Consider the following 71,864-nt stretch of genomic DNA (forward strand, 5'->3'; position numbering starts at 1 on the left):
CCCATGTGTTCACTTGATTCCAAGCCTTTTGCGCGGTATTCTTAAAGTTTGTTAAATTTGATTTCATCCGTCCGAGAATTTGGTAAATTAATTTTTTTCTTCTTCTTCTAAGGTTTTATTATATATTCACATATATAATTCCAAAACATACACACGTGCTTTGTTTTCACATTGATCTAATATTTGGCTCATGGAGAAGCCACTGGGCGCTTATTGGACAATCTAGTGAGTGACGTGGGGCTGCCTTGGCGTTGGACGACTTGGCGTGGCGTTTTCTTGTGGGCGTGTTCAACTCCGTGACGTCACCCGACTAAGGCGTGACCGAACGCTTGCGTCCTGGGCGTGTTGCGTGTGACGTCATTCCGGGGAGTGGTGCTTGTGGAGTTCGACGTTTGCACCGGATCTCGGTGATTCGACCCGAACAGCGATTGTACGAGTTGAGGAGATTCTCGTGAGATAAAGGTGAGTGGTGAGGGACCGATAAAGTGGCGGGCGGTTAGTCAGCTTGTGGGTTTCTCTAAACTATCGGTGGTGGGACAGGCGCTCGGACCAAGGTGTCGGGGGGGGGGCACGGTACGGACATCAATGAGGATGTAGTGGTTATCTTTATTTCAGATAAAGTTTGTTCTGCCAGCGAACAAACCGCCGTAACCGACGTAACTGTTACATCCTCCTTTTGTCAAGTTAACAGAACCGCTGGTTCATCGTCCTCGCGAAAGGACTGCATACTCCAGGATGCAACCTATACTTGAGGATTGAATGTAGTAGCAACGCTCTCTTAAAGTTCTAAGCGTGCTGAGAGTAGGGATGAAATGCTTTACGTGCTCTCTCTCTTTTTTTTCCCCCCTATTTCTACAAATTGTAGTCTTTCAAGCAGCGCTCCGTTACATATACACCGTTCAAAGAATTACATGAGCATTGAGCACCAGTCCTGCATCAACTGCAAGAAACAGTTAGTTGTTCCTGTATCGTATTTTAATTTTTATTATTTTTTTTTCATCGATGCTCCTTATTCGGCCAAGGAGTACTGTCCCTTTTGGGTTGGGGTTAGGGGTTCATGAGCCCAAGCCTATGGGGACATCCTTGTGAAAGTTGACAGTTTGTGCCAACGGTTTGGAAAACTTTTTGAAACTTTCACGTTCTGGTATCCCATTTTCATGCCCCCCCCCCCCTTTTCCCATTTGCTCCCACTACCTGGCTTTTTCTTTAGTTAGTTATTTTTCACAGCATTGTTACGAATGATTATCTATCTATAATTCAAGGTGTGTGTGTGTGTGTGTGTGTGTGTGTGTGTGTGTGTGTGTGTGTGTGTGTGTGTGTGTGTGTGTGTGTGTGTGTGTGTGTGTGTGTGTGTGTGTGTGTGTGAGTGACCGCTGTTTCTCGACAACCGCTGGTCCGATCTGATTGAAACTTGCCAGGTATATTGCTGGGGACCTGAGGATGTGCCTTTTCAAGGTTTGATATTAATCGGACAAGTGGTTCCCAAGTTATGGCCATTTATTTACCAAACAAATGACAGGACACGGTGCTATGACGTCACAATTGACATCACAATTCTTCTTCGTTTGTTATGACGTCACAATTGACGCTGGGGACCTGAGTGTGTGCCTTTTCAAGGCTTGATATCGTTCTTCATCCGTTTCAGCTGTTTTCCAAGTGTTTCCCAAGTTATGGCCATTTATTTACCAAACCAATGACAGGACACGGTGCTATGACGTCACAAAAAAATATTTAAAAAAAAAATTTCACATTCTACGCACGTACGGGGATGCACTAGTTTATATAAAAGGCTTATTGAGGGAATGATTATTTGGGGGCAGCATGTTTACAAACTACATCAAAGGATATGAGGAGGTGGAGGAGAAAAGGTGGGACAACGCAATAATGAATAGTATTGGCCCGGTGAGGAGCAGGACAGGAAAGGTTCGGTGTGTGTGTTCTGTGTAGAAGAGATCCTGGATGTGCCATGAGGTCGTGATCGGCAGCACATTTGAGCGGCTGAAGTAAGTACGGAGAAAGGCACAGAGAGACTATTCTACAAGGGCTGAATGAGTGCAGGTTGGTAACGAGCCTACATTTTGGGATGGTGAGCAGGTGAGGGTTTCTTGAGGAATGGGTGTTACCTGGGGTTGCTTTGGAAATTGGAAGGGCAGTGGTAGGAGAGGGCAGGAGTAGCAAGGCTAGATATTAGCTTGTATAAAATAGACAGCCCACCAACATGTCTCTGATGGGAGAGTCATAGTCTCTGGTTATCTACCCCCTGTCTTTAGATTCCAGTGATGTGGAAAACATCGCAAATGGAGAAAGGTGGGAAGAAGGAGCACCAACCGGAAGTGGGGAGCCATATTCCATGGAGCTCTGCATGAAACAGTGATGAGCTCTGTCTGGCTTAGGAATGCCTTGGCTTTAATGAGAATAAGGAGCCTTTGGTGCTGGTTTAGAGACATGATCATCCCATGAAAGGTTATGGCAGATAGTGAGGTCAACGAGACTGCACTTCTTCCAGAGGTTATCCAAAGAAGTGGATTCATGGATTGATGGTTTTTTTAATTATTTCCAGTCCTTGCGGAGTGGCAGTGTGAGAGCATGTGACTTGCCTACCTTAATGTCGTGTTCCAAGTATCTGACAAGCGGCTTATCTTGTCCAGGTGTGACAAAATGGATTTGGCAGTGGCCAGCCTTTCACGAGCGTGATTTTTTTTTTTCATTCTGGTAAGGTGGTCATTAGCAAAATGGTTAGGTTGGTTTTCAAGATGATCAAATAAATTATTGATATAACGCAAATCCTAAACTGCAGCCAGAAGGGAAATATCATGGTGAAGGAAACCATCAAGCATCACCCACTGTTTCTCCTCGTGCAAGAAATGGGACAATCGTGTCAGCAGGGTACCCTGAATACCAAAGGAACGTAACTTGCAAATCATGGCTGGATGTCACAGTGTCAAAGGCTCTAGAGATATCCAGAGTCATGGGCCCTCACCTCTTGCTTCTGGTCCAGGACATCCATCCATTGCTGTGCCAGGAGGAGTAACATATCCAAGGTGGAACAGCCAAGTTGGATACCAAACTGTTTGTCAGAGATTAGTGAGTTATAGAAGATCCATTGCCTGAGGTCTGCTTTAATGGTTTGGGAGAAGGCTGATAGGTCTGTATAGTGTAGTAGATAGTAGAAAAATCATGATACAAGCATCAAATTTGGCATTTCTGTTCTGCAGGGCTTTCTGATCAAATCTGCCCGATTGGCCATTTGAAAATCCAAATTTTGAAAAATTTGAAGAAAAAAAAAAAACTTCAAAAAAATTTAAAGTCACAGCTGGCTGAAATTCTTGAAGCGCAAGTGAACATCCCAGACAGAGAACCAACGGGAGATGCAGTCATCATTGACGGCTCAGCACTTATTAATGCCTGACCTCTACGCACTTCAAACATATTTGATGACGATGCTAAAGAAGACATCATCCCAAAGGTGCAATCCTATGGTGCCAGGTACGAGTGGGTGGACGTAGTGTTTGATGTGTACAAGAAGTCAAGTCTGAAGTCCGAGGCAAGGTCGAAAAGGGGGGCAAGGAATCAGAAGAAGAGTGACAGGAACCAGTAAGACCCCAAGTAACTGGAGAAGCTTTCTTTGAGATGACAGCAACAAGACTGAGCTGTTTCACTTCCGTGCGGAAAAGATGTGCAAAGCACAGACGACAAGCACAGTCACAGTCATTGTCACAAAAGGAGAAGATGCCATTAGCAACACAAGGAAGTCACTGGATGCGGTGTCTCCATGTTGTCATGAAGAAGCTGACACTCGAATATTTGAACACGCCAGGGATACAACGACGGATGGTAGCAAGTCCATTATCATTAAGGCTAATTACACGGACGTACTAGTCATAGCAATATCTGTACTGCCATCCTTACAGGAACTAGGTCTTGAGAACATGTGGGTTGACTTTGGCCAAGGAGCCAAGGCACGATGGATTCCAGTCCATGAGGTAGTTTCTGCAATAGGGCCTGAGAAAGCTAGAGGGATCCCATACTTCCATGCATTCACTGGATGTGACGTCGTGCCTGCCTTCCGCGGTAAAGGGAAGAAAACTGCATGGCAGACTTGGAACGTCTTTGATGATGTTTCTGAAACATTCACCAATCTCAGCCAGCATCCAACATCGATTCGTGATCTTAACTTTTTTGAAGTTTTTTTTGTTTTTCAAATTTTTCAAATTTGGATTTTCAAATGGCCAATCAGGCAGATTTCATTGGAATCGCCTGGAGAACAAATGTGCCAAATTTGATGTTTGTATCATCATTTGCACGATTCCTCTCATTGCTGTTATCTGCCCCACTAGTACTCTGTAGTTGTGGGAAGCTTTCTGGATTCATCTTGGAACCTTCCTGTTGGATATGACTGATGTTTGCAACTTTCTACAACGTAGGATGTTGCCAATCTAAAGGCCCGGTCACACCTTGACGTTTTAGCCAACGTTTGCCGATTTTTGAATTTTTTTTCTAAAACGCTGGCACACGTTGAATACGTTATTGGTAAGTTTTGATAACATTGAGAGCACGCTGAAAAACACTGCCATACGTCGTTGTACGTTGGCTTTAAACGTTGTACTTTTCGGTTGTCCTCAAATTTTTTCATGCTTGAAATTTCACGACCTATGCCGGCGTATGACTCACACGTTCCGCTACGCTGGCCACAAGTTGTATGCACGGTCTGCGATCGTTGACAGACGTCAACACATGCTACTTGTAAGTTAATCATAAGTTGAGACACGCCGAGGTAGTGTTTAGCGTACTCGAAACTTATTTCCTACCTCTGATTAACGTGTTGTTGGCACGTTACGTGATCGTTGCCACACATCGACAGACGTTACTTTTAAGTTACTCATAGGCTGAAAGACGTCGGTATAATGGATCGTCCTTGCGTCAGCGTCCACGGCCACGGCCAGGACACTTATTTGCAGCATTCTTCAAACTTTTCTTGGGCATGATGAGGATGTTCACACTTCGATGTCTAGCTTGGCTATGATGCCAATTGTCCATCGGCAGCGTCTATTTAAAATAGTCGAGTTTGAGCGTTTTAACATGTTCAGAAGAAACGCTTCAAATTTCCAAACCCCAGCGTCAAAAAACAAAGGCGAGTGACAGCAATTTAAATCGTTCTTTGTAAACAATGAAAATAGTTGAGTGGTACCGTTTAAAAGTCGTTGAGTGTAAAAAAAAAATCCAATTGTTGAGCGCAAGCGTCTACTTTCAATAGTGGAGATGCAGCCATTTAAATCGTTGAGTTTATCATTTAAATCGTAAAATCGTTAAACGCAAGGACGATCCATCATAACCCACACCCTCCCCCTCACACTCACCTACTACTGCCAACATGAACAAACTACTACTAATACTAATACTGATACTGATACTGATACTGATACTGATACTGATACTGATACTGATACTGTTACTGCTGACATGGACATCGACTCAAAAAAGACTCGGAAACACTGTTGGGTTCCCCTTTTATGAACACCATTTTTATATACCAATTCCCAAAACCGCTGGGAACACGTCTTTATATGGCAGTTGTAAAATAGAAACACGTTCATTTATTTTTTTGTCGACCGGAAGACGTCATTGGAGTACGTCTACATATGTCCTTGTGTGTTGGGACTACGTAAAGAATTGGTTCAAAGCACGTCAAACATAAGTTAGAAATAAGTATCCCGTAAAAAAGACATTACCGCGACGTGTTTCGACTTATGAGTAGCTTATAAGTAGCCTTTGTGGACGTGTGTAAGCGTCCACATATCGTGTGTAAAACTTATCCCCATCGCATGCGGAACGTGTGTCATACGCCGAGTACGTCGTAAAATTTTGAACATGTTTAAAATTTCTTGACGTACTTTACTTACTACAACGTATGATAGCGTACTTTAGTGTTGTACTCACGTATACCAAACTTACTCATACCGTATTTGACGTGCCCCAACGTTTTAGACACATTTTTCTTAGGTCGGCATACGCTGGCAAGATTGCCAAGGTGTGACCGCGATGTTGACACTTCCATTTCTACGGCAGTTATGATTCGAATCGTTGTGTGTCAGCCTTTTAATAGGCTACGTCACGACATCGTCGGCGATGCGTGCAACGCACTATGCCTAAGTTAGACTATCGTTGGGCATCGGTTGTGTAGGCCGACAACAGGTTCAGCATTCGTTGGTATTAGTTATCTATAACACAACGAAACGTTCTGTGTCCGTTACCAATGCGTTATACATAAGACCAAGTCGCTATGAATACGTCCGAATCTTTAAAAAAAAACATCAAAAGTTCAACGTAAGCCAGCGTTTTACATACATTTTAATACGTTGCCATCGCTGGCTAAAACGTCAAGGTGTGACCGGGCCTTAAGAATGACCAGTGAAAGAGAATAAAATGCATGGTAGGGTTGAAACGCAGTTCCTCAGTTTGGATGGTGCCATTCTAGTTTGTTTGTTTCTCTGTGTACAGGATATCTCAAAAAGTTGTTGATGGATTCGGACGGAATGTGGTGGACAGGTCGGGTGTGTGACAAGGACGAATTGATGAGATTTTGGTTCATGCCCGGATCTGGATTTGGATCTGGCCTATCGGTGGGATACAAAACGTAGACGGTGCAGCTTTATTGAGGGTGTATGCTCTACCGAGGGCCATTCTAGTTCCATCAGGACTGGGTGTGCAAGACGTGCAAAGTCAGGTGAGAAACTTCTCGGCTGTTGTAGGGTAGAGGTCCACATTCTTTTGGGAACATTCTGTAATGGAGAAAAGGGTGGGCACAAGAAGGGACAAATTTGGGTCCTCCTTTTTTGAGTAAAGAAGCTTTGATAATTCTCCCTTTTTCTCGAGCAGTATCCATCATGAATCTGTCCTTAAAGAGGGAAGGACTGAAAGGGAATGTGCAGTGTGCTCAGTCTTGTTCCGTTTTAATATTTTATTACAACCGAACCAAACAAGACTTTGTGGACACCCAATATATCAACCACAGAAGTGACGAGCTCCCACCAGGCTTTAGAGGATGGTGGGAGGTTGGAGAATTTGGATCACAGATGAACCTGATGTTGGCACCTGGCTCTTCACAGGATAGATATGCAGTGGTTCTGAGCCGTGCATCAGTTGTCATCAGTAGGGGTTTCCTTCCGATGGTCGAACCACATACAATGGTGTCGCAGGGTTCAGATGTTGGGCAGAAAAGATGGGATGAACTTGTGAAGAGGGGAAATTGGTTTGTTGTGGAATATAATTCCAGGAGCAGTCATTGTTAAGAGCTGAATTGATAGTGGACAAGTTTTGACTGGAGAGAGCAGATTGTCAGCCAGACTAATCAGCTTTAACAAATTGCCATACTTGTCTGCACCTTGGAAATCTATACCATAAAAGTGAATTTGTATATATATGCTTCAAAAACGAAAAAAAACAATACCGAACCAAATTCAACCAAATTTTGAATGTTTCCCAAGGGTACCCCACGTATGGTTTCTTTTATAGGGAGAGGGTTCAAGGTGGGGGTAAGACCCCCATTCTCTCGATGTAAATGTACATCATATTGCGCCACCTGGTTGAAGCTGGTATTACAAATCATCATCTATATGTTGAAGTCGCAGATTGGATGTTTCGGTAGGCAAGTCACATATTACATGTATTTGTTAAAGTTAACTACAGTGGGGAGAACAAGTATTTGATACACTGACGATTTTGCAGGTTTTCCCACTTACAAAGCACGTAGAGGTCTGTAATTTTTATCATAGGCATACTTCAACTGTGAAAGACGGAATCTAAAACAAAAATCCTGAAAATCACATTGTATGATTTTTAAATAATTAATTTGAATTTTATTGCATGAAATAAGTATTTGATCACCTCCCAACCAGTAAGAATTCTGGCTCTCACAGACCTGTTAGTTTTGTCTTTAAGAAGCCCTCCTATTCTCCACTCATTACCTGTATTAACTGCACCAGTTTGAACTCGTTATCTGCATAAAAGACAGCTGTCCACACTCAATCAATCACACTACAACCTCTCAACAATGGGCAAGACCAGAGAGCTGTCTAAGGACATCAGGGACAAAATTGTAGACTTGCACAAGGCTGGGATGGGTTACAGGACAATAGGCAAGCAGCTTGGTGAGAAGGCAACAACTGTTGGCGCAATTATTAGAAAATGGAAGAAGTTCAAGATAACAGTCAATCTCCCTCGGTCTGGGGCTCCATGCAAGATCTCACCTCGTGGAGCCTCAATGATCATGAGAAAGGTGAGGGATCAGCCCAGAACTACACGGCAGGACCTGGTCAATGACCTGAAGAGAGCTGGGACCACAGTATCAATTTTAATCCATGACGGCGTAGTAACACACTATGCCGTCATGGATTAAAATCCGACAGCACACGCAAGGTCCCTCTGCTCAACCCAGCACATGTCCATGCCCGTCTGAAGTTTGCCAATGACCATCTGGATGATCCAGAGGAGGAATGGGAGAAGGTCATGTGGTCTGATGAGACCAAAATAGTGCTTTTTGGTTTAAACTCCACTCGCCGTGTTTGGAGGAAGAAGAAGGATGAGTACAACCCCAAGAACACCATCCCAACCGTGAAGCATGGAGGTGGAAACATCATTCTTTGGGGATGCTTTTCTGCAAAGGGGGATAGGACGACTGCACCGTATTGAGGGGAGGATGGATGGGGCCATGTATCGTGAGATCTTGGCCAACAACCTCCTTCCCTCAACAAGAGCATTGAAGATGGGGCGTGGCTGGGTCTTCCAGCATGACAACGACCCAAAACACACAGCCAGGGCAACTAAGGAGTGGCTCCGTAAGAAGCATCTCAAGGTCCTGGAGTGGCCTAGCCAGTCTCCAGACCTGAACCCAATAGAAAATCTTTGGAGGGAGCTGAAAGTCTGTGTTGCCCAGCGACAGTCCCGAAACCTGAAGGATCTGGAGAAGATCTGTATGGAGGAGTGGGCCAAAATCCCTGCTGCAGTCTGTGCAAACCTGGTTAAGAACTATAGGAAACGTCTGATCTCTGCAATTGCAAACAAAGGTTTCTGTACCAAATATGAAGTTCTGTTTTTCTGATGTTTCAAATGCTTATTTCATGCAATAAAATTCAAATTAATTATTTAAAAATCATACAATGTGATTTTCAGGATTTTTGTTTTAGATTCCGTCTGTCACAGTTGAAGTGTACCTACTAAAAATATTACAGACCTCTACGTGCTTTGTAAGTGGGAAAACCTACAAAATCGGCAGTGTATCAAATACTTGTTCTCCCCACTGTATATGTTAAATCGTCATCATCATCTATACTGTTCTATGCTGTCTGTCTGTCTGTCTGTCACGCCACATCATTATGGCGGAGGAAGGCAGACTCCAACATCCGCCATGAATATTCTCACGCAGTTCAGGCCCAACACATCGTCGAACCTGTCATGTTCACAATCGCCATGCTCTACCTTTGTGTTTCCCATTCAGTGTGAAATGCAAACAAAGCAATTGTTAAAATGATAATTACCTATCAAAACAATAGGTGTCACAGGCCTTCCAATGGCACTGTACGTTTTGGTCTTGGGCTTCATGCCTTCGGCTTCACCTTCAGACTGCTTCAGACGAATTGGCCTCAGTTTCTTAATACAGTAATATTGTTTTCATAACAATAATAATACAGTAACTATAACTGTAACACTGCAATCCCTTTGTCATGGCTGTAAAGTCACTGGATTAATGCGGTGTCTTATTTATGACTCGATGAGAATCAATGTACTGAATAACTGCTGAGAAGCCGTAACTAAGCCGCTGGGGGTTGCGGAGAGGGGAGAAAGTTGTGGGGGGGGGTGGTGAAGAAGAAATTTGGGGTGGGGGAGGGGTCGTCAATTGCCAGCTGCCTGCATGAAAAATTCTCCATTGTGGTGACATTGCACGATGCTAACTTTAAGAATAAATATGTCTGTGCTCAATCGACTTGATGGTACCGATGAAGGAAGTCGAAAACCACTCAAGCATGATGTTGATTGGTTGTTGCAAAGGGATGAGATGCGACTCCCTTTGTGTAGGGGAACCTTTACGTTGACGTAAATGCATTGCCACTTGCTCTTTGTGTGAACTCAGAGGATGTCGTCGTCAACCGTCCATGCCGGACTTGAATAACCGCCCAATCGTACAAATTCTGAGTGGTTGGGTTCATGTGCGATTTTTATTTATTTATTTTATTTTATTTTATTTTATTTTTTTAACCACAACAAATAACATGGTTAACATGATTCAGTGACATTTAAAGGGTTAATGGCGCCCAAGTCAAGGTTACTTTTTAAAAACTAAAAATGGCCGAATTCGGCTCGGTAAACAAAACCTTTTTATAGTACATTAAAAACAAAATGTAGGCTATACGTAACTATTTTAATTACCAGGGATCCCCTTCCCCCCTCCCCCTCGATCCGCCACTGAAATGTTTTTTTTAATTGTTTTCGTTTTTACTGATTATTACGATTGTTCACCATCGCAAAGTATCAAAAATGATGCCACTGGAAGCGAAGGCGCGATGCCCCGAGAACGCTAATTTGCAACGTTTGTTTTAGTGAGGTGTAGTGCACTGATTGGATAAAACATAAACACTGTTTCTCCTGATTGTCACTTTCATTCACCATCGTCGACACTTTCTTTTGCAATTATATTATTTATTTTCACTTCCAAAGTCTGATCTCTGTGACCATGAAACGAATTCGTCACATCAATTTTTGGCAATAAGTGTGCGGATGACTCGAATTGATGCTGGGCTGCAAGCAAGCAGTACATTTAAACTTTTGGGAGCATGCGAAGCAGCACTCCATTATGCACCGCCCAAATCACGGGAGGATCGCAGGTCCCTGAGCCTGGACTTGCATAAAGAAAGTTTACACAACTTAACGACGTGCATCATCGTGATGTTGAAATCTGCTTTCAGAGAATAATTCAAAATTTTCGAAATGTTTAATTTCACTAATGTTAAGCAGAGGTTCAAACCAAACAATCTAACACTAAGCTCCACAGCGAAGTGGAAGTGGTTTTTTTTGTATTTATTTATTTATTTATTTTCTTGCACCATGTTTTAATAAGTAGCAAGAATTGCTCATGAAGATGGGTGGCAGGATGGCCAAGAAGTATGCATATTCTCCTCCAAGCTGTTGAGCCTGGATTGGAATTTCAGCCCAGCTATAAACTGTCATCTCAGGCTTTCACAAGGCAGGGTCTGTGACAATGTTAAACTTGGTGTCCCATCTGCTGGCATTAGTGGGTGGACGTTAAAGATCCCATGGTGTCTTTCTTGAAGAGTTGGTTAGCTATCACCGGCACTTTGGACAAATTCCTGTCATAACGGTAACCATCGTTAAACATCAGGCCTGACCAGCCGTTTAGCGAAAGATATGAGCCAAACTTCCTCCCGGCCAACCTCGCAATAAAGGGGGAATAATTGTGGCCGTTAACAAGAAGAGGAAGAAGGTGATGTTAGCTGACTTCCAAGCAGATGGAAGGTGACATCGGGCAAATGATAGGGGTGAATAGAGCAGAATGTTTGTGAAGTACGTGATGTCTTTTTATTCAATCTTTCGGGGAAGCGGTGGGTAAAAGTGTTCTCTAATAAATGCCAAAGAGATGGCCACTTTTACTAACGCGTGGTCAGACGACCCTAAAATGAGCCGAGGAGCTCGAAAACTTTGAGAAAAAGTTTGATATGACAAGGTCCAGTAATCTTTGGGGACATATGTTGAAAATGAAACGGACAAAGTCACAGTTAGCTGCTCAGCCATGTACTGAATTATGTGAACCAACACCAAGCCAACTGTAATTGTGGCATTTTAAATCTCCACCGAATAGGGGTGAGCAGAGAGTAGAGTGTCAATGTTTGTTGAGAGCGAGCCTTGTATAATGAGTCATTGGAGTTTGGTGGTGGGGGTTTGGGGAGGTGTTGCAGTGTATCGCTCAAACAAACAATACATTGTAACAGAGGTACACAAAGCTAAATCTATTCCATAGTGTTTGTGGTGACCAGTGAGGGTGGTGGTTTGTCGGGTAGGGAGGAATGAACATGACCCCAAGTGCGGGAATCGGACAATAACCAGGAAGATGCACAGAAGAGCCCGACATCCTGTGAAGGGAATGTTTTCGTGAGATGTACACGATCTGGATTGGCTGAAGCAGCCTGAATGGACTGATCTCTGAAGTTGGAGCACAAATCTCTGATATCGGTAGAGCAGAAGGTTCGAGAGGGGGAAGCACATGCAGGAGGGTGTGGAGGGGAGGGTGTGTGGCATGTGTGCTGCTCCCCACCACTGGTCTGATCATATTTCTATGAACCCAGTTTGGTGATGCGGAGTAGAGCGTCTCGTCTGATTGTGAGTGAGGATTCCTTGACTGCGTGGAGTTGGCGACGGCTGTCGGAGCCAGTCTGGAGGTGTGACGTGGTTCCGCTATTTAACTTTATCTTGTGCATTTCTATGTGTTTGGCACAGACTTCTCCCAATGTCGACTTTAATGGCCCCAGTTTTGCACACCAGATGGGTGGTTGGCATATGAAAGCTTTCATTTTAAGTCCTGCACGGACCGGCTGGCCAGGCCCAGTTACGTTTGACTGCAGCTGAATTGGGGAGGAATTTGTAATTTGTTCAATATACCGGCGATAAATCGCTTATTCTTTATCAAAGACGATGTGCGATCTTTAACGTCCATCAACTAATGGCAGCAGAGGAGATGCCTTGGGGATATTCAACTCCCTGCATGTGAAGCCCCAATAAGACGGCTTTTATCATCGGCTGGGAATCAAATGCAGATTTGACGGCTCAAAGGTAAGTGCGCTCCCTCTGCACCATCATGCCGGACCTCGTAAGAAAGCTAATCCCACTAGATTGATTTGTAATTGGCCACTGGTTTTGACACCAATACAAATTTTTATTATGGACCCTAGGCATCAAAACGCTACATATATCGAACAAACAGTTTCAAATGGAGCACCTCGCCGCCATTAGAGCATTTAAATTGCATCAGATGTGGAAATAAATGCGAATTGGTGCTCCAAGCTTGTCGGCTCGATGACGGACTCCATTTGCATTTTTGCCGTCTCCGTCCATACCCTGTTCAGAATCGCGTGCAGGCACAGGAAACTTTCTCGGCTGGTTCAGTAATAATTTGATCACGACTCGCAGTTGGATGCAGGACCAACAAATCGGGTCACGTAAAAAATGAGCTGGAAGGCCGTGATACAAAAATATGAAGGAGCCTTTTATTCTTGTGCTGGAAAGAGATAAATTGAGGCAGTATTATAATTTCCCTGTAAGTGTGGATTGATTTGAAGAATTTTTTACGTAATTTATTGTCTCTGAGGATCATTTCCGTGTTTCCAATGGAGGGGGAGGTGGGGGGACCAGACAGACAGACAGACAGACAGACAGCATTATCCTATTAAATATATTGTGCAGAGTATTGTGAAATTCCAAAATCATCATCTTTCTTGACAGCAAATAAAAACAAATTCAGGAGCAATCGAAGCGGTGGTCTGTTGTATTATACACCACCAAAATTAAATTTCTGGTCTAATTGAAAATTGTTTTTTTACAGGGAATATCAGGATACGTGTCGTTTTTATATAGAGCTGTCTTCCCTCCCCATGTGTGTCTAAAACCTCTATCCCTTCACACCTTTATTATGGTTTATCCATCTGTAATCTGTCTTTTGTGTACCCTTTAAGAGTTTAAGTGGTCTGACAGCTGTAGTTTTTCATGGGAAAATGCCACTATCGGAGCAGTAGCGTGCCATCAAAGTGGATGAAAGGTCGGGGAAAGCCTCACCCACAAACTGGCAGGAGCCAATGGCAGCTGAGCGGGGTTGGGCTTGGGGTGCCATGGATGCGGTTGGGTGCAGAGACTATGAAAAGGCATGGTGTGAACCGTGGGGGAGGAGATGCATGGAGAACTCGCTGGAAAACCTGCACATAAACTTCAGGGGTTTTTTCCACCGCACGCATTAGGTTGAAGCCTCCCGACACGCCTCACACCGTGCATCTGGTTGAAGCTTCCCGACACGCCTCACACCGTGAGCTGCGCCATCTCCCGCCTTGTGACAACTCCGTGCTCACAGCACAAACTGTGCCCTGCAAGGCTGTATCTCCACTTGGGACTCGCTGTGTCATACCGGACGTAGCCCTGGTATTTCGGTCTCGTTCATTTACTCTGGTCTTTCCTCCTGTGGTGTGAATGGGACCTGTTGAGTGCCTTGGTTATTTCAGTATCTACCGATCCTTCGTTTACTCGGGGGAGCGTACCGGTTTTATTATTGTCCAGTATGTGTTGTTTCTTTTTGTATCTCCACCATTTTTGGTGTTTAATACACATTACAAATCTACTTAAGTTTCTCTGATCCCTAATTATGTGATTTATAAACATCCATCAAGGTCAGATTGGGTTCGGGTGATTCAGCTCCCAGTACAAAATGTGCCTCCACTCGAGCAATCCCCGCTCGGGTTGTCCCTTTTGGTATCTAAGCGCACGGCACCGATAAACGCATCACCTGTCTGGTTCAGTCGTTCCTCTTAAATATGGTAACTTGGTAAATGGGCCCGAAACCCTATTTGGAGTGCTGAATTCAGTTGGCTGGCATAACCACTTTGATTTGGTCCATCAGGATTTGGACGAAATTTGGTGGAAAGGTTGTGTGTATGACGACGACAAATTAAATGGATTTTGGTGAAAGTCTCAGTCTGGATCCGGATACGATTAAAAAAAAAAATTGGGGGTGGCGGGGGATTCTTTACCCTTGAGAAATGGGGCCAAAAGCGATGATACAGTTCAGCACAATATCTCCAAATGTTTTGGATGGATTCTCACAAAACTTGGTGGATGAGTTGGTTAGATGACGAGAACAAGCCAATTAAATTTTGGTTCAGGTCAGCGGATCCGGCCTATCTGTGGGATACGAAATGTAAATTGTTCAGCTATTCTCGTTGTTCCTGTGGTACATGCGTCTACTTTACCAAAGTTACCAAGGTATAGCTTAGGCCCATGTGACTGCAACAGGTATAGCTTTAACAGCTCCTCTGGAGAAATGGTATGCTCCCAAATGCACTACCTTTTCTGTGGTTGTCGCTGTGTTAGTTTTGCATGGATTTAACTCTGTTGTAATAAGAACACTGACGTGAGTACATTCCCATCAGGCTGTCCTTCCCCCATTGTAATACGACGTAGCCAAGAGCCGAGCATTTTACCGTCTGTCAATATGATACACCTGTTGCAGTGGTAGAGAAACCGGTCTACCCGAGCCAAATACTTGCCAAGATATTAATAAGGCAAATAAACTAATGAAGGAATGTAATATGATTTAGAAACCTTTTCTGTAACTTTGGGGTCACCCACATGGATGCAAATCATAGCTGGACCAAAACATGTAATGGGATGTTAAACTCGTTAATGTCTTGTGTTCTCACCTGTATTTCTTCACTTGGTAACATAAGTTTGATATTTAGCTAATCGGTTCATCCATCCACACATACCTGTCACTTGGCACCTGGTTGCAGCTGTTGCCACCGCTACATTTCTTCCTCCATATCAGCGGAGTAACTTAGAAATTGGCCAGGATACTGGTACACGATGGCCTCCTCTTTTCTAAACAGTGCAGTAGTGCTACAAGTCTGACAGACAGCTCAAAGCAGTTGCAGACAGGGTAGGGTCCTTGTTGTTCCGGCTTTTCAAATAAAATGTTTCATATTTTCTATCTGGAGATGAGTGGAAAAAATAGAAAACTGTGCGAAACATATTTTGAAACACTCCACTTGTATTTTCATTGAATAATTTTACTTGTGTTTCCCTTCTGCCTCTATCCACATCCAGGTAGTACCATCAATATATAATTAGGGTTGGGAATTGCATTAAATAAATCGGTGTGAATGCTGCAACCAGCTGATCAAAATGTCCACCGCATTGTGGATGCCGTGGGTAGCCACCAGCGCATACAAGCCACGGCGAAGAGATTAAACTTATCTGTTTTGAAAGATAAGTCAAACCCATGCAATGTTTTTGTCTAGCCAAATTTCTATTTTGTCACATCAATCCTTCTTTGAGCTAAACTTAAGTTGAGATGTTAGTTTTTTAAAAAAAAACAAAAACAAAAACATGCTGAATGACTAATAGCATAAGAAAGGCAGCGTTTTGGCATGTTGTAAAGCATTTCTTTCCTTGTTAATTTAAACAGGAAGGACTCGCAAAGTTGCAGGAAAGTGCTGTATCCGTCGGGCTTGGCTTCTGGTTTCACCCACCACTCGTGGGCCGAGCGCCAGCTGATCAAGTCGCCCAAAATTGTATGAAACTGTGCATCGTATCACTCGAAATCCGAGGGTTCACAGAAGGAAAGCACTCAGCAATGGATGAGCTTGTGTTCGTCTATCCGTTGTGGCTGTTGCCATTTCATTGACATTTCCCCCACAGTGGCAATTGCCAAGTGCCATTGATTGCTCTGAAATAATTTCTTTGTCCCAGTAGAACTGTACTGGGATTGGGGGTGGGGGGGGTGGAGGACTTCCTCCTCCTCCCCCACCTCCTCCCCCACCTCCTCCTCCTCATCTTCCTGCTCCTCATCCTCATCATCATCATACTCCTCCTCTTACTCCTCCTCCTCACTCTCCTCCCCTCACAGTTAGCGACTTTCACAATTACTTGAGGCTAAATGCAAATAACCATTAGAGTGCCACTTAGCTCACCCTTCCATTGGGCGATGTGTACCCTACACAATGCCTGTCCCATGCAATTGAATTTTATACCACAACATCCCGTGTTATTCTGCAGCGGCAGACAAGCTTAAACCAGAGCGAAGTTGATGGTGTGCCATCGCAAATCTCCACGCTTCCCACGTAAAGCAAAGTTGAAAGATGGTATAAAATTCCACCAGGAATGACTGAATATCATATTTTGAGTTAAAAATTGTTTTTTGGCTTTGACCCCATTGAGCTCAAGTCCCCACCCCCTGCAGCTTGAACCTGGGGTTAAATCCAAAAAAAATCGTTACATATGACATGCGTCTCCCAATGTTGCTTGCATAGACAAAGTTTCATTTTAAAATGTGCCCGTAATTGCATTTTTCTGCGTTGATCTTTTGACCCCCACACCAGGGGGTTGAGCCTAAAAGGACACTGCTCTTGCATTTTCTTGTCAAATGGTGATCACAGCCACCAAGAAGAAATAGAACAATCAGAGATTGCAGACCCTCGCCGGGACTTGTTTGTGTGGTGTTTGTTTACTGGTGTGTTACGTAATTAATAAGAGACATAATTAGAACTGCCACTTTATAACTGCTGGCAGTGATGACCGGGTGCCAAGTCATCAAGCTTTGATGCAACCCCACTTTGATCGGACACCTGATCCTGACCCATGACGTTTTTTATTATTATTTGATTAAATTTAGAATGCGATTAAAATAAATTCAATTCAAATCAAATGGAAGACCAAATAGGTACAGTCTTGCATTGGAGTCATCAGAAGGAACCCAAACAACTAAAAAGAAAAGATGAAGTCATCAGGAGGAACCTGGATAGGATTCACATTTCAGCTGCTACTCCTCTAACCTCAAACCTATCCAGGCACAGCCAAGTGAGCCTTAATCTAAATAATACAAAGAACCCAGATCAAAAAATTTAATAATTCTAGCTGCCAGACCATGTGTCCAATCATGTTGAAATTTATAACATGTAATCCCCATCACTTCGAGATCATAATTGTGAAGTTTCACGCCGATTGATTAAGTGGTTCCAGAGAAAACATTATTTTATATTTTCTTCAATCCAATATGGCTGCCAAACCACGTGACATCAATTATTGCTTAAACTTGTACACTTGTGTCTTGGGGAACATTTGTGTGAAATTTCCCATCAGTCTGTCCAGCCGTTCTGGGGAAGAAGATTTTTGTAAGTTTCCCAGTAAATTCAATATGGCTGCCAAACCATGTGACGTATGAACCTTTTGTTCCTCATGGATAGGCAGTCGTATGTTTAAAGCTTTGCCTTAATCTGTTCAGCCATTTCAGAGAAGAAGATTTTTGAAGTTTAAAAAAGAATGTGGCTGCCGAATCATGTGACCGATGACATCAAAAAAAAAATTGTGGACCATTTTATCCCTAAATGACCCTCAAAACTTTATACTGATCGGATGTGGTGTTCTACATTTGCAATTATGACGTCATATTGAAGACACCTATGACGTCATAAAAAAAATCACTCATTCCCTATGAGGAGTACTTGCTGTGTGCCAAGTTTCAATTTTTACCTTGGTGCGGTTTCAGATACAGAGGTCCAAAGTTTTCCTTTTTCCAATATGGCTGCCACACCACGTGACCTATGATGTCGTAATTATTATGAAAACATTCTACATGAGTAGTCGCACCAATGGTGAAAATTTGGTCTCAATTTGACAAGCAGTTGCAGAGAAGAACACGAAAGTTCTGTGCAGACAAACAAACAAACGGACCCAAATGCAACACCCTCTCCTTCGGCAAGGGACATTATGCTGAATATTTGTTCAAGCGCTTAGGAGACAGCATGACAGACAGATGGAGCCCATTACAATATCCCTTCCCCCTTCCACCCCCGTTCTTTTTTTTTTTCGAAAAGCATGGGGAAAATAACTGATTTTAGTGACGAAAATTTGTTATGGTGTGTTCACGACCAAGAGAAGGGGGGTGCAGCTTACATTTCAAGCATCAGCACTTCATCAGGGCAAAAGAGGGCCATGCAGTTGAAGTGCTGTTTGCAGATGAGAGATTCAAAGAGCCAACAATCACACAGACGTTTATTAACACTCACATATAAGACCCGTCGTTTCACTGATGGGTTTAATCAAAAGGCAGCATGTTTCGCTTCACAAACATATTGCATGTCTATTTTATCATTGAGTGTCGATGAGTATGTAAAATAAATTGAAATGCACAAAAAAGGATCTTTTACAACACTTAGTTTTTTTTTTTTTTTCAAAGCATGGGGATAACAACTAAAAACGGCGGTTTGGGGCAATCAGCTCCTGTCTCTGTCTATCAGTCTGTCTGTCTCACCCTATCTCCTAAACGGTCCTGCAGAAATTCATCAAACTTGGTAGTTATGATCACCACATGGCAAGAAGGTGCAAGAGCAGTATTTGGTGTGTTAACTCCCCCACCCTTTTCCCCCCTTTTCCCCCCTCCCCCAGCTAAAAAATGGTAAGGTCAAATTCCAAAAAATGTTATAATGGACATTTCTTTTTTTTTTTAATGAAGCCTTGGATGTGCAATCAATATTGATTGGGCGATGCATAAAATATGCAACGATTTTTATTATTTTTATTTTTTGGATCTGACCCCCGGCTCATGCCCCAGGGATTGGGCACTTGGGTTCACCGAGGTCAAAACAAAAGAATTGTTTTTAACTCGAAATTTGATATTGGATCGAGATCATTCGTGGTGGAACTTTTTGCCATCTTTCAACTTTGCTTTAGGGAGGAAGCGTGGGGATTTGCGATGGCGCACCATCGACCCCTCTATTTGTAGTCATGACTGTGGTGGTTGTTTTTGTGTGCGACTTCCTTGTACTATTATATACTTTTCTATTGCTTCGAGAAGTAATACTATGTATAATTTTGTGTGCTCCTTCAATGTTCATCACGCTTTGTTCTAAAATCTAAACGGTTCCAACTGTCATGGAATAATAAAACTTGTACCAATGGAGCTCTTACCTGAAGCCCGAAGTCCTGCTTAAAAGCATTTTTTTACGACTAAATGGAAACGACATTTTACATCTTTGAAGTTTTTGTTCCTAATAAATATATTGCAATTAGCTTCCGAATGTTAGCTTAAAAATGCAAATTAATGATAATAAAAATGTATTATTTTGTGTTTTTCTTGCCCCCAGACGGTTGGAAAAAAAATGGCTGCTAACAAAGGAAAGAATCAGAACACGGCGCTTCACAAGGTCATAATGGTGGGGAGTGGTGGTGTCGGGAAGTCTGCACTCACCCTTCAGTTCATGTATGACGAGGTGAGCTTTGGTGATGCACACACGTGTCTCACTGTGCGACCTTTATTCAGTGCTTTGGATAACTCTTTGTCGCATTTTCCTGGCTGGAATACCCCTTCCCACATTGTGACAATCACCACTATCAGCTTTTCAGTCGTGGCTTGATGTCTTTTATTGTTGTTTTTCACACATTGCATGGTCAGAAAAGGTGCATGTTTGCAAATGTCTGTATCCACAAAAAATTGACGGGGATAAAATCAAAACTGATGCTGAAGCGGTTTCATCATGGATGCAGAACAGCCATATGTCTTTTTATAAATACAGATAAACATGCTTATACACCAGGAAGTGAGAAAACTCACAACAAGGAGCATAAAATATCTCAAAGGGAACAACAATTTAGTGCAAAATGACCTTATGGGATAGAGGTCATAGTGGTCATGAGCCCCCCACCTTCCCCAAAAAGAATGCCCCCTAATGTTCAGGGTTCATGAAAAAATAAAATTTTAAAATTGCATTTTTATCTTGTATGATTGGGCCTTTCGTTCCTGTTTGGCCATAATAGTGTTTGAACGGGCCATATACAACGTATTTTAATTTCTCTGCGCTGGCTCACTGGATTCTGATAATTAAATATAAAACTACATTTCAATATTTACCAAATTACAAGTGTTTCCTGTCTTGATTTGATTGCACACCAACATTTTCGGTCGATTTATATGAAGAAAAAGCTCAAACAAATGCACTGGTGAGACAAAAATTAATTGAGCCATTGTTCCCATTGAATTACCATCTTTGTTTTTTTTTTTTTTTTTTAAACAAGTCTATGATTGTGAAAGAGCTAGAACGCACAACAACAGAACGGAAAGAGAAAAGTGGGGAAATGCACCAACAGCAGGGTAGAGGGAAGCAATAGAGGAACACTTGAAGAATGAGAGTATGGAATGAACAAGCTGGGTACAAGCTCAAACTGAGCAAGGATGGGCCTGAAAGGGAAAAACAGGGGAAGGAACAAAAAATGGAAAGGGTGGGTGGAGGGGGAAAGTGCAAGAACCCTGGAAAAGGAGAGGAGTGTTAATGAGGATAGAAAATGTCATGAATATGGATGGGGGTGGGGAGGGTGATGTGAGGAGGAGGTGTATGGCCTCCTTGAAGCCTTGGAGGGAGGAATGACACTGGTGATACGAGCTGGTTCCGCTGGCAAAAAAAAACGGAAGAACAAATTAGTTTAGATGAGCATGTGCCTGGATTTTGAGAGTTTCACAAGAAGTGGGTTACTGGCAGGGAATGTGTACACTGGAGAGACCTTAGAGGGATGGGGTGGGGGGGGGGATAGGGCAGGGTGTGCAAGACCAGAAGTTGGGTTTACAATTGCGACCACCGACCTGTCAGCAATGCAGAAATAACAGGCCCAGAGATTTGGCTTCTTCATGGCAAATTCCAATAATTTTGAGGGTCCTGAGTTCCATGGCATCAATAAATTGCAAGGTGTGAGGTGGGGTGCAAGCCCAAAGGGGAGAGCAGCATTTCATTGAGCTGTGACTGAGTACCTTTTAAGCTGATAAAAGTTCAGATTTGCCAATTAAAGACTGCATGATGGAGGATGCCAATTCGGTGACTGGCATTGGAGGCTAACATCTAAGTCGTGGTTTGCTCAAGAGAGATTGTGGCTGATGATAAAGGCCAAAGGTTTTACGGACTGAATATCTTTAAATGATTTCTCAAGGAATTTTGATGGGTTTGTTCGTCTTTTGAAGAGACAGACAGAGTGAGATTTGAAAGATGTACATTCCAAGTGTTGGACCAGCTCCTCGTTCTATAAAGGTGTGCAGAAAAGGAAGACGCTGCTGCCTGCCAGTTTGAAGGATGATTGTTGCTATGGCAGAGTGAAGGCGTTGGTGAAAAGATCAGGGTTTTGTTTTGGTTTGTTTGTTTTTATACAAGTTTGAGGCTCGTGGAGGAGTGAGAACAGAGAATGAATCGGGATGTAACAGAACAAAAAGGGAGGTAGGAAACACACCAGCAGCATGGTTGAGGGACAAATAGAGGGAGACTTGGACAAATAAGGAATGAGGGGGAGGATGCACGGGGTGGACAATGTGGATACAGAAGCAAACTTGAAGGAAGGAAAAACTGGGAATTTGGAAAGAGGTGGGCTTGGGGATGCTTAATTACTGGGGGTCGAAAATATCATGGTTTTGGTTGTGGGATGATCTGAAATCCTGGTGAACAGCTATTTTGAAGACCTGGAGGGAAGAATGAGATTGAAGGACATGTTGAAGTTAGTTTCATATGTTTGGAGGGCGGAGGGTGACGAAATGAGTGGAGATGAGCAATCAGTTCTGGATTTTGTTTTTCCATAGAATCAGAAAGATAGATGATAAAGATTAGGAACAAGAATAAGACTGTTGACGGCAAGAGTGGACAAAGTCAACCAGCCATGTGAGGAGGTGGCCTTTGATTCCGGAGGCAGAGACTTTGGAGAGCAATGTGGGTTGCCAGACTGTGAAATGCTTGACATGTGGACAGTGAGACACCCTCGATGTCTTGTTGGAGATTCCAGCCTTCCATCCATTGTTGGGGGAGCAGAAGCAATGTGGCTAGAGGAGAGTGACCAAGTTGGAAACCAAACTAATTGTCTGAAATCAGGCCATTGGAAAAATAATAATTTTATTTCAACTACGTACAGTGGGAAGAACAAGTATTTGATACACTGCCGATTTTGTAGGTTTTCCCACTTACAAAGCACGTAGAGGTCTGTAATATTTTTAGTAGGTACACTTCAACTGTGAAAGACAGAATCCAAAACAAAAATCATGAAAATCACATTGTATGATTTTCACATAATTAATTTGCATTTTATTGCAAGAAATAAGTATTTGACACATCAGAAAAACAGAACTTAATATTTGGCACAGAAACCTTTGTTTGCAATTACAGAGATCAGATGTTTACTGCAGTTCTTAACCAGGTTTGCACAGACAGCAGCAGGGATTTTGGCCCACTCCTCCATACAGATCTTCTCCAGATCCTTCGGGTTTCGGGGCTGTCGCTGAGCGACACAGAATTTCAGCTCCCTCCAAAGATTTTCTATTGGGTTCAGGTCTGGAGACTGGCTTGGCCACTCCAGGACCTTGAGATGCTTCTTACGGAGCCACTGCTTAGTTGCTCTGGCTGTGTGTTTCGGGTCGTTGTCATGCTGGAAGACCAGCCACGCCCCATCTTCAATGCTCTTGTTGAGGGAAGGAGGTTGTTGGCCAAGATCTCACGATACATGGCCCCATCCATCCTCCCCTCAATACGGTGCAGTCGTCCTATCCCCCTTTGCAGAAAAGCATCCCCAAAAAATGATGTTTCCACCTCCATGCTTCACGGTTGGGATTGTGTTCTTGGGGTTGTACTCATCATTCTTCTTCCTCCAAACACGGCGAGTGGAGTTTAAACCAAAACCTCTATTTTGGTCTCATCAGACCACATGACCTTCTCCCATTCCTCCTCTGGATCATCCAGATGGTCATTGGCAAACTTCAGACGGGCCTGGACATGCGCTGGCTTGAGCAGAGGGACCTTGCGTGCGCTGCAGGATTTTAATCCAGGACGGCGTCGTGTGTTACTTCTGATTTTCTTTGATATTGTGGTCCCAGCTCTCTTCAGGTCATTGAACAGGTCCTGCCATGTAGTTCTGGGCTGATCCCTCACCTTTCTCATGATCATTGAGGCTCCACGAGGTGAGATCTTGCATGGAGCCCCAGACCGAGGGAGATTGACTGTTATCTTGAACTTCTTCCATTTTCTAATAATTGCGCCAACAGTTGTTGCCTTCTCACCAAGCTGCTTGCCTGTTGTCCTGTAGCCCATCCCAGCCTTGTGCAAGTCTACAATTTTGTCCCTGATGTCCTTAGACAGCTTTCTGGTCTTGCCCATTATAGAGAGGTTGTAGTGTGATTGATTGAGTGTGGACAGCTGTCTTTTATGCAGATAACGAGTTCAAACAGGTGCAGATAATACAGGTCATGAGTGGAGAATGGGAGGGCTTCTGAAAGACAAAACTTACAGGTCTGTGAGAGCCGGAATTCCTCCTGGTTGGTCGGTGATCAAATACTTATTTCATGCATTAAAATGCAAATGAATTATTTAAAAATCATACAATGTGATTTTCAGGATTTTTGTTTTAGATTCGGTCTTTCACAGTTGAATTGTACCTTTGATAAAAATTACAGACCTCTACGTGCTTTGTAAGTGGGAAAACCTGCAAAATCGGCAGTGTATCAAATACTTGTTCTCCCCACTGTATATGGATTCCATGACTGTTTATAATTGCAAGTAAGCTAATTTGCTTGTAGTTTGGAGGTGTGTGTGTGTGTGTGTGTGTGTGTGTGTGTGTGTGTGTGTGTGTGTGTGTGTGTGTGTGTGTGTGTGTGTGTGTGTGTGTGTGTGTGTGTGTGTGTGTGTGTTAGTGTTTTTGGCTCTCTTCCAAGTAGAAGGAAGGTGACCGAGGGCAAATTATAGAGTGAACAGAGTGGTGCAAAAGTGGCAAACAGGTTTTTAGGACACATGCTGTTGCTGTCCAACCCTGCCACAGAATCACATTGAAGGGTTGTCAGAAACCTGTCCACCTTCTCAAGTGAGAAAGGCACGGTCCAGGAGCAGTTGGGTGCGAGTCGACAGTGGAGCCTACAGGAAGTGATGCCTTGGGTATACGAGATTTGGAAAGAAACCCAGAATTGAGACATCCAGCCTTCTCATGTGCAGAGTCTGCTGTGTTGTCATTTGATAGAGGAGGAGCAAACACCAGAGACAGACTTGACAGGGCATCACCAGGTCTTTGAGGAAGGAGAAGGTTTGAAAGTTCAGCCTTGAGGTTATCCATTTGTCATTTTCTGGCTCTGCTGAGAGTGGACAGTGGGCAAACGCTTCTTACGGACTTTGTGGAATGATTCATGACACGAATGACCCTAATTAAAAGGACACAAATCAAATCTAATTTTTTTTCTCGCAATTTCAAAGCTCTTTTCCAAAAAAAAAAGGAGTTTCAAGTTCTTGTTGCGAGTTCGTCTTTTTGTTTTTGTTTACCGATTCAGACCCGTGTTAAAGCTAAATGACGGGGGGAGGGGGAGTGACGTTAGGAAAGCATCAGAGCAGAGTTGGTTGATGTACGAGGGAGCACAGACAAATGTGGAAGGAAGGACCCACATGGGTGGCATGAGGAAGTTCATAGAGGACAAGGGAAGTGAGTGGGGTTAGTAAGCTGAAAGGAAAAGGTGACTGACAAGGTAAACATGGAAAAGTGTGGATTGATAGGAGAGAATGCAAAAAGTCAGAAATGGGAACGAGAGTTAACATAACATGGTTGATTGTATCTAAATTGAGGAAGTCACTGGTGCATCCGTTGCTGCATTCTATCTGCTGCACCATATATCATCATGTGTTGATATTACAGCCAACATTTTATGAGTGCAAGATCGATTATTGTGTCAGTTTTATACGTGCGCGTCCTTCCTTTCCACTTGCCTTTTCTATCTTTGGAAGGTCCCGTTCATACTGCCAGTGTAAAACAAACACGTTTTTTTTGTGTGAATAAATTTTCAACAGCCATTTGTACTAACGAATCGAGGTGTGAACCCTTTCTTCTAATATTTTGCTCTTTGGAACTAATGCCGTTTGTGTAGTTTGTGGAGGACTACGAGCCGACGAAGGCCGATAGCTACAGGAAGAGTGTGGTTCTGGATGGGGAGAAGGTGCAGATTGACATTTTGGATACTGCTGGGCAAGAAGATTATGCTGCCATCCGTGATAATTATTTCCGCAGTGGGGAGGGTTTCCTCTGCGTCTTTTCACTGACAGAGCACGAATCCTTTAATGCCACTACTGAATTCAGGTACGTATGCTGGAATTGGTGAGAAATGAAGGGGCCAGAGTTTTTGCGCCGACCTGTTCTGCCATGACCTTGGTTCAGTTCCTGTTGCTCCCTGTTACCATTCCCTTTTGATCCACTATTGGTCTGTACACCTGTTTGCCTCTGTCATTTGTCAGTTTCAACCCCCTCCCTCCCATCCCCACCTCCTTCTCATCCCCTCCTCCATGAACCTAGACTTCTGAAAGAACTGTAAAGAATCGCTTGATGCAAAGAATAATTTTCTCCTCCTTTGAAAGCATTTTCAAAATCGTTTTCTTTTTGCTTTTAATTGCACCATGGAACCCTGACATTTGTGGACCCCGTATATTTATGGATCCTGTGTATTTGTGGATCCCGTGTATTCACCGTTTATAAAATGTGGCCTGATTCTACATTTGCGGCGCTGTGCTTCACTCTTAACATTGTTTGTTTTTTGGTTTGTTTTTTGTTTATTTTAGCACTTCAGGACTGTTCTCCTATATCCACTGCTGCTAAAATTGATTCAGCATGGGAATTCTTTCACAGGAACCTGCTCTCTTATGCACAGATTCATTCCATCGCATCTTCAATTAATTATCTTACCCATCCTCCTGCTCTTTGTTTTCCTGTGGTGAGGCAGTTGGTTTAAAACAATTTGCATTCTCCTCTGGGAAGCCTGGTGTTGGCTTAATGGTTAGGGTGAAAGGCTTGGGATCCTTAGGTCCTGAATTCAAATCCCGCTCAGCCGTTGAATTAGTAGCGGGTGGGGTTGACTCAGCCCGTCATCCTTCCGAGTTCAGCAAAACGAGTACCAGCATGCTGAGATAATTGAGCCATTCGAGTATCCTGCGTCGGAGTGGCAACCTGTCCAGAATTGTGACCAATAGCCCCGGAGACTGCTTCGGCAGCACCGACGCTCTGTACAGATTACGGTCCGAATGGAATGTAATTGGATTCTCCTCCAGGAAGGCAAATCCAACCAAAGGCAACTTAAGATCATTCTACAAGCCCTGCAACAAGTTGGTGTCCACTCTCAGGAAAGCCAGAAAACAACGTCTATCCAACTTCAAGAATGAGCTTTCAACCAGGTGGTGCCTTGTTGTGTCCATGTCTGGTGTATGCTTCCCTTCCATCCCTTCCCTCACTTCAAATAGCACCACAGCCGACTGACTCTGCTTGTGATAAGGTCCTGCGCTTCTTATCTCTACCCTTTTTTTGTTGTTGTTGTATACCTTGTCGAGGCTCGTATGAGAGCTAACGCACATCAAGGGGGGCATGAGACAGGAGGGGAGGGAGTGGGAAGGACAAAATAGTGGGGAACAGAAACATTTGGAGATCTGTGGAAGGCAGAGGGATGGGACGGGGAACATGGGGAATACAAGATGGACATTGCAGGGACTTTCAGGAAGGAAAGCAGGGAATTTGAAGGAGGTGGGCTTTGGTGGATAATTATCAGGGGTAGAAAAGATCGAGGATTTGGATGGGGGATGATAAGAGGTGGTGGTGAACAGCTGTTTTGAAGGCCTAGAGGGAAGAATGGGAATGAATAGAGTGAGGGAGTTTATTCCAAAGGTGGGAAAAAAGAGGAATGAAAGGGTGAAGGTGAGCAGTGATTTGTGATTTTGGTAGTTTTACCAGAAGGGGGCTGTTGGCGGACCTGGACCGCCCTGCGGAAATGTGGTGGGGACAAATCGCAGAGAGAGCAGGGGGCGAGGCTGGAGAGGAGACGGTAGAAGACAGAAAGACCACCGACCAACCTGCGGTGATTGAGTGAGAGGCCCAAAGACTCAGCCTCATTGCGGGAGATGCCAATGATCTGAAAAGCCTTGGTTTCCACAGCGTGAAGCCGAGAAAGGTGGGAGGCAGGAGCACCAGCCCAGAGGGGAGAGCAGTACTCCATCAGGCTGTGGACAAAAGCTTTGTAAGTGGTCAGGAGCTCAGGTGGGCCGAGGAAGGACCTGGCACGATGAGGATTCCCAGTCGGCGACTGGCTTTGGAGGCGACGATTGAAATGAGGCTTTCTCAGGAAAGGTCATGGCAGATAGTGAGACCCAGAAGCTTGAAAGAAAGGACTTCTTCCAGAGGATTGTTGAGAAAGTGGATGGGGGGGGGGGTTTCGAAACGGTCCTTTCGAAGAGACATAGTGAGAGTGTGAGATTTGTCTGGATTGAAAGGCATGTTCCACGTGTTGGATCAGTTTGTGATTTTATCCAGATCTGTAGAGTGCGAAGAAGCTGCTGCTTGCTGGTCTGAGGGATGACCGATGGTACTGCAGAGGGTGGAGTCATCAGCAAAGAGATATTGAGGATTTTCCAGAGTCGGAGAGATCATTGATGAAAACCAGAAAAAGAACAGGGCCCAGAACGCTACCTTGAGGAACTCCAGCCTGGACAGGAAGGGGGGATGAAAGAACTCCATTTAGGGCCACACGTTGTCTGCGAGCCATGAGTGGAGATGGCCTTGGATACCATGGGAAGAGAGTTTGGTGAGTCGGGCAGGGTGCCAGACTATCAAAAGCACGTGATATATCCATGGATATGGCTCGGATTTCCTGTCTGGCATTGAGGACCTCCGTCCATTGTTGGGAGAGCAGAAGCAGCATATCCAGGGTAGAGTGACCTGGTCTGAAACCAAATTGATGATCGGAAATCAAGCCATTGGAGAAGAGGAAGGATTTGATGTCTCAAACGATGATGGATTCCATAACCTTGCTGATGATTGGGAGAAGGCTGATTGGTCTGTAGTTGCAGGGATCTGTTTTTGCACCTTTTTGTGCAGGGCAGTGATGTTTGCTGATTTCCAAGCAGATGGCAGATGGCCTTGAGCAAATGAGAGGGTGAATAGAACCGAGAGAGGGTGAGCAAGAGCAGAAGAGCAGGCTTTGAGGACACGTGGGCTGATGCCGTCTGGACCGGTTGCAGAATCTGAGTCGAGGTTTGACAGCAAGCTCTCCACCTTGTCAGGAGAAAAGGACACAAAGTCCAGGGACAGTTGGGTGCGACTGGGTAAGGTGGGTAGAGAAAGTGATGGGTTTAGGACACAAGATTTAGCTGCAAACACCGAGTTTAGGCATTCAGCTTTTTCACGTGCGGTATCAGCAGTGCTGCCATTTGAGGTAAGGGAGGGGATGGAGGGGGAACATTCACCAGAAAGAGATTTGATTAAACGCCACCAGGATTTGGAGGAGGGAGAGAGGTTTGAGAGTTCAGACTTGAGATGAGAAAGATGTTGTTTTCTGGCTTTCCTGGGGTAGATACACCCTTGTTCCAAGCTTCATGGAAGGACCTGAGATTGCCCTCAGTTGGGTTTACTTTCCATGAGGCAAAGGCAAGTTGTTTCAGGACAACTGCCTCGCCACAAGCTTCAGTAAACCAAGGGCGGGAGGAAGGGTAGGACAACTGAAGACGAGAGGGGATAAATCTGTGCATGAGGGAGAGCAATCTGTGCATTTTCACTCCATCATTTGCCAAAGGTCATCTTCAATCTGCTTGGAAATCGACCAACATCACAGCATTACATAAAAATGTGCAAAAAACGGATCGCCTTAACCACAGACCAATTCTCTTACTTCCTGTCATCAGCAAGGTCATGGAATCCATCATCGCAGTTGACATAAAATCATTCCTTTTCTTCGACAGCTTCATCTTAAAAAAAAAATTGTGTACATTGTCGAGGTTCATATGAGAGCTAACACACAACGCACAGCAAGGGGGGCATGAGACAAGAGGGGCAGGAGAGGGAAGGACAAAACAGTGGGGAACAGAGACATTAGGAGATGTGTGGAAGGGAGGGGGATGGGGTGGTATGGGAACATGGGGAATACAAGATGGACATTACAGGGACTTTCAGGAAGGAAAGCAGGGAATTTGAAGGAAGTGGGCTTGGGTAGATAATTATTGGGGGTAGAAAAGATCGAGGTTTTGGATGGGGGGATATAAGAGGTGGTGGTGAACTGCTGTTTTGAAGGCTTGGAGGGAAGAATGGGATTGGACAGAGTGTGGGAGCTTATTCCAAAAGTGGGAAAAATTGAGGAATAAAAGAGTGAAGGTGAGCAGTGACTCGTGATTTTGATAGTTTTACCAGAAGGGGGTTGTTGGCGTACCTTGAGTGCCCTGCAGAAATATGGTGGGGACAAATCTCAGACAGAGTGGGGGGGGGGTGGGTGTGGGTCCGGAGAGGAGATGGTAGAAGACAGAAAGACCACCGACCTGCCTGCGGTGAGAGAGTGAGAGGTCCAAAGACTCAGTCTCATCGCGGGAGATCCCATTGATCCTCAATGCCTCGGTTTCCACAGTGTGGAGCCGAGAAAGGTGAGAGGCAGGAGCACCATCCCAGAGGGGAGAGCAGTACTCCATCAGGCTGTGGACGAAAGCTTTGTATGTGGTCAGGAGCTCAGGTGGGCCGAGGAAGGACTTTGCATGATGCAGGATTCCCAGTAGGTGACTGGCTTTGGAGCCAGGTTGGAAATGTGGTTTTCCCAGGAAATATCATGGCAGATAGTGAGACCCAGAAGCTTGAAAGAAAGAACTTCTTCCAGAGGAAGGTTGAGAAAGTAGATTGGGGGGTTTTCTAAACAGTCCTTTCGTCAATTCTAAGATCCTCAATTCGAATTCAGACCTCGTCACGCTACCTTGGACATGCTGCTTCTACCTTCCCAGGAATGGATGGAGGCCTTCAATATCAGGCATGAGATCAGGGCCATCTCTGGACATATCTTGAGCTTTCAATACAGTCTAGCAGCCTGTCTTGCTCTCCATACTGACTGTCTTTGGAATCCAAGGCCACCTCCACTCTTGGATTTTTGACTTCCTACACTCTCGTAACCAACATGTGGCTCTCAACGGAACCCTTTCATCTTGTCTACCTGTCAAGGCTGGAGTACCGAAAGGCAGTGTTCTAGGCCCCATCTCTTTACCAATTACTTCACACACTGCTGTGACATCCCTCCTTCTGACAGAAAGGCAGCAGCCTCTTCCCTCTCCTCATACCTTGACAAAATCATGAACTTTTAATAATTTTGAAAATGTTTCAGCGTCTCTCAATCCTATGAAATATCTCTCTCTGTCTCTGTCTCTGTCTCTGTCTCTGTCTCTCGTGACCTTTCACCCACCCATCTACTTTCTCAACTACCCTCTTGAAGCGGTTTAGTCACTCAGACTCTTGGTTCTCACTCTCAGCCATGATCTCTCTTGGGCAAGCCACATTTCAAAGTTGGCCTCCAAAGCTAGACGCCAACTGGGCTTCCTCCATCATGCAAAGTCCTTCCTTGGCATCACTGGACTCCTATCCACCGACAAGCCTTTCATCTGCAGCTTGATGGAGTGCTGCTCTCCTCTCGGGGATGGCTCCCCTGCCTCACTTCTTGCTCAGCTTGACGCTGTGGAAATGAAGGCCTTCAATATCATTGGAATCTCTCATGATGAAGCCGAGTCTATGAGCCCATCACTTCACCATCGCCGACAGGTTGTTGGTCTCTCCGTCTTCTTCCGCCTCATTTCTGGACTTGCACCCTCTACCCTCTCCATGCTTTGTCCCCTTTTCCATTACTTCCCTTTTTATTTATGTATCCATCTTGCCATCTTGTCCACCCTTTGCGTTCTCCCGTACCCCTCATAATTACCTGTATCCCTTGTTTTTCTATCTCCCATCCTCAGCCCTGCTGTTGGTGTTTCCCCTTTCTGTTCGCTTTGTTCTGTGTCAAAGCTCTTCCATGAGCCTAGACCATGTAAAAACTTATCGCCATTTTTCCCATTGAAACAATACCCCGACACTCGCATAATTTTTCAGGAACATATCGCCCACGAATATCGGAGTCTTGTTGCACTCGACTAAACACATATGCTCTTCTGTATGGTACTTTTGATTGGCTGAGAATTGCAGGCATTTGTTGACTCTTGTCAGATGTGTCTCTAAAGGGCCTTTTATAAACAAAAGTAAATCAATTTCCTGTGCATATGCCTGGTGTTGGCTTAATGGTGAGGGTGGTGGGCTTGGGATCCTAGGGTCCTGAGTTCAAATCCTTCTTGGCCATTGAATTAATACCAGGTGGGGTTGACTCAGCCTGTCATCCTCCTGAGGTTGGCAAAATGAGTACCAGCTTGCTGGGATGATTTTGCCATTCGAGTAGACTGCGTTGGAGTGGCAAGCCGTCCAGGATTGTGTCAAATAGCCCAGGTGACTGCTTCTGCAGCACCGACACTCTGCACCAAGTATGGTCCCAATGGATGATGGATTTCCTGCGCCACTAGTGTGGTTCAAGTTGAATTTGGAGCACGATTTTGAAAAATTAGGCTTTTGGACTGATGGTTGGTTCAGCACAATTAGACCAGCACAATCGGTATGGTGGGGAAACAAAATGCCGAAGAATCTAGAGCCATACCTTCTTCCCTCATTCCCTCATGTGCTGTTAACATTACTATTGTGGTGTGCAAGCCTCACCGTGGAAAGTGTCAGGTACCATCACATGTTCGCTGACGATCCATTCGGATGGATGTCACACGTGGCATTGATTTTTGCATTCACATATGCTGCTCAGGGAGCAGATTTTGCGAGTGAAGGAAGATGAGAGCGTGCCCTTCCTGCTCGTGGGAAACAAGTCGGACCTTGAAGACAGGCGACAGATCCAAGCAGAGACCGCACGCGAACGAGCGGAATGCTGGGGGGTCTCATATGTTGAGACGTCTGCCAAGACGCGTTCCAACGTGGACAAGGTGATGTGGTCTTGACTCGAGTGTCCATTCTGTTGACAATTCGAATGAAAAAAATTTCATTTCATGTGAAAAAGTTTGAATTGGCCATGATAAGGAGTTGTACTTTATTTTTCTCAAATGGCTCTTGAGTTCCGGTCATAACTGGCTCACACACACCCCACCCCTTCCTTTCTCCTGTAGGTGTTCTTTGACCTGATGCGTGAAATCCGCAAGCGGAAAATGGATGATGGGAAACAAAAGGGAGGTCAAAGGGTAGCTACGAGTAATAGCTTCATGGATCGGCTGCGTGAGCGATGTTGTACTCACTAGCTTCTCCTACTGGATGCAAACACCTTTGCATTTGAAAACAACAATTTCTGTACACACGTCACTTTGCCCCTCTCCCACTTCTTCTTTCCTCTCTCTCTCTCTCTCTCTGTCTCTGTCTCTGTGTCTGTGTCTCTCTGTGTCTCTGTCTCTGTCTCTCTCTCTGTCTCTGTCTCTGTCTCTGTCTCTGTCTCTGTCTCTGTCTCTGTCTCTGTCTCTGTCTCTGTCTGTGTCTCTGTGTCTCTGTGTCTCTGTGTCTCTGTGTCTCTGTGTCTCTGTGTCTCTGTGTCTCTGTGTCTCTGTCTGTGTCTCTGTCTGTGTCTCTGTCTGTGTCTCTGTCTGTGTCTCTGTCTGTGTCTCTGTCTGTGTCTCTGTCTGTGTCTCTGTCTGTGTCTCTGTCTGTGTCTCTGTCTGTGTCTCTGTCTGTGTCTCTGTCTGTGTCTCTGTCTGTGTCTCTGTCTGTGTCTCTGTGTCTGTGTCTGTGTCTGTGTCTGTGTCTGTGTCTGAGTCTGTGTCTGTGTCTGTGTCTGTGTCTGTGTCTGTGTCTGTCTCTGTCTCTGTGTCTGTGTCTGTGTCTGTGTCTCTGTCTCTGTCTCTCTCTCCTACCATATCTCCGTTTTGTAATACCTGAGTAAAGTTACTTGCCCACAGTAATGGGCGCTAATTCGGCAACTGGTCCCACACGGTGTCGGTACCAGTACCGCTCTCAGAGCATCCTTCTGAGGTCATGCCACCTGCTGTGTGAGAGTTCGCTTTACTTGTACACCGGTGCTTAAATGTCTGTGTTGAACATTTTGAATAATGGAAGGATTGCAAAACGATAATTTTTGCTCAGTTTGAAACACTCACTGATATTTGTTCCTCCCACTAACTCTGTGGTTTGGCTGTGGCCATTCCAGTTCGTGAAGCTCTAAAGTTGCTGTTCCACCATCTTACTGTAGTGAATGCATATGTGCGTTGTCGTAATCGTATACTGCACGTGACGTACTTCCATCTTTATTTTGGTTGGATTCGCATCCCTTTCATAGGAGTGTAGTTTTTATTTTATGCGTTTTCTTTTTTAAACCAGCGTGCACCCTTACTTGTACTGTGCCTCAAATCTGCATGTTTGCTTTCAAAGATGGGGGGGAGTTCCACTATATGACATCGCTTTTGACCAATTAGCTCTTTGTTTGTCTCAAATGTATTAATACATTCTTATGGTCTTGAGCACAGTCCAGCTTTCCACTTGTAAATGCTTTAAAAATGCTTCATTGCATCGGTTCGCAGTGAAAGCTTGTCTTTTGATGTGAACGTTCTTTTTGCTACATTAGCCAGACAGTCATGTGTTACTAAAAAAGAAAAATATTTTTCGTTAATTGAGAAGGAGAACCAAATGATGACACTTATCCAGCCTGGTGATGCTGGATAGATTCCTATAGCTTCCCTTTCCTGTTCTGCTGTGATAAAGATTGCCACTTTGCGCGAATTTCGCATTAATTTCACTGTTTGTCTCGATTTGGTAAATAAAACGTTGGAACGTGTCCAACTAGCCCACCTCATACATAACTGTCGTCTGCTCTTTGCGGTATCTGAAACGACACTCGGATGTATTGAACAGCCTCAAGAAGGCAGTTCCTTCCACAAATGGCAGAAAAAGAAACCGGTTGAGGTGTTCAGTATTAAAGCCTGGATTTTGCAGGTTTAACCAGGAGGGAGTTGCTGGAGTGTATTGGGAGGAGCAGAGGGCTGAGGGAGCATGGAAAGGTGAAGCGTTTGAAAAAAATAAAAACAGGCCATCTACCTGTCTGCAATGTAAGCAACAAGCCCTGCATTTCGGCCTCATTGCTGGAAATGGCAATAATGTAACGAGCTTTGTCTTCCACCCCTCCCCCTTTTCAAAATGTTTCACCATAATGATCTCTTTTGGTTATAAAGAACCAGTAACTGGGGCTGGAAGTGCATCGGATGGTGTTTAAAGCCACAGCGATGCACATTACACTACTGAGGGAAATGTCAATGGCAGATAATCACAGAGTAGTTCTTCGCAGTGTTTGATCCATTTGCTTTGAGACGGTGGACCATACATGACATCCAGACACACTATTAGGATAAGCATGGATTTATTACCCCGTGCGAGAAGAGATAAAAGTGGGGTTAAACAATTGGTTCACTGCATCTGACTGTTCCTGTCCATCTACAGACGTCGGTCTATGATTGAGGAACGAAAATTACAATTGAAAGTTATATTTTGAGTATGAACCATAAAACGAACCTGTAGTTTAGCAGTACTTTGGCTCTGAGTTAGGCAAATTGTAAGGAATCTCATCCCGAGCGAGCATGTACAGAGAGAATACGGTAAAAAAAAATTTGTTAGTCTGTCTGGCAGTCAAACAAAACTGAAAATAATTCCAAATGGAAACTTACTGTTTTTAAGGTCGTCATAAAGGACACAAACAATCATGAAGAATTCATGTAACGTATTAGGGTGATGTAATAGACGGTGTATCAACTGCGGTAAACTTCCAAAAAAATTATTTATTTTTTCTACAACCGATAAAGCTTTTATTTTATTTCATTTTCATTTTATATACTTCAACACTATATAACACAAAGCCTTCTTAAAGCTTCCAAAAACCTCCATTTTTACATTACTTGGCCAAAATATTTCACCATTGTCCGCCATCTCGACCAATCAAATTTGTCACTTCATGTCTGGGAATATTGAGATTCTGACAATGGCGGCTCATAGGAAATATAGATTGTGCTAAGAAAAGCAAAGCAAGAGTTTGAACGACCCTTCCCAAAACCAATATTTTCAATGCGGATATAACCCCACAACTCTCTGACTATGAATGTATTGTTACGGATTTGTGGTTTCGAGGCTCACCACGATGGGAAGCACTCGGATCCCTCCTTAACGCCCGGTCCTGAGGCCACTGGGCACAGAAACTCCATGCACCTGCAGGTTGTTGAGCAACAACAAACGCCGATTGGCACTGCCAATCTGGGCATGGTTACACTACTTTGTATGATACCTTACCTGTGGATGGCCAAACCAATTGAGGTCTTGTGCCTCGGCGCACACCCGGATTACTGCCGAGCGATAAAGTGAGTACGCTGGCTAACAAGAGCAAACGAATGGGGTAGAACTTCCTGGCTAAACTAATGTGTGGACCATGTTGGACCAATGAAGGAAAAGATGAAACAGGCTGGCTACATTTATAGGAAAGGGTGTGGACAACTATGTGGCACAATGTGAAAAAAAAGAAGGCTTTATTCAGCATTATATACAGCAGGAAAGCAAGGATTCATGAGGTGAGGCAAAATAAATGCAATTATTTACAAAAAGAAGACTCAGAGCAGAGTAAACCAGAGCAGAAGCATGCTCTACCTCTATATGAGTTTGCAAATGGAAAGTACCAACAATATAAATAATGGACTGCTTATGTGTTGTGGAAGTGGAAAAAGCGGTTTTCTGCACCAATTTTTGCAAGCTTTCAGTGGTGAACGTGAACAAGATACAAACTCAGTTGAGTTCCGAGTCGATCCAGATCCAAACTCTTCTTGCGATGTTGATTTGCCTTCGGCACTTAGCACCAGTTTGTATCTTGTGCGTGTGTGTGAAAATCCTACCACCAACACTTAGCACCAAATATATCGGGCTTAATATTGCACAATTCTGTATTAAGGTTCTTCTGGCCAAAGTTTGTGGCTTTTATTAATTTATTTGTATCCATAGTCAAGGCTCGTGGAAGAGCGAGAACACTGAACGGATTAGGACGTGACAGACAAAAGCAGGATGCAAAACTCGCATGCATGGGGTGGACAAGATGGAAAATTGGAAGGAGAGATTGGGGTGAGGTTAAAAAAGATCACAGTTTTTGGTTGGGAATGATCTGAGATTGTGGTGAGCAGCTGTCTTGAAGACCTGGAGGGAAGAATGAGATTGAAGAGGACGTGGAAGTTGATTCCACAGGTGGGGGAAAAAAGGAATTAATGAGGTGAGTAGTGATCCTGGATTTAGGTAGCTTCAGCAGAAGTTGGTTGACGGTGGACCATGTGAGCCCTGTCTCCCCTGCCTACCCTCCAAGGCTTTATTGTGAGAGAAATGACAACCTGAGGATCAACAACCATTGCTGGTAGAAGGTTGGTCAGCTCTCAATCATTTACGGTGGTGTGTTGATTTACAACTGACTTTCAATGCCTTTCTGCACAAATGTTTTTTTTTTTCCTTTTTGAAACGCATGTTGCTTTGCATCATCTGATATGTTGTATCATTAATTTTTTGGAAATCCAATGTATATTTGCTTAGAAACTAATAATCCCAAAGACGCTAGGTGTACTGTACCAAAATATAATTTCGATGTAAAATTTATTTATCAACAAAAAATTCTGCAATGTCGGTCAAGCGTAATACATCTCTGAGCTCATGTTTAAATACATTTCATCAACATGCTCACTCTTCCCCTTCCTCGTCCTCCTCAATCGAGTCAACTCCAACCTCCTCGTAGTCTTTTTCCAGAGCAGCAAGGTCTTCACGGGCCTCGAAAAACTCTCCCTCTTCCATGCCCTCACCCACGTACCAATGCACAAAAGCACGCTTCTTGTACATCAGGTCAAACTTGTGGTCGAGGCGAGCCCAAGCCTCGGCGATAGCAGTTGTGTTGCTGAGCATACAGACAGCACGCTGTACCTTTGCCAGATCTCCACCTGGCACAACAGTTGGTGGTTGGTAATTAATGCCAACCTTTTTGGAGGTGAGGGGAGAATGACAGTGAAAGAAGAGAGAGAGAATTAACAACAAAAAACTAAGCACAACTGAACTCAACTGAACATCCCAGTACGTCCCGGTATACCGTACCTTGAAGCCAGTGGGACACCAATCAACAAACTGGATGGTGCGCTTCATCTTGATGGCAGCAATAGCTCCGTTAACATCCTTGGGAACGACGTCTCCCCGATAGAGCATGCAGCATGCCATGTACTTCCCGTGACGCAGGTCACACTTCACCATCTGGTTAGCAGGCTCAAAGCATGCATTGGTGATTTCGGACACTGATAGCTGTTCATGATAAGCTTTCTCAACCGAGATTACGGGTGCATACGTTACCAGGGGGAAGTGGATACGCGGGTATGGTACCAAGTTGGTCTGGAACTCCGTGAGATCCACATTAAGTGCACCATCGAAGCGTAGTGAAGCGGTGATTGAGGAAACTATCTGCCCAATTAGGCGGTTCAGGTTCGTGTAGCTGGGGTGGTTGATGTCCAGATTGCGGTGACAGATATCATATATAGCCTCATTATCCACCATGAAGGCACAGTCAGAATGCTCAAGAGTGGTATGGGTGGTAAGGATGGAGTTATACGGCTCGACTACCGCAGTGGATACCCGGGGGGCTGGATAAATCGAAAACTCGAGTTTGGACTTTTTGCCGTAGTCCACAGAAAGGCGCTCCATGAGTAGAGATGTAAAACCAGATCCAGTTCCTCCACCAAATGAGTGGAAGATGAGAAAGCCCTGCAGCCCTGTACACTGATCTGCCTGCAATGAGAACTTTTGTCAGGTTGTCTGAAAACACAAAGTGCAAGTACTGTAATCCAGAGGAGGATATTGGGACCATACTCTGTGCAGAGTGTTGGTACTACTTAAGCAGTCTCCTTGGTTATTGGGCACAATCCTGGACGGGTCGCCACTCCGACACAGTATACCAGCAAGCTGGCACTCATTTTGCCGACCTCGGAAGGATGACAGGCCGAGTTAACCTCACCTGGAATTAATTCAACAGCTGAGCGGGATTTGAACTCAGGACCCAAGGATCCAAAGCCCACCACCCTAACCATTAAGCCAACACCAGTTGTAATCCAGTGACTTGAGATTGCGGATCAATGTGAGGCAAAATGTTTGTGAAATATGGCATTATAAACAATAATTGAACAACATGACCAACTTTTCATTACGAGAAGAACGACGCATCCAATTTAAACACTCCTGGTGGAACATCAACAAGTGGGAGTGAGCAATTGTGGATTATGGCACCATGCTATGTCAAGTACAGTGCCTTCAGAAAGTATTCACACTTCTTGACTTTTTCACATTTTGTTGTTGCAGCCTGAATTTAAAGTGGATTAATTTTTTTTTTTTAATTGTCACCGATGTGCATAAAATAGCCCATGATGACAAAGTGAAAACGTGTTTTTAGAAATTTTTACAAATCAATTAAAAATGAAAAGCTGAAATGTCTTGCATCGATAACTGTTCGACCCCTTGAGTAAATACTTTGTAGAAGCGCCATTGCTTCCTTGCAGATTTGCTCAAGCTCTGTCAAGTTGGATGGGGAGTGTCGGTGAACAGCAATTTTCAAGTCTTTCCACAGATTATCAATGGTATTGAAATCTCGGCTTTGGCTGGGCCACTCAAAGAGTTTCATGTTCTTGTTCTGAAACCATTCCAGTATTGCTTTGGTTGTATGCTTGGGGTCATTGTCCTGTTGGAACTTAAATCTTCACCGCAGTCTGAGGTCTTTTGCACTCTGAAGCAGGTTCTCCTTAAGGATTTGCCTGTATTTGGCCTCGAATCCATTGTTCCCTCTATCGTTACAAGTTTCCCAATCTCTGATGCTGAAAAACATCCCCATAGCATGATGCTGCCACCACCATGCTTTACGGTAAGGATGGTGTTAGATGGGTGATGAGCTTTGCTCGGTTTCTGCCAGACATGGTGCTTTGCATTCAGGCCAAAGAGTTAAATTTTTGTCTCGCCAGACCATAGAATCTTTTATCTCGTGCTCTCACAGTATTTCACGTGCCTTTGTGCAAACTCCCGGCGTGCTGTCATGTGCTTTTTCTCATGAGTGGCTTCCGTCTGGCTACGCGCACATAAAGCCAAGATTTGTGAAGTGCTGCAGAGACTGTTGTCCTTCTGGCAGGTTCTCCCATCTCAGCCGGCAGCTAAGCAACTCTGAAGTTCTGTCAGAGTGGTTATTGGGTTCATATTCACCTCCCTGACCAAGGTCCTTCCTGCCCAGTTGCTCAGTTTGGTCGGACGGCCAGCTCTCGGAAGAGTCGGGGTCATTCCATTTCCTAATGATGGAGCTCACTGTGCTAGTGGGAACTTTCAACACTCGAGAAATTGTTTTATACACTTGCCCATATCTGTGCCTCCTCACAGTTCTTTCTCGGAGTTCTACAGACAGTTCCTTGGACTTCGTTGAGTTTCTGCTCTGACATGCACCGTCAACTGTAGGACCTTCCATAGAAAGGTTTGTTTCTTTCTAAATCATGTCCAATCAATTGATTTGGCCTCAGGTGCGCTCCAATCAAGTTGTGCAAACATCTCAAGAATGATCAAAGGAAATTGGATGCACGTGAGCTCAATTTGGAGTGTCGTAGCAAGGGGGTTGAATTCTTATTGGCGCAAGACATTTCAACTTTTCATTTTAATTAATTTGTAAAATATTGTTGCGGACCTAGAGTCGGGGGCGAAGCCCACGAGCGGTGAACGACCTCAGGTTCCCACCAGACTCTTCGGAATCGCAGGCCATCGCACACGAATAACTTTGTGACGTGGCGGGTCGCTAATCGACCATGAATGCCAATAACTCGACCACGTGACTATCTATGGGGTCCTCTGTCTAATAAATACCGTTTACCTATAGGTCACATGATCTAATTACTGGGAGACACGCCCTCGGTACGCACTTCCTCAAGCCGGATCACCTTACCAGATCAGATGCAGCCGAGTGGGACTGCCAAGCACGAACCTGCTCGGAAACAGATTGTTGGGGAATAACGTCCCGGCTAAACGAGGATGCGAACCATGCTGGACCAATGGAAGAAAACACGAAAATGAGCTGGGAACATTTCTCTACAAATAATTTATTTACAATCAGGTGAGGAAAAGTATGTGGCACATTGAATGGGGTTTTATTTTATGTACAGCAGGGGATAGCAAGGAATTTGTGTGGGTGTGGAAAAAGACGAGCAATCTTACAAAAGCAGACACAGAGCAGAGTTATGCCGTTATATTTTCTACATTCATGACAGGCACCATCACACACACACACACACACACACACACACACACACACACACACACACACACACACACACACACACACACACACACACACACACACACACTTAGGCCAGAGACAAAGAAAGCATGAGGATGAACGACCTCTCAATACCTGGCACGGTTAGCAGACCAACGCAACCTAGAACGCTGAGGGAAAGGTAGGTGGGAGGAATACTGGTTGTGCCTTAGGTGTGGGAATGAGAGGTGTGGTGTAGTACAATGTGGGGGAGGGGTGCGGTCTCATGCCAGAGGAAAATGGCATTGCGAGTCAGGAATGATGTTCTTTGTGCATCCAAAGAAGACGGGATAGAGGGGTGGATAGAAAAAGAGGAGAATAGATGTGCGAGGAGAAAGATCCCTAACCTAGCTGTGTAAATGTTTGTATGTGTAACATGTACCTCTGTGGGACGCTCCGCCTGAGTGTTCCCACCTCGTGATATGGCATGATATCTCCTGCTGAATTACTTTTCCAGGGCACGTGGCAACGTACGCTCCGCACTTGTTCGTCTGGCTGCACGGGGGTGGTGGAACGTCAACAGCACTGCGGGCAGTCTCGGCAGTCGCCCCGGATCAGGCTCTCAAAGAAGAAGAAGCATGTTCTGGCAATTGCACACCAACAGCAAGACAGGAAGCGAAACGAAGAGGTAAGAGGTGAGTGAAGATCGATTGAAGAGGTGGCAGAGAGTGAAGAGAGAGACTCACGGCTCCATGCTACTCCTTTTATAAGCCCTGGGTGAAGGGTGGGGTGATGATCGGAAAGCCACATGCTGTGGCCCGAATCCTGCTCCTCTATTGGGCTACAGCGGCCCCCGCCACGTCCTGCCAGGCTCCGGGACCGGAAACCGTCTCAGTTGCCCACCCGCTTCAGCACGGGTCTGAGCTCCTGACTCAACATTGGGCATGCTCCCCGAGCCGGCACCACTACCGTGAACGTGCTCCGAGTACAGTCTGAATGTCGAATAGCAACAGACTTTCCCCACCACCCACAGGCCCCCTCATGAGCCAAAATGCACACCCGGGCCACAAAGCAAACTCCTGAATCGCCCTTCTCCTCGTTGCTCCTGGTCTTGCCGTGGTCTGGCGACTGGATGAGGGTTGTATCAATTCCGGATGCTCACCCGGGACGTCCCCGGTGAGATGCGGTCGAGCTATTAATGTCTGTTGCGTGGTCAAGCATCGCGCAGTGCCGAGGACAATCCGAGTTGTGTGATGCCGAGGACAATCCGAGTCGTGCGGTGTCGAGGACAATCCGAGTCGTGCGGTGCCGAGGACAATCCGAGTCCTGCGGTGCCGAGGACAATCCGAGTCCTGTGGTGCCGAGGACAATCTGAGTCGAGCGATGTCGAGGACAATCCGAGTCGTGCGGTGTCGAGGACAATCCGAGTCGTGCGGTGTCGAGGACAATCCGAGTCGTGCGGTGTCGAGGACAATCCGAGTCGTGCGGTGTCGAGGACAATCCGAGTCGTGCGGTGTCGAGGATAATCCGAGTCGAGCGGTGTTGAGGACAATCCGAGTCGGCCGGTGTCGAGGACAATCCGAGTCGTGCGGTGTCGAGGACAATCCGAGTCGTGCGGTGTCGAGGACAATCCGAGTCGTGCGGCGTCGAGGACAATCCGAGTCGGCCGGCGTCGAGGACAATCCGAGTCGTGCGGTGCCGAGGACAATCCGAGTCGGGCGGTGCCGAGGACAATCCGAGTCGTGCGGTGCCGAGGACAATCCGAGTCGTGCGGTGTCGAGGACAATCCGAGTCGTGCGGCGTCGAGGACAATCCGAGTCGTGCGGTGCCGAGGACAATCCGAGTCCTGCGATGTCGAGGACAATCTGAGTCGGCCGGTGTCGAGGACAATCCGAGTCGTGTGGTGCTTCTCAAAATAAAGTGGTGAATTTTTGCTATGCGGAGGTACGAGGGGGTGCGAGAATATTTTCCCGTGTGCAGGAGGCGTTTGTGGTCAAAGTGGTGAGGTTTGGTGAGCGAGGTACGAAGTAAGGTGAGGTGCTGGTTGGGAATTGGCGCGCAGATTTGAATGAAATAATGGCACGTGATGCACGGGTGGTATAGTGTGTAGTGGAGTGGTGTGGTGTGGTGGATCCAAGCCACGGGAGGCATCATGGTGTGCTTATTACCAATTGTCTATTGAGTGGCATGTGTGCTTGCATGCTTGTTATGTACTATGGCTAAAAGAAAAGGGTTGTAGTAGGAATCAGAATATGAAATAGAGATAGTTACTCGACCTAACTACAAGACTCACGCAACGCACTTCGCCCTGTTAACCCACCAGACATGAGTGGAGAACCAACTACACAAAGACGAATGAAATAACTGCCTGGGGATCACTATGTTGAGTGCCATTGCCTTTGAGGAATGCGGTTTTGCAGAACCGCAACAATATTGTAAAAACATGTTTTCACTTTGTCATTTAGGGGTATTTTGTATAGATAGGTGACAATAAATTTAAACGAAATCAATTTTAAATTCAGGCTGTAACAAAACAAAATGTGACAGAAGTTGAGGGGTGTGAATACTTTCTGAAGGCACTGTATCTCTGAATTATGGTGTTCAGTGATCTTAATATCTTAAACAATCGATGGTTTCTACAACATGTGGAAACCAATGATGAAAGCGCAATAATACCTTACCAGCTTGCGAATTCGGTCCAGCACAACATCTATAATGTCCTTCCCAATGGTGTAGTGCCCACGAGCGTAGTTGTTAGCTGCGTCTTCCTTGCCCGTGATGAGTTGCTGAGGGTGAAAGAGCTGCCGATATGTGCCCATGCGAACCTCATCTGAGCAAATGGATGAAGGTGCAGACTACATCACAATACACCATGTATAACCAGGCAATCCTTCGAGTTATCATGTAACCGGTCAAATTTACAATTCTACCTTCTTACCAATAACTGTGGGCTCCAGGTCCACAAACACCACTCGGGGTATATGCTTCCCTGCGCTGGTTTCGCTGAAGAATGTATTGAAAGAATCATCTCCACCACCCATGAACTTATCGCCGGGCATCTGTCCATCAGGCTGGATCCCATGTTCGAGGCAGTACAGTTCCCAACAAGCATTGCCGATCTGCACGCCAGCTTGGCCCACATGGATGGAGATGCACTCACGCTGAAGCACATGGGAATACCACTCGTGACGATCTCCAATGGGTAAAAATTAATTAATCAATTCTGGAATTGTTGCAGGCTGGTAAGATAGCCACGAGGTGTGTGCATTCACCTCCAAGCTGTCAAGTCTGGGTTCGAATCTCGACCCAACTATAAACTGTCCCCATAGTATTTCACATGCAGGGCAAGGCATCAATGTGTGTGCTGTCTCTTGGATGCTTGTTAAACTGGGGGACCCTTCTCTGTGCATTAGTTGGTGGATGTTAAATATCCTACAGCGTCCTTCACGAAGAGTAAAGGAGCTATCACCGACGCACTGAACAAACGACGCAATCTTGCTCTAATCTAAAGTGGGCACTGCAAGTTTTTGTTTTTGGCCAGGGAATCAGCCAGGGCAGCTTGATGACCTGAGCATCCTCAACTGATCAAGATGGTACTGGCTCTGCCAGGTGGGCAGCGGTGCAGAAGCGAGGTTCGGCTGGTAGTTTCAATGTGGCATCAATGGAGGAGAGGGTAGTTGAGGTGGTGGATACGATGCAGAGAAGGAGGTTGGAAGTGTTGTGTGTGTAGGAGACCAGATAGAAAGGAGACAAGGCAAGGAGGTTGATCGGAGGGTACAAACTGTTCCACACGGGTGGGGATTTGAAGGGGTAATGGCGTGGGAATAATAGTATTGGAAGAAATCAGCAAACAGGTGGTCAGAGTGGAAAGATGGGAGGGACAGATAGTTATGGCATGGGTGATGGTACAGAGGCAAGTGGTTTGTGTTATGTCGGTATCTGGGACACAAACGGAAAGGACTGGGGCGAAGATGCCAGAATTCAGGGACTCACTTGGGAGACAGGGACTCCCTTGTATGGACAGAAGAAGAAAGCAGCAAGGAGAGCTGTGGATAAGGTGAGGGCTGATATGGAAAAGGTGTACAACAAGTTGGAAGAGGACGGTGGGAAGACGATCATCTATAAATTGGCTTGTGATATGGATGAGGATAATAAGGACATGAAAGGGGGGGATGCGGTGATTAAGGATGGTGGTGGGAGACGAGTGAAAGAGAGGGGGACAGGAGTGAAGGTGTGGGAAGGATATTTCAAGGGTTTGTTGAACCAGGAAGGAAGCAACGACAAGCTGCAGCTACTGTCTTATGTGGAGGGGAAAGTGGAGTTGGTGGACATCATGGTGGAGGAAGTGTGGACAGCATTGAAGAGGATGAAGAAGGGAAGAGCACCAGGCATTGATGAGGTATGTGCAGAGATGATAATTGCAGTGGGAGAAGTCGGAGTCAGTTTGGCTGTTGAATGTATGTCTGAGAGAGGGTTCAATTTTGGAGGAGTGGAGGATAGTCATTTGTGCCGATATGGAAGGGTAAGGGCGATGTTCAAGATCCAGGGAAGTACAGGGGCATTATGCTCCTTAGTCATTTCATGAAGGTGCGAGAGAGGATTCTGGATGGGAGGATAAGGAAGAGTGTGGAGGTGAAGATCGGAGAAGAGCAGCAAGGGTTTACAAAAGGTGGGGAACGACGGACGAGATGTTCGAGCTGTGACAGCTGGTGGAGAAGAGGTTGGAGGTGCAAGGTAAAATGGCATTGGGATTTGTGGACCTGGAGAAGGCCTACGACAATCTCATGATATAATCATCATGGTCATGAGGAGAAGGTCATGGTCATGGCGACACCGAGATGGATGGAAGTGCCGGAAGCATAAGTTAGGTTGGTGGAAGGGATGTACAAGGGAACAAAGGGAAGAGTTTTGGATGGTCCTCGGATGTCTGAGTTTAGCGTGAACATCGGTTTAAGATCGGGAAGCGCTCTCACCCCATTCGTGTTTTTTGTTGTTGTGATGGAGCTGGTAAGCAGGAAGGTCAACATGAGGGGAAGTGTGGGGAGGATGCTGTATGTGGACGATCTTGGTGTTGGTGCGGAGTGGGCAGGAGATGCAGGAAGTACTGGGGGATTGGAAGGAGACATTTGGAAACATGGGCTGAAGATGACAATGGAGAGGACTGGGGTGATGTGGCTCGGGCAGCAGAGAAAATAAATGAATATCAGGTGAGAGGGGATGGAGATCAGACAGGAAAATGGGTTTGAGTATCTGGGAGGAACAGTGACCAGGGATGGGAAGTCCGAGGTAGAAGTTGGGAGGATGATTCAGGTGGGTGTGAATGCATGGAGGAGGGTAGAGAAAGTAATGGCAGACATAAAGATACCAAGAAAATTGAAAGGGGAGGTTCTGATGTCTTGTGGTGATGCAATGCTCGTCCTACCTGTGGTCGTATGGCAGCTTAGCTGCCGGGGTAGCTATCATTTCTTGAAGCGCGACTGTGTCGCTGATGCAGTGCCCCTCTACCAGTACACACACTGGAACTGGGACTCATTTCGCCGACCTCGAAAAGATGACAGGCTGAGTCAGCCTCCTGGTGTATTAATTCAGCGGCCGACGGGGCTTAAACTCAGGACCCGAGGATCACAAGCCACCACCCTAACCACTGAGCCAACACCAGGCTCCTCATCCTACCAATCACCAATCTCACATTTTATCGTCAGTCTGGGAATCAAAACCGGCTTAAAGGTAAGTGATGCATGAGGTAAGCAAACATATAAACTGGTCCGACCATGTGAAAACGAGTTAAATTTGGCTTATTCTGTGAAACAAGATGGGCTGACAAGTGAGAAGCACACCCACTCTATCATACTGAAGTACCAGTTGCCTTCAGAAAGTATTTACACCCCTCGACTTTTGTCACATTTTGTTTTGTTGCAGCCTGAATTTAAAATGGATTTAATTTTTAAAAAAATTGTCACCCATCGACACAAAATACCCCACAATGACAACGTGAAAACATGTTTTTAGAAATGTTTACAAATCAATTAAAAATTAAACACAGAAATATCTAATTTAAATAAGTATTCAACCCCCTGAGTTCGTAAGTTGTATCAGCGCCTTTGGCAGCGATTGCAGCTTCCAGTCTTCTTGGGTATGTCTGTATCAGCTTTGTACATCTGGATTTGGGGAATTTCTCCCATTCTTCGTTGCAGATTTGCTCAAGTTCCGTAAAGTTGGATGGGGAGTGTCGGTGAACAGCGATCTTCAAGTCTTTCCACAGATTCTCAATGGGATTCAAGTCTCGGCTTTGGCTGGGCCACTCAAGGACTTTCACGTTCTTGTTCCGAAGCCATTCCAGTGTTGCTTTGGCTGTCTGCTTAGGGTCATTGTCCTGTTGGAATGTAAATCTTCAACACAGTCTCAGGTCTTTTGCACTCTGAAGCAGATTCTCCTCAAGGATTTTCCTGTATTTGGCTCCATTCATTGTTCCCTTGATCCATACAAGTCTCCCAGTCCCTGCTGCTGAAAAGCCTCCCCAGAGCATGATGCTGCTGCCAGCATGCTTCAGGGGAGGATGGTGTTCGATGTGCTCGGTTTCTGCCAGACGTAACGCTTTGTATTCAGGCCAAAGAGTTAAATTTTCATCTCATCAGACCACAGAATCTTTTGCCACATGCTCTCCGAGTCTTTCACGTGCATTTGTACAAACTCCAGGTGTGCTGTCATGTTCCTTTTTTTCTCTGGAGTGGCTTCCGTCTGGCCACTCTCCCATAAAGCCTTGATTTGTGAAGTGCTGCAGAGATTGTTGTCCTTCCGGCAGGTTCTCCCATCTCAGTCAAGGAACTCTGTAGTTCTGTTAGAGTGGTCATTGGGTTCTTGGTCACTTCCCTGACCAAGTTCCTTCTTGTCTGGTTGCTCAGTTTGGTCGGACGGCCAGTTCTCGGAAGAGTCTGGGTTGTTCTATATTCTTTCCATTTCCCATTGATTGAGGTCACTGTGCTCTTGGGAACTTTCAACACTCTAGAAGTTGTTTTATGCCCTTTCCCAGATCTAAGCCTCCTCACAATTCTATCTCGGAGTTCTACGGACAGTTCCTTGGACTTCATGGTAGAATTTCTGCTCTGACATGCACTGACAACTGTGGGACCTTATATGGAAAGGAGTTTCTTTCTAAATCATATCCAGTCAATTGAATTAGCCACAAGTGGACTCAAATAAAGTTGTCGAGACATCTCAAGGATGATCAAAGGAAATTGGATGCATCTGAGCTCAATGTGGAGTGTCATAGCAAAGGGGTTGAATTCTTATTGTTGCAAAACATTTCAGCTTTTAACTTTTAGTTAATTTGTAGAATTTTCTTAAAACATTTTCACTTTGTCATTGTGGGGTATTTTGTGTACATCGGTGACAAAAATCTAAGTTTGATCCACTTCTAGCTCGCCTGTTCGAAGAACAGAGAGCTATAGCGATACCCCCGGCGTCAGCGTGAGCGTGAGCATGAAAATGTTAAATTTTTTGTATTACCGAAAAACTCCTCGACGGATTTCGACGAAACTTGGTGGGGGGGGGGGTTAGGTATGGTCCAAGGATCATGCCATTACATTTTGGACTTGGTCCCCCCCCCCCAAAAAAAAATTGTTGGAGAAAATTTTTTTCTTTTGCATTTCTACATATTTTAAGTGATTTCCAACCCCCCCCCCAAAAAAAAATTGTAAGAGAAAAAAAAATTTGCAACTTTTTTTTCAACAAAATTTTGATTTCTTTTTTTTTGCATTTCTACATGTTTTAAGTGATTAGGATTTCGACGAAACTTGGTGGGGGGGGGGTTAGGTATGGTCCAAGGATCATGCCATTAGATTTTGGACTTGGTCCCCCCCCAAAAAAATTGTTAGAGAAAAAATTGTTTTTTTTTGCATTTCTACATGCTTTCAGTGATTTCCAACCCCCCCCCCCCCCCCGCCCAAAAAAAAAAATTGCTAGAGAATTATAAAAAATATTAATTATTAGACTCGTCTTTTAAAAACGATAAATGTATTAACAGCCGAGCATTGGGTGGCTTTGACGCCAACTGTGGTAAATTTAGGCTGTAACACAACAAAATGTGACAAAGCCGTGTGGTGTGAATCCTTTCTGAAGGCACCGTGTGTGTACGAACCTTTTCCCGTTTCCCATGATGTAATCGACTCCCTGGAATCTGGATGGAATAACGGAGCACTTGGTGAGGCATATGGATTGATGAAACATAACAGACCCCCTTCGTAGCTCAGTATACTTTCAGACTATTATTCACTTTGGTAACATCAGGGACCCAAGGAACCTCATGGTTCCATCCTGGACATGAAACCAAATTTTAAAATTGTGACCCATGTGAAGTCTGTCATCCACTGAATTTGACAAAGTTCTGGGGGGTTACAATGCTAGCATCCCTTAAATCCCCAAGAGGATGCAGCCGGAAGACGAAGTGGAACAATATACGAGTGGAAACTCCCAAACAATACTTCAACCAAGCCGTCTTCATTCTTTTAGAGACTCGCTTCTCCTACGAAAGTTCATCTTGAGATTTGAACACCTGGCAAGTCTGGCCATTCGATCCCTGAGCTTCATTCCTTCAAACATCCAATTGATGGATCAACCAAGTGTTTACACTTTGAGAAGGTTTACAATTTCCAGATTCATTCCTTCAATGATTAAAAACTTTGGCCATGTACAGCATGTGACACACTCTGGTCGAGTTGCCCAACACCATTCCTGGTACCCTTGCGGATTGCGAGGCATAACCGACCATGGACCCAAATGTCAGGAAAATCATCGGGGTCCTGATGTGGGTGACGATGCACGTGTGGAGGTGAAAGAGCAAAAGAAACTCGTGAAGAACTCATTGTGAACTGACGTCGTGCATTCATCTTCATGTACGTGTAGGGACTGTTGGGATTGCTTCGAGGTATGCACACTCGCCCTTGAGCTGTATAGCCTGGGTTCGAATCCATACCAAACTATAAACTGCCACCCTGATGTTTTGCATGCAGGTGTGCGCCGTACATCGGAAAGGCAGGTTAAGCCAGGTATCCCTTCTGCCGACAGCAGACGTCAACGATCACACGTCTTTCACGAAGAGTCGGTGAGCTATCGCAGGCACCTTGAACAAATTGCAAACTCTTGTCACATTCGAATGTCAGGCCTAGCCAGAACCGTTCTCCCAGAGGGTGGGAATAATGGGACACATTGAGGAAGAAGGACCCAAGAAGGACCCAGGACATTAAGGAAGAAGGACTAAGGACCCAGGAGTGGGAATAATGGGACTCATTGAGGAAGAAGGACGAAGGACTAAGGACCCAGGAGTGGGAATGATGGGACTCATTGAGGAATAAGGACCCAAGAAGGACCCAGGACATTAAGGAAGAAGGACTAAGGACCCAGGAGTGGGAATGATGGGACTCATTGAGGAATAAGGACCAAGAAGGACCCAGGACATTAAGGAAGAAGGACTAAGGACCCAGGAGTGGGAATGATGGGACTCATTGAGGAATAAGGACCCAAGAAGGACCCAGGACATTAAGGAAGAAGGACTAAGGACCCAGGAGTGGGAATGATGGGACTCGTTGAGGAAGAAGATCTTGATGTCCAGTTGTCCACACCCAATGACGTTGAACTGAACATCAATTGGATGATCGAACCGAATGCCAGAAGAATGCCGAATCATCTGTTAAAGGATAAGATTTAAATTGGTTCTTCCTCGACATCAGGTTGATGGGATATTGGGATGGATTGTTGATGTTCTTCGTGTGAAACACAAACTGATGCTGCCAGTACTGTCGTCTGTACCCACGTGATCTTTTTTCAAGGTGTACCTTTGTAAAGAGATTTTTGATGACCTTTTATGTCTCAACCAAGGTTTGCCTCTTGCAATGCATCTTAAGAAAAAAATAATCTCAGCCGGTGTGTAATTCTTGGTGGGGGGGAGGGGGGTGCAAAATATGTTGTCCTCGATACACAGGTGACCCTCGTGGAGGATCTCTAAGTCTGACTCACGTTGTTGTTCTTCATCTTCTTCTTGTGGACTTATTTGTTTCACAGCCTCCAGTTTTCATCGAAACTTCCTGAAACTTGGCATATATATGTAGAAATACCCTGCGCAGACAGTAACCATCTCCGATTTTGAAAATTCCTCCGAGAAAAAAAGTTATGACGTCAAAATATCTCCGCTAATGGAAATCGCCGAAAAAATTATCTCCGAAACTTGGCAAGCTTTTTGAATTCTGTTTGTGGGAATCGAACAGGGCATTAGCACAGATAATTTATCGTAGACCTGATACATCACAATGACGTCATATTCGTTTTTATGACGTCATAATTAAGAGGACGAGGATCGTAGCTCATTTGAGTTTGTTCTTTGTTTCATTTAACGGTTAATGTGGCTGACCCAAGATCTTAGGGTCTTGAGGTCGAATCCCTGTCGTCCGTTAAATTACACCAGGTGGGTTGTCTGAGCCTGTCATCCTTCCGAGGTCGGGAAAATGAGTACCGGCCTATTGGTAACAGGGGCACTGCATCAGCGGCACAGCTGTGCTTCCAGAAAATGATGCAACTAGCAGCCACAAGCTGCACATGAAGAAAGAATTCTTTACATTTAGTTTGGGAATGTTAACACCCCCCCCACCCCCCCCCCCAATAAGACCCAACGACGTCGCATTGGTGCTTTGCAGGTCGAGGGTGTTGGTTGCATCACGAAGTGCACCGTCCCACGGACGGACATCAACTCGGGGTGACGAAGAGAAAGCGGCTTACCTATCGCCAGCTCTACCCTAAACTAATCACCAATTGCTGACCTCACCACCTGACTACCGCTTGGAAGGCAATGGCAAACCACCGAGTGCATTCCTTGCAATGGAATTGCTTCTGCAGCACCGATGTCTTGTCTGACAGGATACGGTATGTATGATGATGATTACTCGTCAGACATCGGACGATACACAGACGGGAAGGGAGGGCTTGTGATCGAACCACGCACCTTTTGCCGCGTGATCAGGTACACACCTATAACACAGGTATCGCACTTTGTTCATCTTTGTACCGTAAAACGGCTTCACAAAACGATGTTATACAAGACGAGAGAGAGAGAGAGAGAGAGAGAGAGAGAGAGAGAGACAGAGAGAGAGAGAGAGACAGAGAGAGAGAGAGACAGAGAGAGAGACAGAGACAGACACACAGACACACAGACACACAGACACACAGACACACAGACACACAGACACACAGACACACAGACACACAGACACACAGACATAATGAGATGTAAATTGTTACCGTTTTATAACGTTCAATGTACACTTGTTTTACACAGTTAGTGCGGGGTTAACTGTCATTGTTTAACTTGGAAAAGTTACGTTTTAAGTGACGTTAAAGTTGTGAACAATCGCTCAGTAAATTTATGAATGTACATACTTCGCAGTCGTCACAATTCACAATCAATGTGAAAACTCACCATTTTGTCACACAACGGGTCTCAATGGAATCTTGTAACTCCGCCTTCTTTTGTCTCGTAAGCGCTCCGCCCCATCGCACGCCCCGCCCCCATCGCACGCTCCGCCCCCATCGCTCGCTCCGCCCCCACCGCACGCCCCGCCCCCATCGCACGCTCCGCCCCCATCGCACGCCCCGCCCCCATCGCTCGCTACGCCCCCATCGCACGCCCGCCCCATCGCACGCTCCGCCCCCATCGTATTCGTAAGGTATGACGTCATGAGATAGCCTCGTGTTGGTTTAACGGTTAAGGTGGCTGGTTTAAGATCTTCGGGTCTTGAGTTTCTTCTCATTGAATTAACACCAGGTTGGTTGACTCAGCCTGTCATCCTTCCGAGCTCGGCAAAACGAGTACAGGTACCAGCATACTGACAGCAGGGGCACTGCATCAGCGGCACAGCTGCGCTTCCAGAAAAATTTATGCAACCAGCAGCTTCAGGCTGCGTACAAGACAACAACCTTATTGAGGACTTATCAAGGTTGGTCCATCACCATTTTGATGATTCATTCCACCCTCCATGATTGTGTTGGAGGACATTGCCCCCCCCCTGTAAAAATGAAACCCTATATATATATATATATATATATATATATACATATATATATATATATATATATATATATATATATATATATATATATATATATGAGTTGTTGAACTGGAACTCTGCACACAAGTTCAATGGCTGGGATGTGGTGACATTGTGTTTGTGTGCTGGTTATGAAACGGTACACAAAGCAGGACAAAAAGTGAACTCACAGTTAAAGCTCAACTGTGTACGTCTCCTTACCAAATGTAACACGAGTCCATGTTTGACCAATAGGTCTCATTTGGTGCCCTGGGTATGATTTCAACATCACATTACTCTTTTCTCCAACGAAAGCAATCTTCTTAAATATGTATTCTGGAACAGTATGATGTCCACTTGGACCCTGAATACAGCTGAAAGGTCACTGGGATCTCACTAATGAATCCTGTCTGCATCCAATTGAGGTCACTGTCCCTGCCGTCGATGACTGCATCCACGAAGATGTCCTCAAAATCAAGCCCTGCTTCCTCTTCATCACCGTGATGACTGTCAAGGTTGACCGTGCTGATGTGGTGTGGTGGTGCGTCACACCATCCGTTGATTTCCTGCACATTTCTTGCTGCAGTGCACCTCATCAGGTCATGTCAGGTATGGGAACATGTGCTGGAGCAGGGCGTCACTGCGTCCACTTTCCGCCGGTACTCCAGTGGCCTCCGTCTGGCCATCCCCCAGGCAGATGCCTGGCCCATCCCAATCTCCTTGAGATGCCGATCAACCTGCTGCAACCACGAGGCACGTGGTCGGCCCATTGGCCTCCTCCACTCACGAGACTCCCTCACTGAGAGAATCTCGTGAACAGGATCAGCGTCAGGAAAACGCGCCACATGTCCATACAGCCGCAGCTGATGCTCACGGACTATGCAGGTAAAACCCCTTATTTTGAGTCTCTCTCAGAAACCGCTCGTTGGACAGTCAGACCAGCGATAGCCAAGGGTTCTCCAAAGAGACCTGCTATCAAAGGAATTAAATCTCCCTCTCAGATCCCTTGTCAGAGTCCAAGACTCACATCCGTAGAGCAAAACTGGAAGCACTAAAGACCTGAAGACTCAGACTTTCGTCCTCCTGTACAGGTACCGGCAGCGCCACACCCCATGATCCAGTGAATCATGACTTCCCAGGCCCAACCCAGACATCTGTTGACCTCTGGCTCACAGCCAGGAGAGACATGAATATCACTGCCAAGGTAAGTAAATCTCTCCGTGACCTCAACATCCTCACCACAAACAGAAACAGACAAGACAACTACATCCAAGATGTCAGTGAAAGCCTGGATCTTAGTTTTAACCCAAGAAACCCGTAATCGCAGTGGCTGACTCCTCATTCAGCACCACAAGGTGCTCCACATCTTCCACCAAACAAGATTCAAAAGGATATCTGGAGTCTCCACAAAGATGACTGCATCATCTGCAAAATCAAGGTCAGAGATCTTGACATTCCCAAACGATGCACCGCAGCTTGATCTCTCTGATATCCTTCCCAGAATCCAGTCCATACAAACGCTGAAAAGTCTGGGGGCCAGTACATACCCCTGACGAACTCCAGTGACAACTGGAAATCAGTCGGGGATGGTATCACCACATCTCACAACACTTTCAGTACCAGAATATAGTTCAGACATCAGATTGATCAGTTTTGGTGACACCCTACGAATACCAAGAATCCTCCAGAGGACATCCTGATTCACTGAATCAAACGCTTTGCTGAGATCAATAAAGGCTGCAAGCAGCCCCTGCCGAAACTCTCGTCTGCGTTCGGTGAGGACACGAAGGGCAAGGATACGGTCAATCGTTGACCTCTGGTGTAAAGCCTGACTGTTCTAGATGCTTGTGCTCAAACAGATTGTGGCAAACCCTATCAAGAATTATCCGAGCAAAGACCTTGCCCGGCACTGAGAGCAGCATCACCCCCTGTTAGTTGCTGCAGTCTTGGCGATCACCCTTCCCTTTCCAGAGAGGGGTAACAAAGCCCCTCTCCCAGTCAGTGGGGATGATGTCTGTGTTCCGGACAGAGCACAGAACTGCATGCAACGACATGAGTACAGCATTTCCACCAGCCTTGAGAAGTTCAGCATGGATGCCACAGATCCCAGGAGCTTTACCCCCATTTCAACCGGTTCACCGCAGCCTGTGTTTCCACAAATGAAGGTTCCACCCAATCGGCCTTATGAAATGTGCTGTCCAGCCACATGCCCAAAATTTATTGAACTCGTTGGGGCATTTGCCTGGCTGGTGTTCATTAGTGCATTTCTTGCATTGATGGGCGTTTGTTTGCCGGTGGTCTTGGCGGAGTCGGCGATCACCGAATGACGCATGTGGGTTGCTCCTCGGGTAGGGCCTCTGGATCTACCCGGCATTCGGAGGTGGTCATGCCATTCAGAAAATGTGGCCGGGGTGATTAATGATTCATGTAATCCTCCATCTTGTCATATTCGCAGTTATTCGCTAAACTCAACAAATCTGTTGAGAACGATCAAAGTTCTTTCCCTTCCTCTGGACACGGGAGTTGAACTGCTCCTGGGAACCGGTAACCTTCTTCCTCGGCTCGCAAAAGGCCTGGGATTTCTCTGTGAGCGAGCTTATCTCGTCAAAGTCTTCCGAGGAAAATGTAATCATCGTGTGTATCTCCTGGGTGGCTGGATCATCCTTCCGAGGCTCCGCCATCAACCCGTACAGTTTGTAGGCCCAAATCCACTCCTTCCAGTTTTTGAGACATTCCGATGAAGGGATAAGTGTCCCGGTGGCTTTAATGCAGATTGTGGTTTTTTTTAAACTATGTCATGTATCCAATGTACCCCGTAAAGTACATCCTTGATTGATGTGGTATTTTGTGCACCTCACAAAAGACAACGACTCTCCAGTTTCAGGTCTCAACACGTAACGTCTTTATTTCTGTTCCTTCTCACCAGGTCAACCCACCCGGTTTTTAATTCATTGGTTACATCGAGGGGAAACTTCACAGCAATGTTCCCCAAGCCTTGGGGATATCAGGGTATTCACAAATAATTGTTGGGTCACATGGTGTGGCAGCCATATTGGATTGAGTGAAAATCTTTAAAAACAAATATTTCTCTTGAACTGCTTCATCAATCGAGGTGAATCTTCACAATTACGATCTAGTAGTGATGGAGAATATGTGTTTTAAATATCAACCCGATCAGACACATGGTCTGCCAGCCAGAATTATTTAATTTTTTGATATGGGCTCATTTTGGTTTTGGATGTTTTAATTTTTTTAAATTTTTTTTGGAATAACCTCACTTGGCTGTTCCTGGATGGGTTTGAGGGTCGAGGAGGAGCAGCTGAAATGTGAATCCTATCCAGGTTTCTCCTGATGATTTAATCTTTGCATTTTGCTTGTTTGGGTTCCTCCTGATTACTCCAATGGAGGACTGTTCCGATTTGGTCAGGGTGTGCAATCTCAGATTGCTCTTTTTCTAGTTCATTTAGTGTTCATTATTCCTCCATCATTTAATCCATTATCGATCAAATACTCGACTACACATGATCTAAATATTCATATGGGTACCATCAAGAACTGTGTCCTACATCAATTACTTACCTGTTATCTCACCCCACCACACCTCTGCTCTTCACAATACCCCTCACCTCCACATCCCCACTATTTATTGCTTCATAATTTAGCAATAACTTCCAGCTGTAAATTTTTTTTCTAGGTTTCGACTTAAGAGTGAGTAAAGGAGAGTATGAGTGGGGAAACAAGGGGAAAATGTTTCAGTGATTTTGGAGTACCTGGAGGAATGTGTGGTTCATATATGTGACTATGTGGGGGAGGGGGGGGGAGCTGGGAGTAAAATTCCCCCCATATTTGCGTAGGTAATGAAGAGATGCCCATTCGCATGTTGTTATGTTTTTGGAACAATCGTTTATAAAACACAGACCCATGACATCACGTATTAACATTCCATGAGGAGGGGGTAGGGGTATTTTATTTCCGAATTGTTTTTGGCCACATCTGCGCAGATCTTTGCAATTTTGTCGTTAACCCAAGAGAACTTCCTCTTTATCAACTGCAGTGTCTTTTCTATTATCCCGCCTCTTGTCACTAAATCGACTGAACAACTGACTTTAGTTTTCCTGGAAAATTAACTTTCATTCAGGCTCCGCCTCCTCCGCTTGATGCTCCTCCCCTTTACTATATATGGTCTGTTTCTCTCTCTCTCTCTCTCTCTCTCTCTCTCTCTCTCTCTCTCTCTCTCTCTCTCTCTCTCTCTCTCTCTCTCTCTCTCTCTCTCTCTCTCTCTCTCTCTCTCTCTCTCTCTCTCTCTCTCTCTCTCTCTCTCTCTCTCTCTCTCTCTCTCTCTCTCTCTCTCTCTCTCTCTCTCTCTCTCTCTCTCTCTCTCTCTCTCTCTCTCTCTCTCTCTCTCTCTCTCTCTCTCTCTCTCTCTCTCTCACTCTAACTCTAACTCTAACTCTAACTCTAACTCTAACTCTAACTCTAACTCTAACTCTAACTCTAACTCTAACTCTCTCTCTCGCCCCCTGCTGGCCGTTGGTTCGTTGTGTGTACTGTCATGGCGGCTGCTTGCTTCGTGTCGTGAGTACCTGTCCTCTGTTGTGCTGGTTTGTGTTCCCACATTGCCCATTTCTTTCCTCTGTGTTCGTGTTTTTTATTTGCACAGCTGTTGTTCACTTGGCACGCACGTGCAATTGCGAAGGGCTGTTGCTCAGCCCCTGGCGGTACGTGTGGAGCCTGTGTTGCTTCTCCTTTCTCTCTTCTTATGTCTAAATGTTTTAGTCTTCGTTTCTCTTTTCCCCGTTTCTCCTTGTTTTTATGAGAGAGAGAGAGAGACAGAGACAGAGAGAGAGAGAGAGAGAGAGAGAGAGAGAGAGAGAGAGAGAGAGAGAGAGAGAGAGAGAGAGAGAGAGAGAGAGAGAGAGAGAGAGAGAGAGAGAGAGAGAGAGAGAGAGAGAGAGAGAGAGAGAGAGAGAGAGGAAGAGAGAGGAAGAGAGAGGAAGAGAGAGGAAGAGAGAGGAAGAGAGAGAAGAGAGAGAAGAGAGAGAAGAGAGAGAAGAGAGAGAAGAGAGAGAAGAGAGAGAAGAGAGAGAGAGCACGGTAGGTGGTGTTCGGGTCTATCTCAGAACCCCTCCCGGTTTTGAGGCCTAGTTTGCTAGTTTTAGCCAACGCTTTTGGCTCTCTTTAACGATTGTTGGACCTCTTCTATATTATTATTATTATTATTATTTTTCCTCCACTTGCCAGCGTCACTTGTGGTAGGTTTCTTTTGTTGATTTAAACTCTTTTCTTTTGTTAAAATTACTTTTATCTATGGCAAACGTTCGTTTGAACCAAAGCATGTACGAGTCACTTTCTCGTAAAAATGGCCTCGTGTGTGTGATCCCCCGAGGCAGGTAAAGATTGAGGACGTGTTACTGGCAATCAGAAAGATCGTTGGTTTACACAACATCCGTGCATCCTCTCGAATAAACAAGAAGGTCGTGGTGTTCGTTTCCGAGGTGCACATGGTAACCTCCGTTGTGGAGCAAGGCCTTGCCGTGCACCCCGACCTGTTTATCCTTGTTTCCCCATGAGACACACCTGCGGTTAAGGTGAACGTGTCTAACTCTCCGCCTTTCATCCGGAATGATGATTTGTGTGCTCAATTGAGTAAGTTCGGTACGATCGTATCAAAGATCACGATGGTGCCGATACACTCAGGAAGAGGAGATTTTAAACACGTGATGACTTTTAAAAGGGCACCACTGTACATGATATTGCCTGAGAACGAGCAAAAGTTAAACGTCGATTTACATGCAAAAATCAACGGCCATGTTTATAGAATGTTTGCCTCCACGGATGTCATGGCGTGTTATCATTGTGGAGCGCACGGTCACGTGAAGAACTCCTGTCCCGGTTTGATGAGATAATCAGAAAAATCAAGGACAGGAGATTGTTGACCCCCCCCCCCCCTCTGCACGTAATGGGGTGGGTGAAAGGGGAGAATCCTCTTCACCACCTGTTCGTGGGTGGGAAGCAACAGACCCCCCCCCCACCACTTACTGGGGGGTGTGAAATGGTAGAACCCTCCCCACAACATATTCGTAAACAGCAAACAGAGGTTTGTGCAAAGGTGTGTGTTTGTGATGACAAGGCAGATAAGCCGGAAAGTCCCTCAGAAGAAATCTGCAGTCTTCCCCTTGTGGAACAAAATGCAAAGGATGGTAAGAAAGAGGCTCCATGTGATAGTGGGCAGCGAAATGGGAATGCAAAGATTGATGGTTCAAATTCTATGGAGAGTTGTGATTTAGAAATAAGTTTGGAGCAGGAAGAGAATGACAGAGATGATGAGGTTGACTTTGATGTTACCTCTTCTACCCTGTCAGTCAGTGGGTGTTGTGCCCAAGAGGACGATGGAGACACCATGGTAACAGAAGACGAAATTATTAAATTTTTAAATGAAACCTTCAGGAAAAGACATGTGAGAATTCGAGATTTTTTCCCGAATATCCATGCCTTTTTAAAAACTGTGAAAAATATGATTCATGAACCTCAGCAAGTTAGGATTTCAGAACCTCAATTCCAGCGGTTGAGGAAGTGTTCCACTAAGGCCGGAAAAGAACTCCAAGAGCAGTAATAGTAGTAGGTTCTAAAAATAAATAAATAAATAAATAAATGAAGGTAGCATCCCTCAACATAAATAGAGGCCGCAGCTGTGTGCGTCGCCTCGAGGTGTTGCAGATGTTAAAGAAAGAAAAAAATTGATATTTTAATGTTACAAGAGACACACACCAACCAACCTTGTGAGGACGATAGGCGCAGGGTTTTTAAAGGTTGCCTTTTTTTTCTCCAGTTCCTTTGAGGATGCTAAGGCAGGTGTGGCAATTATTGTGCACCCTCGAATCCAACCCTCGGAGATTTCTTGGAGGGTGGTCTGTAAAGGATTCTTAATTGCTGTGGAATTGATATGCAGCAATCAAAAAATTTGTATTATTGATGTGTATTGCCCCAGCGACAGTGGTGAAAGGATTCTATCCCTTCCAAAGTTAGCAGGTTTTCTAAACACTGTTGACTTGACTAGTCATATTTGTATGGGGGGAGATTATAACTGCACACTCAACCCCCAACTGGACAGGAATACTCCTGAGCCCCATCCACCCAGTGCAAGGTTTTGACAAAACTTGTACAAAAACTTTAATTTCGGGATGTTTGGTGTCTGCAGAATCCAAACACCCGTCAATATACATGGGTGTGCTGTTCAAAGAACCAGATAACCATGGGCCGACTGGACAGACTCTAAACCAGGGAATGGTGAATCTGGTTGAGAGAACAAGCATGAGTCCATCTGGCTTTTCTGATCATCATATGTCAGGTCAGGTATGGGAGCATGTGCCAGAACAGCGCGTCGCTGCGTCCACTTTCCGCCGGTACTCCAGGGGCCTCCGTCTGGCCATCCCCCAGGCAGATGCCAGGCCCATCCCCATCTCCTTGAGATGATGGTCAACCTGCTGCAACCATGAGGCACGTGGTCGGCCCACTGGCCTCCTCCACTCATGAGACTCCCTCGCTGAGAGAATCTGGTGAGCAGGATCAGCGTCAGGAAAACGAGCCACATGTCCATACAGCCGCAGCTGACGCTCACGGACTATGCAGGTAACAAATCTCATCCGAGTCTCTCTCAGCAACCGCTCGTTGGACACAAAATCCGACCAGCGATAGCCAAGGATTCTCCGAAGAGACCTGGTACCAAAGGAATTAAGTCTCCGTCTCAGATCCTTGGTCAAAGTCCAAGTCTCGCACCCATAGAGCAAGACTGGAAGTACCAAGGACCTGAAGACTCGGACTTTCGTCCTCCCGCACAGGTACCGGCAGCGCCACACCCCATGATCCAGTGAATCCATGACTCCCAGGCCCGACCCAGACGTCTATTGACCTCCGGCTCACAACCTGCGGAGACATGAATATCACTGCCAAGGTAAGTGAATCTATCCACGACCTCAACATCCTCACCACAAACAGACACAGACAGGACAGCAGCATCCAAGATGTCACCGAAAGCCTGGATCTTTGTTTTGACCCAAGAAATCCGTAATCCCAACGGCTCCGACTCCTCATTCAGCACCTCGAGGGCCCCCAAGAGGATGTCTAAAGTCTCCGCAAAGATGACTGCATCATCTGCAAAATCAAGGTCCGAGATCTTGACATTGCCAAACGATGCACCGCAACTTGATCTCTCCGACATCCTCCCAAAAATCCAGTCCATACAAGTGCTGAAAAGTGTGGGGGCAAGTACACATCCCTGACGAACTCCAGTAACAACTGGAAATAAGTCAGAGGGGGTACCACCACACTTCACAGCACTCCCAGTACCAGAGTAGAGTTCAGACATCAGATCGATCAGTTTCGGTGGCACCCCACGAAGACCAAGAATCCTCCAGAGGACATCCCGATTCACTGAATCGAACGCTTTACAGAGATCAACATAGGCTGCAAGCAGCCCCTGCCGAAACTCTCGTCTGCGTTCAGTGAGGACACGAAGAGCAAGGATACGGTCAATCGTTGACCTCTTTGGTGTAAAGCCTGACTGCTCTGGACGCTGGTGCTCAAGCAGATGGTGGCGAACCCTATCAAGAATTATCCGAGCAAAGACCTTGCCCGGCACTGAGAGCAGCGTCACCCTCGGTAGTTGTTGCAGTCTTGGCCATCCACCTTCCCTTTCCAGAGAGGGACAACAAGGCACCTCTTCCATTCAGTTGGGATGATGCCTGTGTTCCAGGCAGAGCACAAAACTGCATGCAACGAGGCGAGTGCAGCATTTCCACCAGCCTTGAGAAGTTCAGCATGGATGCCACAGATCCCTGGAGCTTTGCCCCGTTTCAACTGGTGCACCGCAACCCGTGTTTCCACAAACGATGGTGGAGCGCAGTTGATTCGAGGGTCGGCAACAGGGATTGTAACACCTTGACGTCCAACTCGACAGCTGGGGGATCAGCCTGGTACAACCGCTCAAAGTAACCGGCCCAGCGGGCCTTCACTTCAGACTCCTCTGTCAAGAGCCTACCACTCTCTGCTCGAACTGCAGTGCTCCGAGGGATGGGCTTGGATGAACATGTGCGCGAGAATTCCCCTGTAAGCGGGACGAGAATCACCTGTCCACAGGTGATGCTCTACCCCCTCACAGATTCCTCGCACATAGGCCTCCTTGTCCACCCTCAGTGCACGTACAGTTTTACGCCTCAGCTCCCTGAACAGCTCAGCTCTGCCATTCAGCCTGGCCCTGCGACTCTGGTCAATGGTATCCAGTGTCCCTTGAGAGACAAAATTCTTCTTTGCCCTGCGGTGAACTCCAAGGCATCCACCGGCAACATCAAGGACGGTGGTCTTGAAGGTGCTCCACAACTCTTCAGGACCCCCCAAAGCACCCAGACCCCCCAAGTGTCCACTCAGCCTGTTCGCAAACTCCTCAGCTACTCTCATCCTTGAGCTTGGCAACATCCAGCCTAGGCTGGGATGGTACCATTCTCCAGGATTTAAGGTGCAGCTTTAGAGTTGCTACAACAAGCCTGTGGTCAGTATTGAGGAACTGAGCACTCCGGTAGACCCTGCAGTTCTGGATCATCCTCCAACGACCGTCAATGAGGACATGGTCAATCTCCTTTGCCACACCGCCAGCGTTGGAATACCAAGTCCAGCGATGAGCTTGCGGGCGCTGAAACCATGAACCAGCCACCCTAAGTCCATGACTTCTTGCAAAGTCAAGGAACTTAGTGCTATTCTGGTTCATAGTTCCTGACCCATGGGGACCAACACACACCTCATAACCATCCCTATCAGTTCCAGTCGATGCATTGAAATCCCCCAAGACTAGAAGTGTATCTCGTCTGGGGCACTGATCAACCACAGACTCGAGGTGTGGCGTAGAATGCATCCTTCACGGTAAGATCACTCGCCTCAGTCGGAGCATAAATAGAGACCAGGGAAATGACACCTAAGGAGTGACGAATCCTTAATCTCATAATACGCTCGTTGACCGGTGTTACCTCAATTATCATTAGGGTCAGCTTATTGGCCACAGCTACAGCAACTCCTTGGGTATGGTAACCATCAGAGCGACCAGACCAATAGTAGGTGTAACCACCCACCATTATCTCGCCGCAATCCGGTCTCCGAACCTCAGAGAGAGCTGCAATCCCGATGTCCAAACGCTTGAGCTCAGATGATAACAGAGACAGGTGATCATCCTCTCTTAGGGATAGGACATTCCAGGCACCCACCCGAAGGGACCGCCTCAGGTTAACCCAAGGAGACCGCCGTCTGGTGGACGACACCTCAGCACCACTCCGACACACTCTCCCGCAATCTGATCCAGGGATGTTACCCCGTGGTTTCCCTCCTATCAAAGATTGGGGTCCCGGCTTTGCCCCAATCCCATCATCCGGTGAGCTGCCCTGCGAAGGAAGCTGCACAGGAGGTACTCCCCACGGAGTGGGTTTTCAGATTTTTTGCGTTTTGCGGAATGAAGCGTTTTACGGTGGCTGGAGTGCAAATCCTGCCACCAACCTCCTAATAAGAAGTAACCCAACTGCAGGAGGACGTCCGCAGACACAGTTGGGCACTAGATATGGATGGCCGTTGGCTCACAAGGAGCTCCTCCGCCCTTTGACAGGTTTTGTTTTTAATCCTGCTGGGTGTCCATATCCAAACACCCTCCTCACCAGAAAACCTGGTGGGGGAGACGGTTTAGTCGCCGACAACCCGACCATGGAACAGGTTAGTACAGGTTTACATGGTACCTGTAGCAGGTCACAGATCGAACCTGACCTGACATCATCATATGGTTGCAATGGAATGTATGTTACCCTTTAATTGTTGTAATAGTGCATACTGGACTTTCAATGTTAAGTTATTACAAGATGTACAGTATGAAAATGCCTTCAGACTGGTATGGAAGAAGTTAGAACAACAAAAGTGTTCCTTTCCGAATACTCGACAGTGGTGGGACTGTACAAAATCCCAAATTCGGATTTTTTGTCAACAATATTGCTCACTTACCACCAGTAATGCATCTGGGTTGATAAGTGCTCTCAAAGAAGATGTACTTAAATATGAGCAAGAAGCTGGAACATCCAGTAGAAGTGATCACCATCAGCAGTTGGTGGAAAAAAGACTCTACTGGCTGAACTCCTCAAGGAGCGTGTGGCTGGAGCAATGGTTCATTTTCGGATGAGCAGAACTCAACTGGAGACTCCAAATAAGGAATTCTTCAACCTTGAGAAGGCCGTCAAGACCTCTCGGCAGATTCACAGTTTACACTCTTCTAACGGTGTTTTGACTTGCCAGAGTGACATTTAACATTCGATGCAGGTTTTCTACTCAAATCTGTTTACACCGAGAACTGTGGACAAAACGATGATAAATGAGGTGATTGAACTTCTTCCATCCCTTTCTCAAGAACGGCAACAGCAACTCAAATGTGACATTTCGTTTGAGGAGCTCACTGCGGCATCAAAACTGCTTGAGGACAGCAAAGCCCCCAGATTTGACGGACTTCCTGCTGAATTTTACAAAGCTTTTTGGAACATTCTGGGTCCTGCTCTAATGGAGACCCTGCTTGAAAGCCTAGATCAGGGTGAATTGCCCCTGAGCTGCAGGAGAGCGGTTTTGTGTCTCCTCCCAAAGAAAGGGGATTTGCAGCAGATTACAAACTGGCGGTCTGTTTCATTGCTAAATACTGATTACAAGATTGTGTCAAAAGTGCATGCAATGCATCTTAAAAATGTCATCTCTCTCCTGATTGGAAATAATCAAACGTATTGCATACCTGAACAGTCCATCTATGACAGTATTTTTTTTAGTTCGAGATTTAATTGCCATCGGTCAAACCGTGCCTCAGGGGTTTGGGTTGTTACTCCTGGATCAGGAAAAAGCCTTTGACAGTGTGGATCATTTGTTGTTATTTGCGGTCCTTAACAGAGCAGGATTTGGGAAAAAATTCATATCCTGCATAAAACTTTTGTACAGAAATGCATCATGCCTGCTAAAAATAAATAATAGCTTGTGCCATCCCTTTCCTTTTCAGCGTGGTATTCCGTCAGAGTTGTCCACTGTCAGGCATGTTGTACACACTTTCTGTTGAACCTCCACTGGCTATCCTTCGCACCTGATTGTCTGGGTTATCCTTGTCAAACAGTCCAAACATTTTTATTTCTGCTTATGCAGATGACCTGTGTGTTGTGGTCAAAACCTCAAAAGATGTCAGTGAGCTATCCCATTGTCTTTTCCAAATTTGAACTTGCCTCATCAGCAAGAGTAAATTGGAACAAGAGTGTAGCTCTTTGGCTAGACCCAAATACACTCTCCTCATCACACTCCTCATGTGCACCTCTCCCAACTCTTCCAGGAGGAGTGTTATGGAAAACAGATGGGTTTAAATACTTAGGAATCCATTTGGGAACTACGAGCGATATCCAAAGGAATTGGGATGGTTTCCTCGACAACATTAAGCAGAAACTATCAAGGTGGAAAGGAATGCTCCAGTTCTTGTCACTTAAGGCATGGATAACGATCATTAATAACCTTATACTTCCAACCGTATGGCACAAGGTTATCGCACTCCAGCCTCCTCAAGCTGTGATCACAAGCATTCAGAAAAGTCTGATTGATTTTTTCCTGGGGAGGCCACCACTGGCTCAAGCCAGATGTATTGTGCAGGCCACGAATGTGTGGTGGCCAAAACTTGGTGCACATCCTGAGTTGAATAATGGCTTTTCGACTCATAGCTATAAAACGCCTACTCTTTGGTGAAGTAGTATCCTGGCGTCCTCTCACCAATACCTTGCTTTGGCAAATGGGTGGTTTGGGTTATGACCGGGAACTCTTCCTTATAGACCTAAAGCAGGTTGAAAGAGCTCAGCTCCCTGTGTTTCATCAATCTCTTCTGAATGCTTGGCAAGCTCTTGGAGTGCAGCGGCTGGAGATCTCCTATGATGCCAGGAAATTTGTGCATGAGCCACTATTCCAAAACGTATTATTTGCTGGAATATCTACCAGCCGATCCTTCATAAAGTACTTCACAAATAGTGGAATAAATATAGTGCGAGATCTTATGGAGCCTTCCTTGAAACGATGTTTGCCTGCTGGCTCGATTTCTAAAAAAATTGGATTGCATTCAATGAGAGTCATGGGTGAGGTCATGGGGATAGTAACCCAGACTTTTCTACATTTAAATATTGGGTGGAATGGGGTAAGTGAAGAAGTTGATTTTCACTAAAATTTTCCTGAACTTTCAATCACTGCCCAAAAACAGCATGACGTGTTCTCTTCAAACAGTGACGAGTCTGGTGTGTTCCACGTCATGGGGAAAAAAACATTATATGGGATTTGTCGAGAAGTGTGTTTGCCAGGCTGTACGACACCTTTTGAGAAACCACTGGAAAGAGACCTTACCTGCAGGAGCTTTTCTTACTCCCAATTGGAAGGTGATGTACAAATTTCCAACCGTTGGTCACACGGGAGACAAATTGGAGACTGATCCATCAAGCCCTGGCCACAAAGGTTCTCCTACAGAAATTTAACCCCTCTGTGTCTAATTCATGCCCTTTCTGTATGAGTATCGAAAATTTGAATCATGCGTTCATTGAGTGCAAGAGGTTGACACCTCTGTTTCTGTACCTGAGTCGGATTTTTTGTAACTTTAAAATTGTTTTTTCCTTTCCAATCTTTGTTTATGGGCTCGCTCTCAACACTGGAAACAAATCTGTGTTTTTTCTTTTGAATTTTTTACTTGGAATTGCTAAGCTTGCAATTTATAAGACCAGAAAAGCCAGATTGGTAAATAAGAAAAATGAAAATGCACTTTATTGCTTCAAAGGCATGGTGTCTGCTCGTATAAAAGTAGAACACGCATATCATGTAAACATGGGTAGTCTTCTGGTATTTGAAGACTTATGGTGCAGTGGTGGTGTCTTGTGTAAATGTGTGGAGAATGAAGTTCACATTTTTTGTGAGTTGTAACAACATCATTGATCCTTGAACTTTCATTGTTTTTCTGACTCTGCTGGAGCACCTGTACTTAAAGAATGGCACTGATTCTCATGTGTTGATGCTTTTATGAACCTCAGGCAAATGGTGCCTCCACTTTTTTTTTTTATTATCTTAAATTTGTTTTAATTTGCCTTGTGAAATGTTTTATACTTTTATAATAAAAGGACATAAAACTCTCTCTTTCTCTCTTTCTCTCTTTCTCTCTTTCTCTCTTTCTCTCTTTCTCTCTTTCTCCTTTCCTCTCCCTCTTTCCTCCCTCTCCCTCTTTCCTCCCCCTCCCCCTGCTGGTCGTTGGTGAGTCGTGCGTGGGTGTGGCGTCATGGCGGCTTCGTGTGTGCAGCTGTGAGTACTGTGTTGTGTTGTTGTCGATCCTATCCCCATTTCGTTTCCCTCTGTATCACTGTTCGTGTTTGTGGAGGTTTCCCTTCCCCCCCCCTGTTTTCCCTTCCCCCGTTTTCCCTTCCCCCCTGTTTTCCCTTCCCCCGTTTTCCCTTCCCCCCTGTTTTCCCTTCCCCCCTGTTTTCCCTTCCCCCCTGTTTTCCCTTCCCCCCTGTTTTCCCTCCCCCCTGTTTTCCCTCCCCCTGTTTTCCCTCCCCCCCTGTTTTCCCTTCCTGCTGAGACGAGAGAGAGAGGGAGAGCACGCACGGTAGGTGCTTTGTGGGTTTTCCTTGAAACCTTCAGTTTCCGGGCCTACTTTTTCATCTGCCTTGTTTTTATAGACCTGCCGTTTATCGGTGATTTAGTTTCTTCCTTATACTCTTTTTTTTTCTCCTTATATTTTCATTATTTATTTTATTTTACCTTCGCCTGCGAATTCTGCTCGTGACAGGTCTTTGCTTCCTTTGTTTTCAGCTATGGCGAACAGTCGTTTGCAGAATGGCGTTTACGAGTCACTTACTCGCAAGAATGCGGTGATAGTTAGTCCACCCGACGGAGTTCGGGTCGAGGACGTCGTGACGGGCTTGGGAGAACTCGTTGGTTTCGAAAATGTGTTTTCAGCTTCAAAGATGAACCAACGAGTTGTTTTTCTTTCCGAGGAGCGCGACGTCGCTCAGGCGGTTGAAACCGGTTTGTCTTTACCGCCAGATATTTTCGTTACCGTTAGTATGTTGGACTCACCGGCGGTGAAAATCACTTTATCAAATTTGCCACCTTTCGTTAAAAGCGAACAGATCTTGTCCGTTTTAAAACAGTTTGGCACGGTGGTGTCAAAAATCTCCATGATTCCTTTTCGTTTGCGTTCGGATTCCACAGTCCGCCATATTATGACCTTCCGGCGGCACTGTTACATGGTGTTAAAAAACAACGCTCAATCGCTCAATGCCTCAGCTACGTTGTTAGTTGAAAATCGAAATTACCGAATGTACATTGCAACAGAGACAATGACGTGTTTCACGTGTGGTGCATTCGGTCATTTAAAAGGTGCTTGCCCGAAGTATATATCCGGTGGCACATTGAGACAGTTAGAAACAAGCGCCGATCCTAGTGGCACATCTAGAGTCGATATGAGTAATAATAATGGCGCGTCTGCAACGGGAGATCGACCTTCACATTCGAGCGCGGAAACCGATAATTCCCCGGCTGATGACGCGGGTTTTATCACCGTGTCCTCCAAGAGGAATTATAAAAGAGGAAGCGGAAGTGAGGACACACAGGCGAGCTGTTCGGAAAAGATAGCGCCGTCGAATGAACGCAGTTTCTATCTTAGAAACAGAAGTTCCTGCAGCTGGTCCTCTGCTGCAGAATAGGTTCATTGTGTTCGCTGAAAAGGGAGGAGACGTTTCCGTTCATTCCTCTCACGAACAAGGACCGAGCGCAACACCCCATGATGTTGTGGTCACCACTCCGGTCACTGACATTAAAATCAAGAACCACGAACCTGCTCTCGTCGCGCGCCCTGCTGAGGACGAAGTGTCTGAGGTGATGGAGGAGGAAGAAGTAACAGCCCCAGAGGGAGAGTGCGAAGCCTCCGATACAAAAACGGTAATCCCTGTTACGGTCTTTAAATCTCCCTCTGTGGAAACAGCTGCACCTTTAACAGAAGACGATTTTCCCGTTGTGAGAGCATCGACTTCAGTGTGTGAGGAGAAAAATAAAAACCACTCGGATTACGACTCAGATGGGGCCTTGTCGTTTGCCTCTAGCACTAGTAACGAGGTCTGGAACGACCCAGCAATGGCCAAGGAACTGGAGGGTGATGATGATTTATCACCCATGGAAATTCTCCAGTTTCTTCAGGACACTTTTCGAAAGAAAAACGTTAAGATTATCACCTTCTTCCCGAACCTGTCTGGCTTTATAACCTCTTCAAGACGTCTCCTCCTCAAGGCTGAACAACTTGGTGTGACTGAGTCACAAGTATTTTGCCTTAGGAAGTGTTATGTGTATTGAAAGCTCGGAAAGAGCTACAAGCACAACCCAACTTCCGTTCACCTGATAATCCCTCCCTACCTACACCATGACCTTTTTTATTGTAACTTTAAATATAAATGGGGGACGTTCACCCCTGCGCAAAGCTCAGGTAAAGTTGCTTGTCGAGCAAAACCATTTTGATGTTGTTCTTTTGCAAGAGACGAGATGTAGCTCTTCGTGCTCGAGCGAATGGACTCGCATCATGAAAGGACAATGGTTCTTTAGTAGCTTGGCCTGTCCTAGTGCTGGAGTGGCTATTTATTTAAATCCTTCTTTCTGTCCTGAAAATGTCACTTTCAAGGAGATTATTAAAGGGCATTTAGTTTCAGTTAATTTCCTTTATAATGGTTATAAACACACTTTAATAAATGTATATTCACCTAGTACGAGCACAGAAAGACTAGTTTTCTTTACACAGTTAGAAATGTTCCTCACACACCTTGATTTTGATGGTCTTGTTTGTCTGTGTGAGGACTTTAATTGCACATTGCATCCCACCCTTGAGCGTAATGGAGAAGAGCCCCACCCACCAAGTACGGCACCCTTAAAGAGGGCTTTGTCCAAATTCTCCCTTATGGATGTATGGAGACTCCAGAACCCATCTGCACGACAATACACGTGGTGCCGATGTGCAAATGGCCGGCTATCTCTTGCAAGGATAGACAGATTTTACATCAATAATGACTCTTTAAATGTCATCGACCATGTTGACGTCACCCCAAGTGGCTTTTCGAACCATCACATGATTGTTCTTCATATACTTTCCCCAGTTCGAAATTGTGGCACTGCCCATTGGACCTTCAATGCGAGTCTTCTGCAAGATGACGCTTTTCCTGTCGCCTTCCGAGCGTTTTGGGAAGTTTTACGACTACGGAATCCTTCCTACTCCTGCCTCGCACAATGGTGGGACAATGCGAAAACCCATATCAGGACCTTTTGCCAGCAATATAGCTCCTTTTGCACCAAGAATGAATCAGCGCTGCAATCTCTAATTGCTAAAGAAATATTGTCTCTCCAGTCAAGCCTTCAAACTCCCAATGCTGAAAGAACTAGTTCTCTACTAACAATGAAGAAAGCCCTCCTCGCTCAACTCTGTACAAAACAAGCCAGAGGGGCTCTGATAAGGCTGCGAATGGAGAACTACAGCTTTATCAATACTCCTTCCAAGTTTTTTTTTTTTTTGCATTAGAAGCGCAAAAAAAGAGAAACCAGCAAATAACTTTGGTTGAGGTTGAGCAATACACGATCCAAAAAACATTAGGAGCTTGACCAAACAATACTTTTCTGACTTGTATTGTGCCAGAAACACTAAGGAAGACATGATTCGTTCCTTAACCACCTCTTTGCCCACCTTGTCTGAATCCGCATGTCAAAAACTTGACAAGGAAGTGACTCTTGACGAACTTTCTATTGCTTTGCAAACTTTGCCCACAGGTAAAGCTTCTGGACTTGATGGAATCCCTGCAGAGTTTTACAAAGCCTTCTGGGATTTGTTGGGACCTGAGCTGCTTGACCTCCTGGTTGATAGCCTACGGTCAGGCTTGTTACCACTTAGCTGTCGCAGGGCCACACTCGCTCTCATACCTAAGAAAGGAGACCTCCAGCAACTTAAAAATTGGCGTCCCATTTCGCTCCTCTGCACGGACTACAAGATTTTCTCGAAAGTTCTTGCCAACCGCTTCAAACCTTTGATTGAGGAGATTGTACACCCCGATCAATCTTATTGCATTCCTAAAAGGGCAATACACGATAGTATTTTTTATTGTCCGTGACATGATCGATATTTGTATTGCTGAACATAAAAATGTTGGTCTGGTGTTTTTAGACCAAGAAAAAGCTTTCTTTAGACCAAGAAAAAAAAACAAAAAAACAATTGATCATTCTTATCTCTTTGCTGTTTTACGGGGGTTTGGTTTTAAGGAAAATTTTACTTGCAATATCAAACTTGTATAATAATATTTTTGGTGTGCTCAAAGTAAATAACACCTTAAGTCAGCCTTTCCCTGTCACCAGAGGTATCCGTCAAGGGTGCCCCTGTCTGGCCTTCTATACTCCCTATCAATTGAACCTTTACAACATCGTTTACCCACGCGGCTACAAGGGTTTTATCATCTGCCGTTAGAAAATCCCGTAAAAACCATTGCTTATGCGGATGATCTCTGTGCAATTGTGCACTCAGATGACGATGTTCGTGCTTTGGTTGAGTCTGTCAAGGAATTTAGCCTGGCTAGCTCGACTAAAGTTAACATGGAAAAGAGCAAAGTTTTTTATTTAGGTCCACAGAATGAGACTCCCCCTCCAACCCTGCCAGGGCAGCTTGAATGGACCAATGAAGGAATACACTACCTCGGTGTCTTTCTTGGAATTCCAGTTTTTATTTCAAAAAAACTGGGAATCGCTGATTACCAAAACTGAGCAGCAGTTACCAAAATGGAGGGACTATTGAA

General features: G+C 45.3%; 2 protein-coding genes across 3 annotated transcripts; one reads left to right on the forward strand and one right to left on the reverse strand.

The window, feature by feature from the left end:
* The first annotated feature begins 303 nt into the window (after positions 1-303).
* RALA (RAS like proto-oncogene A) lies at positions 304-34,451 on the forward strand. Of its 2 annotated transcripts, none has more exons than XM_085874323.1 (5): positions 304-462; positions 19,908-20,033; positions 25,682-25,890; positions 32,423-32,597; positions 32,778-34,451. In XM_085874323.1, the coding sequence occupies exons 2-5, from the start codon at positions 19,923-19,925 to the stop codon at positions 32,904-32,906; spliced, it is 624 nt and encodes a 207-aa protein (XP_085730449.1). In that variant the 5' UTR covers positions 304-462; positions 19,908-19,922; the 3' UTR covers positions 32,907-34,451. The 2 variants fall into 2 exon arrangements, with proteins under 2 accessions (XP_085730449.1, XP_085730450.1); XM_085874324.1 differs by lacking the exon at positions 304-462 and adding an exon at positions 12,441-12,446.
* A 2,156-nt stretch (positions 34,452-36,607) lies between these two features.
* LOC147030363 (tubulin alpha-1A chain-like) lies at positions 36,608-52,431 on the reverse strand. The gene is made up of 5 exons (XM_085874322.1): positions 52,380-52,431; positions 43,854-44,076; positions 43,597-43,745; positions 37,747-38,427; positions 36,608-37,632 (listed from the first exon to the last, which is right to left on the reverse strand). Exons 1-5 carry the CDS (start codon positions 52,380-52,382, stop codon positions 37,342-37,344), a joined length of 1,347 nt encoding a protein of 448 aa, XP_085730448.1. The 5' UTR covers positions 52,383-52,431; the 3' UTR covers positions 36,608-37,341.
* Between the last annotated feature and the right edge of the window lie 19,433 nt (positions 52,432-71,864).

This window comes from Eptatretus burgeri, chromosome 3 (assembly GCF_056783735.1).
Source record: "Eptatretus burgeri isolate ZD-2024b chromosome 3, Ebu_testis_v1, whole genome shotgun sequence".
Lineage (NCBI taxonomy): Eukaryota > Metazoa > Chordata > Myxini > Myxiniformes > Myxinidae > Eptatretus > Eptatretus burgeri.

Excerpts from the sequence above, each read along its gene's own strand:
- RALA (XM_085874323.1), top strand. The coding sequence starts at position 19,923 with ATGGCTGCTAACAAAGGAAAGAATCAGAACACGGCGCTTCACAAGGTC. Across the intron at positions 25,891-32,422 it reads AATGCCACTACTGAATTCAG|GGAGCAGATTTTGCGAGTGA; the intron begins GTACGTATGCTG and ends TATGCTGCTCAG. Across the intron at positions 32,598-32,777 it reads CGCGTTCCAACGTGGACAAG|GTGTTCTTTGACCTGATGCG; the intron begins GTGATGTGGTCT and ends TTTCTCCTGTAG.
- LOC147030363 (XM_085874322.1), bottom strand. Across the intron at positions 43,746-43,853 it reads CCTGGAGCCCACAGTTATTG|ATGAGGTTCGCATGGGCACA; the intron begins GTAAGAAGGTAG and ends CCATTTGCTCAG. Across the intron at positions 38,428-43,596 it reads TGGACCGAATTCGCAAGCTG|GCAGATCAGTGTACAGGGCT; the intron begins GTAAGGTATTAT and ends TTCTCATTGCAG.